We start from the raw sequence: 55,246 nt of genomic DNA, 5'->3' as shown, positions 1-55,246 counted from the left end.
AAATACATCGGCTAAGCTAGCCAGTGGAGCACGACGGAGATTGTGACACAACAATGGTGGAGTACCTATAAACACTTTGACGCTTAAGCTAGTGTTTGTGAGGGAAAGAATTGATAATGAAAGTTAGAGACAGTTTATACCTAAGACCAACTTATATACATAAGTTTAGGCGGAAAAATTAGTTAAACAACATCATGTGTGAGTCTCATAGGGGTCATGTACGTGTTTCGTTATATCCACTTTTTGGTTGTGATTTCCTATAGTAGTCGGTCCACCTGGACAGAGTGGGCGGTGAGACATCTTTATCAAAGTGGGTTATTAGGATACTACTCCAGAAGAGAAATATTGTTCCAATAAGCAAGCTAAATTAAGATATAATATATTTCATTATATAAATTTAGATAAAAGGTTGGACATGACTAACAAATCAGCATGACATAATGCATTGAACCCAAATTAAAACAACGGATACACTGGTTTCTTATTGGGATAGAAGACTCCAAAGTTGTGCTCAATTCCAGCTTGCTTAAGATCTTCATTGAACATTTCAAAAATGAACACATTCAAACTCTGGTCTGGCCTCCTTGGTGTCCCTTTTCCTCCTCTCACATGCTGCACCAAGTTTTTGTTGTAAGCTTGAGAATTCAATTTGCTTGTGTAAGGCTCATAACCCGCACTAGGCCAACCAGTTTCAGACACAACAAGTGTTAGGTTCGACACACCAATCTTCTCAAAAGCAGCATGATAAGCATCAAGCATGGCATCAAACAGATTGTAGTACTTGTAACTCCCATCAGTGACCACAGGGCTTGTTGACTTAAAGAGTGCATAGTCAAGAGAAACATGTTGTGGGTCAGAGGAATATGCAAGGTAAGGGTACGAGTTGATCATCATGGGTGAACCATGTTGCAACAAAATTGTTGCAATCTGTTTGATAATGTTGGTTGTTTCATTGGTGAATGTTCCAGCTGAAGGTGGATAAGAAGATGCTAAGACAGTACCTTTAAGAACTGCAGATACCTTAATGTCTTTGTGTATGCCAGCATTGGTGAGTGCATTGATCATATTTTGAATACCCTTTGCAACGTAGGCTGCTATAGGCCCTGGTGTCACCTCGTTACCTATGATTATGTACCGAAAATTAACGTCCTTTATGTATGGAATGACATTGGTTTGGACCCATGTGTTGGCTGCGTTTTGGTCCTGTGCTATGGTTTGTACGTCTTCATCTTTTGTGCCAATGACAAGCACCAAAGGTTTACCTCGAAGGGCTTCAAGAATGTCATGCCTTGGCTCAAAGATTCTGATGAATTTGATATGATATTTCTCGTAGAGTTCCACAATTTCTTTTGGGGAAGGAAGGTTGTCTCCAGTTAAGCCAAGATTCACACCGATTGATTGAGCACCTACAATACAATTAATGAATATATATAGCACAAAATAAAAGTAAGGATGACATTTTTTTTTGAACGCCATAGTGTCGTAACAAAGTGTGTTTTGGTTTTAACTTCTAAGGTTTTACAACTTTAAATGCACTCATACGGAAATGAAAAATAAATAGTGTGTTTGATTTATGGTTGAGTGAACTAAAACATTATTCATTTGACATATTTTTCCGTTCAACAGTTTTGATACTTGCGCTGCCAACAAACCAAACACACATATATGTACCTTGCTGGATTGGATTCAACTAGCATTTGAGCATTTTGATCAGCAAAACAAACACATTTTCCCCCAAGAATGTGAGAAATACAAATAATTAATGTGTCTCTTGTGAGAAAATATAATTTTTGCACTAAATTATAATATAAATGATAATACATAATAAATTTGTTAATTTTTAAAATAATTATCTAAAAAAAATAAATAATATATCAATATGATAAGTTTGTAAGCGTTCATCCGACTACATTCTAACTTTATTTCCTCTTGTATGATGTAAATTTTGTTCGTTTTAAATAAAAAGGATTAATTTTGTACCATGAAACCTAATTTGAATGGATTATGTATGTATATATTAATCTAACCATAAAAATTCACATTAAAACAAACAAGGCTATTTTTATCCCAAAAAAAAGTGCAAGGAAGTATTTTTCAAGCAAACTGGAGTATAGTAAACTGAAATCAACACAGACAGATAATTGTTTGTGGAACTTACTTGTAAGGGGAAACTGTTGAATTAGTAGAATCGTTGTCATAACGAACAGCGCTAAACCGACATTGGAGTCCATGTTGTTGTTTACGTATATACTGACTTAGAGATTATAAATTGGGGAAGGTTTTGTGAACAACTCTCTTGCTGTAAACACCGAGAGGGAAATAGGAACAGAAAAAAGATAAGTGATTGATAATTGAAATGAATACTCGCATAAATTAATTTAGTGATGATCTCTGGTTCGCATTTATAAAATCTTCACTCTTTTATAGACTGCTTGAGAATGTAAGATACTGGTATTTCTAAACAAATATATATAAAAAAAAAGATATATCGATAGTATAAATGAAGTGGGGCATTTAGTTCAAAAGATTAATTGTGGTGGTATTCGGGAAAACAATGTACTACGTAATTCTTTTAAGAAAATAAATTTTCCCTAATCAAATGGATTTACTTTCGATTGCTTTCCTTTTTTATCATACAAATGGATTTCTTTCCTTTTGTTTCAGAAGTTTGAAAGTGGGAAAAAGTTTGACAATAATTAAAAATAAACAGAAATGGTCAAATTAATAGTAGGTAGAAAAATATACCTCTGTAGATTCATAACAAAATGACAAATTCTTTAATAAATTAAAATAAAAGGATTTAGCTAGCTTTGATTTTTTTACCACATTTTCATATGAGTGACAATTCAGTTCTTTTATCCATTAATTATCTAATCCACCTATTTATAAATCTAACCAGCTGTCTTCCAAAAAAAAAAAATCTAACCAGCTCATCTAATTATAAAAATAAAAATTAATAGATTGGTTGAATTGAATTAACATTTGTGATTAAATTGATGATAAACCATCTAACATGTTTTGTAATTCATTCGATCAAGTAGTCCAAAGTTTATTGGTTAGACGCAAGTGTTTAAGATATAACTCGGGAACTCAATGACAGTATGATGGTTCGATGCAAGAATGTGTATAAGTATTGAATTTTATTTCATAAAAATATTTTTTTTAAATATTCATAAAAATAGTTAATGAACGGATTAGATTATTTTTGTTTCCTTTGTTATAGATAAATATAAAGTATTCACTAATTTTATCGATAATAAATTTTTACAATAAAATTTAACAAATCATTTTTAAGTGAGTCTTCTCTCTTTTAATTATGTTGTTTAACACTGTTGGAATTATCGAGTTGAATTCATAATTTTTTGTCAGATTTATCTTCCGGTCAAACTTCAAATTAATTAGGATTCATATTTCTTGATGATTATTTTTTAAATAATTTATGGATGTATTAAAAAAATTAAATACTCATAAAGTAATTAATGATTTATCTTCTACGAATTTATTATACTTTAATTCCATATTTATTTAATCCGTTATGTTACATTATTCATTTATTTCCCAAGAGTTAAAGGAGGAGAAAAACTGGCATGGGTTACAAGTGGACAGAAACGATGACAATACCTTTTTTTTTTAACGAAAAAACGTTGACAATACCTGAGTGTGTATAAATAATTAAATATTGAAGTTTATTGGTTAAAGACATGTGTTTAAGAGATGAGTCATCATTTGGTATAAAAAAAAAAAAGAGAGGAGTGATCAACTCTATGATGGTTCAATACAAGAATTTGTATAAATATTGAAGTTTATTTTATAAAAAGTCTTTTAAAAAAATATTCATTGAAAATTGTTAATGAATGAGTTAGAAGATTTTTTATTAAATCATTTACCGAAGTATTGAACTTTTTAAATGCTCGTAAGTAGATTAATTGATTAATTATTTCATAAGATTGAGAGTAAGAGAAAATCTGGCATGGGTTACAAGTAATAGAAACGGTCACTGTAACAAGAAAAAAAAAATCTTTAAGATCTATAACAAGATGACAAATTTGTATAAACAAATTAGAGCAATTTTAACGTTAACGAACGGTAGCAACGAAACGTTATTTGTATAAAAATTTAGAGAAATGTTATTTGTATGATAATTCATTCCGCAAATTTTACTCAAAAATGAGATGTAGTGAATGATAGAGAAAGAAAGATATATACAAATAATATTGTTACTCAAAATTTTGTATGAATAATACAACTCCAAAAATAAAATTGTAATTTCAAAATCAATATATTAAATTTAATCAGCTACTTAAAAGATTTATAATAACTTACCACATATCACGTAAATCAAAATCATATAAATTAAATAAAAAAATATATAAGTCTACAACATTGTAGTATAGAATACTATTTTATGAGAAATTGATATTAAATATTTAAAAAAACTAAATTAAAATATAATATAACCTTAAATTTCTAAAAGATTCATTAAACATATCAAGTCCTAATATTTTAATTATTGTTAATTTTCTTCATAATTATTATCATCATCATCGTCATAACAGTCGTTGCTGCCATCACTATCATTGTCATGATTGTCATCAGTGCCACCATCACTATCCAACGACGATAGTGGTAGTAGCAATGATGATGACGGTAGTGACAATTGATAATGTTGACGGTGATAGTGACAATCATGGTCATGGAGGTGACAATGACAATGACGACGAAGATAATAACAACAGAGGTGGTGGTGATTGTGATGATGGTAATGGCGGCAACGATTATGGTAATGGTTGCAGCGATGACCATGGTAGTAGTAGTAGCACAATCATGATGATGATGGATTAATTGAGATATTTTAGAGAATGATAAATGAGATCTTTATAAATTTGTTGTTTGTTTAATCTTTTAGAGATTTGATGATATATTAATTTTTAATTTGAAATTTTAAATATTTTAATTTCAATCGTTTGATGATTGGTATTCTAATAGGAGTCACACTATATATATATATATATATATATATATATATAAATAAAATTTAATATATCATCAAATCTTTAAAAGATTAACCAAACAACAAATAAATTTTTGAAAATATAAATTATCACTCCCTAAAATATGTCAATTAACACATTACCATCATGATTATCGCTGTCATCATCATAATCGTCATCACAATCATCATCAACCACCACCACCATTGTCGTCAATCGTCACTACCTTTTCTATCACGACCTTCATCGTTGTTATAATTGTCACCACCATGATTGTCATCGTCACCACCTTGTCAACCGTCTTAATAATCATAATTATTAGTTAATAATTTTCTATAGGACCAAAATCGTCAATTTATAATACTAGGAGACCAAATATTACAATTAAAAATTAAGATAACCAAAATTATAAATTTGAAAAACTAAGTTACCAAAATTATAATTTAGCCGTCATATTTATTATAATTTGTATATAGAATTCTAATGGTAGAAATTTTTTATTATATTTAGATATCATATTTAAAGCAACTGACCTACTAAAGTTGGCCTAGTGTGAAAAAGTTTAGGTATGTATGAGTTTGATTTTGATTGTCATCATTGTACACTTAAAAAAAAGTATAATTGACCCTCAAAATTTTGTTAAAAGTAAAATTTAATTTTAACTTGAAAATAATAAGAATAGTATACTTTCTGCTTCAAACATTTGAAATAATATTTTTTAAAAAATAGGAAACATTTAGAAAATAAAAATAAAAATAGAGTGACCTTAAAAGATTATTGAAAATTATGGTTGTATACTTTTTTGAAGGTGTATCCATCTTGAGTGGAAAGAGAAGTAGGAAGGAGAGGGGGGGAAATATGAGACGAAATAGAAATTATGATGAAAAAGAAAGAAATGAAAAGAAAAAGAAAATGGAAGGGGTTATAAGAAATAAAATTACGTGTAATTTTTTTGGGGTACATAAATTGAATGATAGACTATCACATAAATTGTCTTTATACTACTTTTATTTCTTGGGTTTGATGCTTGATATAGGTACTGCGCATAAGTTTATCCTTTTTTTTCCCTTACAGTTTATCCACAATACTAACGTAACTGTAAATAGGTGCGAACCAATAATTGCAGCTGCACTTCAAGAATAGCAACTAAACTCCTAGTTTGAATTCCAAACATAGTAGTGAGTCAAGAAATAGCTACTACTGGGTGAGTTAGCACATTTTCCGGTGGGATTCAATATGAAAACGTGTTTGAAGAATGCAATATCCTCTGCTAACGTACAAGTGGAGCTCATGCATAGAGAATTGGTGCTTGCAAATCTATGATCATGATCAAGAAAGAATGTTGAGACTAATTTTATAGATATGGGCCATGGCTATACATAGTGCATTAAGCAGAACATGAATTAACATAAGATCCACAAAATGTCAGGCTGTTGCTACGCGCACCCACCACAATTGCTAGTACACCCAGCAAACTAGAGCAATTCCCATTTACCCTTCCATAAAACTGATACAGATTGGATAATCCGTAAACCTCTTACGGATTGGACAATCCGTATGAAGCTTACGGATTGCGCAATCTGTTTTGCCCTTCCATAAAACTGGTGTGGAAAGTCCATGCATACTCAGTATCAAACTGAGTATGCATGAGCTTTCAATACCCTCATTTAGCACTTTAGCTGGAATTTTAATTTTTTTGCTCGGGCTTTGGCCCCTTCCTTTTATGTATTTTTTTCAAAGAAGAAAAAGCAACTGTTAAGCGAATAATGTTATTTACACAAACTTTCGTACATAACCAATCTGAATTCTCGAGTAAGTTTTTCTAGTCAAAAACATAGATGCAGTCAACAGAGTTATTCTCAGTTATAACCATAAAGGGTTTCCTTTCCTGTATGCTGTGAGTTCAAACTACTGAGAAAACGAGGGGTGGGGGGAATCTTCATAGATGTCAACACCAAGCGACTGAAATTGGTAATAGATCTTGATCAACTATACGAAACAAGAGAGATAAATCTACCCAGAGGCTCAAGATTGTTAGCACAATTTACATTTACTGATTTACATGAAGCCAGCGACTTAACATCACATAAAACAAACAAGACAATACATGGGTGGGCATAACCTGGTATAGTTTGAAGCTCCGAGTCATATCTTGGTGCAACTTATTCAGGATGAGAAGTCCAATATACCAGTCCACTGTATGCAATGAATTCGAATTAGAATATGAGTAATGAACAAGAAATAAAAAGTGAGGTTATTCGTACTACAAAGAATCTAGACTATTTTCAAAATTGAAATAAACATAAAAATTGGTCCTTTTCAATCTTTAACAGATGGAATCGGGAGGGAGACACAATTATGCTTTCAAATTTCAATTTCAGAAAAGCACCTTGATAGGAGGTATACTAGGTTGCGTTTTCAAGCAGTTCTTTGGGGGAAATTGTTTAAAATCAGGACTTTAGAAATTGGTACGATAATGATATTGTGTATTTGTGTTATCCTAAATAGACAATTGAAATAAAAGTTAGGTTCACATTTCCAATGAAATCTGAAATGCCTATCTGTTTGACAATCATTTTGAAAGAGCTTTCTAAATATCCACTTTTGTGAACATTTCTTTAACATTTTCAGTTTTTATGGTTTTGAGGTTTTCAACACATAATTTATTCAATTATTACAAAAACAAGGTACTTTGTATCACAACTGGGGGCAACAAGAAATTCTCAGACAGTGATAAATAACTTTATGTGATAGCATCGGTTTTCAAGAGAAGCAAGAGGGATGAAGAGGGCATAAATGAATCAGAAACTGTTCAAACACCACCTACCTGATCAAGACAAAAACACACTGCAAAACACCTGCAACTCCAGTCCAAACTGAAGGGGCAGATTTATCAAGTGAATCTTGGATCAGTAGGCCAGCTGATCCAGCTAAAGAAACAAAGGATACAACATATGCAATGAAGAGCCACAGCTTCAGTCTGTCAAAAAGAGCAAGTGATTAAAATAAATTCCCAAAACAATAAAGAGGAAGTGAATCTTATCACTTGAGGACTTAAGCTAATGGGAATAAAAAATAATACAACCATCACAAGTTACTTTGTCTAGTTAACTTGATGCAAGGTGCAACAAGCATCAATGACATAGACATACTTCATTTTTATCCATTCTTGCATGTTTACATTCCTCTATCAGATACAATAGTGATGCCTGAGGCACATAATTTTTTATAACATGTCTGCTTATCTGCTTTGTAGTGGCAAATGGTTTTGTTATTGTTGTTGTTGTTGTTCATTATCTGCTTGCACAGCCTAAGTCAGTAACATGATTACCATATATCTCCTCACAATTCAACATTGGCACTTCAAAATTTAAATTGAGTGTGTATTAGGTGACACAAGACTGCATTGTGTTTCTATTCTCATTGATAGCAGTATGGAGGAAGGGTAACAATGACAAACATGTGTTGCCACTAAAAGCATTTAATTAGTGATCAGTATGTTGAGAGAAAAATAGCATCTTCGAAGTAATGAACATAGCAAATAAAAACACAAAGAACCATATAAATAATTCAGTAACGTTCAAAGACCAAGCATACTACTACTCAATTATTCTTTGAATTTAATAATTTGGACACATACATGCACAAACACACTCCAGACATACAAGTACATTAACATCAACATTTCTTGCAAAATTATTCAAAAAATTACTTGATACCTCAGGAAACATAAATTCACTGCAAAAGAAATATAGTTCATAGAGACAGAAATAGAGAGTATGTTGAGCAAACCCAGTATCTGGCGAATGATCACATTATTCACATTCCTTTGTTTCTAACTAACTTATAACAAGTTCAAGACTCATGTAAAGTGAACTAACTTAAAAAATACCACTCCAGTCACTAACGCTCCACGATCATGTCCAACCTTAAGAAAACCTATACCTTACGAGACATTAACGTGATGAATCGTCAATCTAGAATTTCTTCCAATATATGACCAAGGAAGTAAACCCTACCGATGGTTGATTAATTAAGAGCTTCGAAAATCGAATGGTTGATTTTAATTCGAAATAAATTAAAGGTAGATAACAGAAAAAAGGCAATTAATTAAGTACCTCCACTCGCCTTCGTCATATGGAGAATAATCGATGTCTTCTTTTCTAACGCAATTGAACATCAAAGCCGCAAAAGATGCGAAAATTCCTTTAATCAAAAAGCAAAATCGATTAATATAAACCCTAATAAAACTAAAAAAGAGAAAGATGAAATGAGAAATTGAGCAATCACCGGGAAGGTAGTGAAGGAAGGGAACGGTGACCAAGCTGCAGACGACGGCGTCAAGCCAGATCCACCATCCGGCGCCGAAGACAGCGCCGGCGACGCCGGGGCCGAAAATTGCCCATAACTCCAGTAAGTCCATCTTCTTCCCTTCTGCTGTTCTGTCACACCTAATCAACAACACTGTTTAGTTTTTATATGCAATTATTATGCATTGGCCATTTCACTAACACGTTCGATTACATGAGGATATAAAGGGAAAAGAAGAGTATCAGTAACATATAATTCTGATACTATTTACAAGACCAAGTTTAGAACGATTGTAATTTTTTTTTATAAGATTCCATTTATATTATTTTTTATTAATTATTTTTAGGCTACAAATATTTTTTATTAAAAAAAATAATGAATTAAAAAATAATTAAAAAAGAGAGATAAATATTCGTGATAAGAATAATTTAAAAAAAATAATGAATTTAAGGTAAATTTATTACTATTAACTAAATTAATCATTTTTTTATTTTAATAAATTAAATAATTGAATCTTATAAAATGAATAATTATTTCATATTTCATATACTTAAATTAAAGAGTTCAATAATTATACATTAATTATAATATATATATATATATATATATTTATATTGTTATTTAATCATAAATTATCTTTATATCCTTATTTTTTGTTATTTGTATGAATATATATTTATATTCATGTGATTTTTAGAATAAAATTATAAGAATCTATCTATAATTTTAAGATTTTAAATTTAATGTGAAAAATTAAAACAAACTTTTGAATGGAATTTTAGTTTTTGTCATTTAATTAAATATAAACTAATTGCTTAAGAGAATAAAATTTGATTAGATAAAAAAAGTATCTAAGAAAGCAAAGAATACACAATTAAAGTTAAAATGTAAGAAGTAACAAGATTCTCCATTTGTGTTCCCTTCAAATGTGAGAAAGTTTAATAAATATGAGAATATAACATATACACGCATGTTGGGTTGGGTTTATCATATGCATGATTCTCCATCTGTGATCCTTCCAATGAAACATTCGCACAACACAAAAGTTAGAGTAGTTGAGTAAGCAAACGAGGAGGAACTTGCTAAGAACTTAAAAAAAAAAAAAGGTTGTAGGGAATAATTTCATAAACGGAACTTTAGGGGATGACTTCAAAAAGTGCCTGGGAAATTTTTCCATGGATGGAGAACAATGGACGATTCAAAAGAAGTTAGGACAGTATAATCCAAATTGTGTACGATTGTGAAATGTTATTAGACATATTTAGCATGAATGTGAAACACAAAGTTATCTTACTAACATGAGATGATGTTCATTTAATCAAACATTATGCCATAACCAGATTTAGCGTAATTACGATATGATTCATTTAAAATATCTCGACATTCCTCTAGAATTTCATGTTCGTTTTTTCTACAATATACTATATATCATAACAAAATTATATTTAATAAACACGTTTTTTTTTTCATCTTTAACACATTTTTCAAAACGTAACTACTAATTTATTTTTTTAAAGTTTTCTTCTCAATTTCTTTTTTGAAAATTGATTTACAGAATAGTTTCAAAAACTAAAAAAACAAAATATAATCAAACAGGACTTTCACTCTCTCAATTAAATATTTTCAATATTTTTTTTCTCCAGATATGTATTTCGTAAACAATTTATGTAACTATTCAAATATTTTTTCTCTTGAGCACAAAAAAACTACACTATTTAATTTTTATTTTTATATATTTTTTTTATCTTTTTTCATTTTTAAAAATTATTAATATATAGTTATAAATAGCTTAATACTACCATTTAAATTATTCATTACAAATATGAAATATAAGTTTTATATCTAATGTTATATCATAAATAAGAAAACATACTTAAGGAGTTGAATTCTCTTTTTTTTTTTTTTGCTGAAACTTATTCTCTTATCTCTTAATTAGACTTTTTAATATTATCTATCTTTTTTTACAACAATATTATCTATCTTTTTTGTCATCCATTTCAAGTCACTTTTTTTCACTTGTATGTTTGATCTTCTTAATTGCATTTCTCTATTATTTTAATCTTTAAAGGTATTTGCAAAAAATATGTAATTTAGAAACTGAAGTGTTATTTCAAAGATATTTATTTATATTTTTAAAACATTTATGTTATAAATTTTAATTATATAGAATAAAAAGATATTTGTATAATATAAAAATTAAAATCTGATTTTTAATCCTATGTAATAAAAAAAGATAAACATTTTGTTTTATGTATTATTGTTTTATGTGTGCTCAATCTCGACGAAGATTACCAATAACGTGATGAGAAAAAAAAAATGTATTATTGTTTGAGTCAGTTCAGTCTTATATATCTGATTGACACAGTAGGTAACCGGTGAGATGCACATTTATATTTTTTAGAGAATCATGTGAGTCAATTTGTGACCTACGATACCCTATTATAAAAATATCTATGACTAATAGAGCATAAAACGCTAATTTATTCCTTTTTTAAATTTTTTTATTCTCTCTCATTTCACTCTTGCCCTGCCCTTGGAGAGAACTGCACGAAACGAAGTCTAAAAAAACGGATCCCAATCGATAACTGAACCCTAACCCTAGAAAACGGGGCTTATCCTCTTCTTCCCCTTTGCGTTCGTTCATTCGCTCTGAAATCGAATAAATTGCGATAGGCTTTGTCGTTTTACCTTTCTCTGGTGCGCGCGTGATAGGGTTATTAGGTTGCGTCGTTACGCTAGGGTTTGGATTTTATATGATGGAATGCTCTGCTTCTTGTGTACTTTGTTGTTGCCGGTGATGACCGGGGGCCGATGTCACCCGTGGGAGGGTATGGCGGAGGGAGGTGATGCCGCCGCCGTGGAGAGACGGTGCGAGGTTAATTTTCCGGCGGAAATCCCTCGCGACTCTGCTGTTTGCAAAATTGACTACTTGTCCCAGGCTAGGAAATCGCTTGCGGAGCGTTCGCCTTTCGATGTTGCTGAAGAAACGTCGACTTCCGCGGCTGCGGTTACTCTGCCCAGTGGCTTGGCTGTTTTGCTGAACCGGCAGGGTGATAACAGGAGGCGTCCCAAGAAGTCTCATTCTGGCGCAAATAAGAGGAAATCGTCGAATAGGGCGAACCAGAAGAAGCCGGAGGACTCTAACATTTGGATTGAGACGGAGCAGTACTTTAGGGACTTGACCGTGGCTGATATTGACACCTTGTTTGAGGCCTCTCGCATTTCTAGTTTAATGTCTCAGAACTGTTTCACCATCCCGTGTCTGGGAAATGCTCCTAGGTACAATGCAGTTACTAGTAATAGGGGGAATGGAATGGAGCCTGTTCCAAGATTCAATGAAGTAGTTTGTAGTGAGGATGGAAAAAAGGGTGAGGATGAAAACAAGGGTGGTGAAGTGGTGGAAAATGAGGATGAATTGTTGGTAATTGAGGCAATTGATGATGTTACTGTTGAACAAGTTCCTCCTCAGGATGACAAGAGTGAGGACATTTCTGATTCTTCAGTTAGTTTAGAGTGGTTTTTAGGTTGTAGGAATAAGGTTTCTTTGACTTCTGAGCGCCCTACCAAGAAAAGGAGGCTTTTGGGTGTTGAAGCTGGTTTGGAGAAAGTTTCAATGACTTGTCCTTGTGATGAGGGCCAACTGTTTTGCCATTATTGTGGTAGGGGAGACACCAGCAGAGATTCCAATAGGTTAATTGTCTGTGCTTCTTGTAAAGTGGTAGTTCACCGAAAGTGCTATGGTGTGTATGATGATGATGTAGATGGGACTTGGATGTGTTCCTGGTGCAAGCAAAAGGTTGATGTTGATGAATCGTCGAATCCTTGTGTTCTTTGCCCAAAGAAGGGTGGCGCATTAAAGCCAGTTAATAGCAGCGCAGAAGGTGCGGGGTTGGTCCCATTTGTGCACTTGTTTTGCTCTCTGTGGATGCCTGAGGTTTATATAGATGATCTGAAGAAGATGGAACCTGTTATGAATGTGGGAGAAATCAAGGAAACCCGAAAGAAACTAATGTGTAGTGTTTGCAAAGCAAAGTGTGGTGCATGTGTTCGATGTAGCCATGGTATGTTTCATTGCTTTACTGTACTATGCATTTTTCATTTCTTAGGCCAGTATTGCATTGTTTTTGAAACTATGGCTGAATGTGTGTCTATTAGACTTTCTGATTTTTTGGCTTTGCACTCCAATGTTTTGAAGTCACATAATTTGGTATTTGTCTGTTGCTCTTTGATTTGTATGCTGGTAATTCCATGGCTGGGTTTCTTCGTGTATTAAATTAAGTGTAGTGTAAATGAGCTCAATTTACTCTCATCATTGTACAGTTTCTCTATTTTATAGATTAGTTATCAACTTATCAAGGTGCAGACCATACATTTTAATATCTTTGCAGTACATCTGCACGAAATTGTGCTCCACAATGGTATATTCTCATACTGATCAAGTAATAAAAAAAAGCTAAGAATTTTGAAATTCAAAATGCTGATTAAAATTGATGAACATCAACTATTCAGTCTGATATGAATGGTTATTTTTAAAATATTGATTTGGTTCCACATTAGAGTCTTATTATATGGCATGCCTTTTCAAGAGTACAAGTGTCTGGGGATTTATTCATGTTCTTTGTCTTCTTGAAAAACATACTATGTATTTAATTCTGTGCTTCTTGTTTTATTTTGTTCTATAATGTCACTGGCCCCTGAAAAATTGTTAAATTTAGTTGAAACATGATATTCTTTCCATTTCTCTCAACACAGGTTTATACATTTCATTCTTAAACTGCCTATCCTAATCCTTCTTTTTGAATATTTCATATTCTCAGTAGTATCTGACTTGGACAATTGACTTGTTGATTGTGCCTATTCTGTAATTGAAATATGCTACGTAAGATTTTGAAATCACTTTTGTGTAGTTGATTTTTTTTTTCATGGCTCAAGAAAATTGTTATTAATGATTAATGTGAGTAGTATTTAAATAGGTCCATGTTCTTCTTCATGTCTTATGCACACTTTTCTTTGTTCATGTTTTCCACTTCAATGTGATTTCAGGAGAAACTGAAGACTGAAATGTGATGTTTTCTTGGGGATGTACATGCTAGTTGCCAATGTCTGTTAACTTTGGATTATTAAGAATCTTTTGCTGTTTCTCTTTTAATTACCCAGCATGCTTAATTGGGGTAGAGATTTGAGCAGGGGTGGGGGACTCTGCTTCTGGTGATATTCAATTGACTTTTCTGTTTATGAATATGAAATTGGCTCTTGGTCTACTTTTTAAGCTAGATTGGAAATTAGATGTTTCTGAAATTGCTTTTCTTCCCTGGTAGTTTCTAGTTCTGTTTCTTGTTTCTGTCGTGCATATGTTTTGGTGCATTTCAGATCATTTTTTAAGCAGATAAGAACGCGTTTGTCATATTGTCAAGTATGTGTTTCCCCTTGCCATATTCTTGTTGGCAGTGAACCTTGGGTCCAAAAGCCCAGCTTTCCTCCTTTATAGGAAGGTTGAATGTGGGCATTACAGAATTTGTAGTGCATCTGCTCTAACAAAAAAATAAGATAATGAGTTTCTCTATTTAAAAAAACATCTTCAGCAGCTTCAAGTTTTTTGCCAACCTGATTATACTTTGGCTTGTTATTCTGTGGCAAGATAGAGCATTGGTTGTCTTGTTATTTGCTGGTGAGAAAGAGTTCAATTGCTGTTCAGCTTTGATTTTGAATAGATACAAGTCTCAATCTCTGCTTTTGTGACAGCAAACTCATATAAAATCAACTACGCAATATATAAACCATGGGAGCCCACTAGTGTTGTTCTTGAAAGCTAGTTGATCAGGCCTTTAAAATGACTACATTAACTGCTGCAGACTAGTGTTTCATAAGTTGATGTTTTGATCTATTGCAATATAGGATATGGGATTCAGTCTTGTAAACATAGTATTCTCTGAACTGGGAACATGAATTTGCAGCTTTTCACTTTTTCTTAATGTTTATTTTTAAGTGTCGTGAATGATCCATGTTTGGGATTTTGACAGTTTTTCATTTGTTGTCGAGGGTCGAACACAATACTTCTCCTTTTCCTAGGTTTGAGACCGGCTACGAGACCATAGGTGTGGGAGCATGATTTTTAGCTGAGTGAAAAGGGATATAGGCAGACCAAGAAGAATATTGGAGGGAGTTATTAATAGGGATTTTATTGTGAATAATATTTTGAGAAAGTGGTCTTTAATTCAGCCCAATGGTGCCATGCTATCCACGTAGCTCAACCTTACTTTGTGGGATAAGACTTTGTTGTTGTTGCTTTTAAGTGTCATGTTCAATTAAGGTTTTGTGGTACTGCCATACCTTGTGTGATGTGCTGCTGCTACTGTTTCTCAAATCTCAATAGTAGACATTTCAATTGATATGCTCCTTTTGATCATGTATTAGTTGTAGTTGTAAGTTTGTATTCTTAACTATATTACACTCCTCAAATTCTTGTAACTTGCAAGTCATGTCTTCTATGTGGTATTTTCAGGAAGCTGCAGAGCTTCTTTCCATCCTTTATGTGCAAGGGAAGCTAGACATAGGATGGAGGTTTGGGCAAAGTATGGTAACAATAATGTGAGTAATCTGTATGTTTCTGGGCAAAGTCACTTCCCTTTCCAAGAATCCAGAAAGAACGTAAAAAAAAAGAAGTTAAACAAGATGTTGAATATTAATGTCGGAATAGTTTCTAATTTGCCAATGACCCCTGTTTTTTAAGTCACAAGTGTTTCAACTGTAGTGCTATTGGAGTTGATTGTTATGTGTCATGCTTTGTCAGGTTGAGTTGCGGGCTTTTTGCTTGAAGCACTCAGATCTACCAGAAAATAGAAGCATCTTGCCATTGAAAGGCTCTATCGCAGGTACGAATGATATTTCAGAAGCCAATGGCTTTCCAGTGGCATTGCCAGTGAGTGGTGAACAGAGCTTGAAAGATTGCAGGAATGGAGGATTAGCCTCTGATAGTAGTCCTGACAAACTGAACCATAATGATGAACTGCCAGATGGAGGACTATCTGATTGCAGGTTAAGTGCTCATGACGACATGTTGGGATGTGGTGCTGTGCCCCAACAAGATGTTGGAGTGGTAGGGAGAGCCAATGAGAATGTTGATGCATCTGACTCTCTCAGTTTTGCACTTGTTTTGAAGAAGGTATTCTGCATTATAAGTATATCCATACGTGTATTTGTTTTGGATAAAACTGTAATTTTCTAAACAATTGATCTTATCCTCTGCTTGTTTTAAATTGGCATTCACTCTTTGGCAGTTGATTGATCGAGGAAAAGTTGATGTAAAAGACGTAGCATTGGAAATTGGCATTTCACCAGATACATTAACTGCAAATACCAATGTAATGCTTAAAATTTGTCATGTACACTTTGTGGAAAAATGATTATTCTTAGCATAATATTTGTTTCTTAGTCTTATATCCCAAACTTAATCCTTGCAGGAAGCTTATATGGCCCCTGATGTCCAACACAAAATAGTCAATTGGCTAAAAGCCCATGTATATACTAATGCATTTCAGAAGGGTTTAAAAGTTAAATTCAAACCAGCCAATGCATCCAAAAACGACAGTGAAGCCATAGATGGTTCTGACACTTTACCAATATCAGATTCGGGTTTGTTGGATCCTGTTGCTGTTAAGTCAGTTCCGCCCAGGAGAAGAACCACCAGTAACATTAGGATTTTGAAGGATAACAAAGTGATATGTTCATCTGAGGGGGTTATTGGTGAGAATGGGATGCCGGTGGACATGTGCAGAGTAGGTCAGTCTGACTGTGACAATCCAACCAATTATAATGAAGCATCCATTCCCAATGCAACTGAAATGGTAATTTTATTTCTGAAATTTATTTTCCAAATACTTTTGGCAACCAAGTTGCTCAATAAAATTTAGTTTGTCTTTACGTTACAGTTTTGAGTGCTTTCCTTTTGCATCTGCTCCACAGAAACCAGAATTGGAAAAAAAAAAAACATCATTTTGTTTAACTTTATTTTATTTCATGCAGAACTTAACCAAGTCTGAGGATATTTTTCATGAAGTTCAAGGTATGGCTTTAAATTTTTCCCTTTCTTTTTAAGAATTCAATAGTTACTAGTATATGGGCATTTCTTTTGAAAATCCCTTCCCCCTTCTATTCTTTCTCTTTTAAAAGAAAGAGCATGGTTTTTGTTTGGTGAAAAGTTTAATTTTTAAGGATTTTGATATGTTTTTGCCTGTAAATATGTGTGAGCTACTTCTATAAGTACTTATGGAATTTTTTATTCCTATATTGAGTTGATGTGTTTTTTCTCTTCCTATTTAGTGTTTTTAAAAGTGTGTAGCTTCATTTTGCAGGCAATGCTTCTGGATGTGTTTCAGCAGGCAACTCTACTGCTTGTTTGCAAAATGCTTCTGTGCTTTCTGATCACTGTCTTGTTCATTCTGCTTCAGAACCACCTGATTTTGGTTTCATGTGAGCTTTTCAAAGTGGATATTTTTGTTATTTGTAGCATGTACTGCTTTCTGTCTCTCATTATGTGTTAGTAGACATCCTTTGATATGACTTACATAGGTTGGTATTCTCCTTTAAAACCAAGTTTCATTTATTTGATATGCAGAAAGAAGGATGCAATCTCTAGTTACATTCATCCATACATCAACAAGAAATTGCTGCAGATTCGTGATGGGGTGCCCTTGGAGGACATTATATGTAAGATAGATTTGAATATTTTTAAGAGATGTTTGGTATGGTCGTTCTAATTTCCGGAGTATGTATAACCTGTTTATATAATATTTGGGTATAAGTTATGCTAAAAAACCCAATTCTCAGAATATATCAAAACCAATGTTGGGATGGTATTATGCCTAAATATAAATTAATAGTTTTTTATGTGTTTGGAAAATTAGAATGACCACATAAGGGATCCTTAGTGTTTTCTTATATGTTCTTTGAAATAGGCTAATAAATTCCTCTTAGCAGGTTCAAGTGATGAGGGAAATTCTTCTTTGGTTGAATCCTTTCGGGCTAGTGCCTGCTCAAGCAGCCAAAATCAGAATTTAACTCGCGTTGATATTTCAAAGCCTGATGAAGTAAATATGGAGCAGTTGGTTAGGGCTAGAAAAATGGGACTTTTGGAATTTTCTCCACAAGATGAATTGGAGGGGGAACTTGTTTATTTTCAGCATAGATTATTGCAGAATGCAGTTGCAAAAAAGAGGCATATTGGTGTGTCCTCATTCTTTCCTAATTTCTCATCGCACTTGTTTTTTAAAAATTAATTTGAAGTTGCTAATATTGTTTCTTGTATCCCACATTCAAAATTTGAGCCATCATTAACTGTTCTTGATTTTGTAATCACAGATAACTTAATCTACAGTGTTGCCAAGAGTTTGCCACACGAGATTGATAAGGCACATCAACAAAGATGGGATGATGTTATTGTTAATCAATATCTGCGTGATCTTAGAGAGGCAAAAAAGCAAGGCAGAAAAGAAAGAAAGCACAAAGAAGCACAGGCAGTGTTGGCTGCTGCAACTGCTGCTGCGGCAGCATCTACTAGGGCTCTCCGGAAAGACACCTTAGATGAATCAATGCAACAAGAGGTTAGATGCTTTATTTTCTCTCTCTAATAATTAGCTAATTATATTGACAACAGAATATGACCTTTTTCCAGAATTTGTTAAAATTGGATACTCTAAATGGAAGAACCGGTGCTTGTTCTCAGCCGATGTCTCGAGCCAAAGAGACACTTTCAAGAGTAGCTGTGACAAGAACTTCGTCAGAGAAATATTCGGATTTTTGCATGCCAACCTCCGATTTGTCTAAGGAGCATTGTAAATCATGCGATATTTGCAGACGATCAGAGTTTATTTTAAACCCTATCCTAGTCTGCTCTGGTTGCAAGGTTTCAGGACTCAGCTCTTGTCTCTTTCCATGTTTTTGTTTTTCTGATCTATGTTCCATAGTAATTGTTTTCCTATTGCAGGTTTCGGTGCACTTGGATTGCTACCGTAGTGTGAAAGAAACAACAGGTCCATGGTACTGTGAGTTATGTGAAGATTTGTCATCTAGAAGCTCCGGGGCATCTGCTATCAATTTCTGGGAGAAGCCTGTTGCAGAATGTGCTCTCTGTGGTGGTACTACTGGTGCTTTTAGGAAGTCTTCTAATGGTCAATGGGTTCATGCCTTCTGTGCTGAGGTTAATTATTCTACTTTGATTACTGTGGGATTGTTCTTTCTTCCTTTGAAACATAAGTTTGGCTAAGTGTTAACTTCCTTGTATTTGCAATATGTACCAGTGGGTTTTTGAGTCTACATTCAAAAGAGGACAAATAAATGCTGTTGAAGGAATGGTATGTACATTGGTGAAACGGAATTCCTTATTTCGGTTCCAACCTCCTTGCTCTTGCGTGTCTACTTTGATGCATTTAATTGTCTTTTCTAACACCTATCTGTTACATTGTTGAATGCCAGGAAACTTTGCCAAAAGGAGTTGACATTTGTTGCATCTGCCACCACAAGCATGGTGTATGCATGAAGGTAATTTAAACATCAAAAATGATTTTTCTTCTCTACCCCTTAGTTCAATCAGCAAGCTTTTGGATTTAACATTTCTGATTGACAAGTTAATGTTTAAATGGTGAATGCAGTGTTGCTATGGCCATTGTCAGACCACATTCCATCCATCCTGTGCTAGAAGTGCTGGTTTGTACATGAATGTGAGGACTACTGGTGGCAAGGCTCAACACAAAGCTTACTGTGAAAAACATAGTTTGGAGCAGAAGGCAAAGGTTTGATTTGGTCTGTTGTAATAAAATTTCCTTTGTTTGTCTACCATGATGGTATCTTTAGTTTGTGGTCCTCATTTGTTCAGGCTGAAACTCAAAAACATGGAATTGAAGAGTTAAAAAGTATCAGGCAAATTAGGGTGAGACACTTCCCATATTTTAACCCACTTCCTCATTTTTTGCATGGCTTGATAATAGAATACACTTTCTTTGGAATTTGGAATGTTTTATTTGTAGACTTTGCTTAAAATATCGAGCTGTCTAAATTCTGTTTGATAAAGATTTTGGGTTGGTTTTAATTTTGGATTGGTTGGTCAGCCAAAATATGATGTAATGGTGTGGTGGTGTCATTTTCTGCATATTTTAATCTTGAGTTAAACCAAGTAATGAGATTGTTGAGTCTCCTTGGTGAGGGAATTGAAAATTTTATGGGGTTGGAAATATCTTTTCAAACTATTGTTGTGGGCATAGGATACAGTGGCATAGTTTTGTAACAAATGACAAGCTGGTTGAGCATGAAAGTGCTTGGCATTAAAGAAATAATAGACTGGAGAACATAATTTTTTTTTAAATTTCCACTCTAAAATTTTAACTTTTTGATGTAGAGTCTTCAGATATAGCATTAGGTCACTCCATGGTTCAGCACAACTGAAATGATTAGTAACCACCTCTAACTACTTAAATGTTTTCTTTTACACTTTAATGGGGCCTCTCCCTTATTAAGGCTATATGTTTTGATATCTAGTAGTGAATAGAATGAATTAATATTATCGTACAATTGTTTTTTTTTTTATGGAACAAACTAAAGTTGTATTTTTTTGGTCTTTGAAGTCTGAACTTGTGTATCATTTATCTTTTTTTTAGTTAGTCATACAAAATGTTGAGAACAGTCTCACTCTTATATTAATAAGTGCTTTGTGGACAATTGTGTATTATATTAATAAGTGCATGAGATCACTTCTGTTTTGAAATCTCTGCTAGTTGTAAGTGACACTATCTCTCTTTCAAAGTTTATCAAATAAATTGATTCTTTCTGTATACTTTTGAAACAGGTTGAACTAGAGAGATTACGTCTCCTTTGTGAAAGAATTGTGAAACGTGAAAAAATAAAGGTAATGAGTTGTCATATTTCTGTGATAAGAATCTCATTGTTCTTCTAATACTCAACAAAATCAAGGCTCAAGTGGCTTGCCTCCATTCGGCACTGCATTATTGATGACATTCAATTGTGTCATTTCCACTTTCCAGAGTGATATACAGAATCTCCATGTAGCATTTTCAGTTAGGTTGTAGATTCTCATGTCTGGATTTTCATACACATTGTCCTGCATAACCATTTTGATTATTAACTTCTGGTCTTGTGGACATTTGCAGAGGGAATTGGTACTATGTTCACATGACATACTGGCCTTTAAAAGAGATCATGTTGCTAGGTCCGTGCTGGTTCGAAGCCCTTTCATCCTTCCGGATGGTAGTTCAGAATCAGCTACAACGTCCCTTAAAGGGAACACAGAGGGATACAGATCATGCAGTGAACCACTTCAAAGATCAGATGATGTTACTGTGGACAGTTCAGTTTCTGCTAAGCGCCGTGTCAGAGTCGCCATATCTATGGACACAGACTCAAAATTGGACGATGACTGCTCAACCTCTCAAAGTCGATTCAACCACAGGATTCCAGATAGATTGCAATTTTCTGGCAAGAAGGTTCCTCATAGAACTGCTGCATCACGTAATATTTCAGATGAAGGTGGATGGATATCCAAATCTAGAAATGTGAGTAATGACAAAAACTTCAATGCCCAATTTCATATTGTTCATTTTTCACTTTGAAATATCTAGTATGTGGGGTTAGTGAATTGTGGATTGAGTGGGACAAGTTCTAATGTGGTCATCAACTTATTTGTAATTATTACAGCATTCCGACAGATTCGGAAAAGAGCTTGTTATGACGTCAGATGAAGCATCTATGAAGAATTCAATGCTACCTAAAGGATATGCATATGTTCCTGCTGATTGCTTGTCAAATGAGAAGCACTCTGACGAGGACGTATATGCTAGTGAACCAGTGGAGCATGACAGGTAGAGTGTTGGATCCCAGCCTGGTTATTTATTTTTCCTTCGAGGCTGACATCCATAATATTCAATGCCGTGCTATTTTTCTTCGAGTGGGGAAGTTTTATTTGAGAATGGCAAAATGTAGAGATAGGGTTCCGGTCACTGAAATTGTTGCAGAATGTTGCTTTCTGTTCTGGCGGGGGCAAGTTTTGTTAGCATTGTTGTACATTCCTTGAGAGTAAACTGTACAGTGGATGAGCATTTCTTGCATTTGTATTAGAGGGGTATATGCATTCCGTTTTTTTGACACACTTGTGGGAAGGACTAAACGGAAGCATTCCTTGTAATCATACAAGGGAAGATCAGGGAATCACCTGTTTTTTCTGTAAAGTTGACGTGTACAGATTTTATGACAGTCGTAGTAATTCTGAAAGGGATCGTGCTCTCGACATCAGATCCACCGAGCATATAAATTATATATATTTAACTCCCACCTCATAAATTTGTATTCCTCCCTTTATACGGCATTTCTATTATGATGATTCTTGTGACTACTGAATTCCCTTGTTATAATGTAGATGTAGTTAGTGATAATTGATCCTGTTTCATTTGTTATGCAAGATCCCTTCTAGTTCTATGAACCTCCTCTACTTCTATAGCTACTTATAATTTTAGTTTCTCATATGGGATTAAAAACACACTCGAGTGTGATAATGAATAAACAATAAACCCATGATAAAAAAAATCATAACGAATAAACAATATATTACATAAAAAAAACACTAAAAAAATAAAGAATAAACAATATACTACATAATAATAAACATAATAAAAAGAGTAAATTATATTAATCACTCGGTTTTGTAAAATTATACAAACATTCGTACTTTTTAACGTTTACAGTAACCTTATAGGAGAGCACGGAGCAATGTTTTTAAAATTAAGGGGTATACAAGTAGATAATAGTCGGGGGTTGTAATTTCACAAAATTTTAATGGTTAGTTAATTTACTTTTAAAAAAATTATCACAAAATTATATAATGCTCCAATAAATAAATAAAAAATGGGCTTAAATAACACTTTTGAGAGAGAATAATAGAGAATTCAAGTCAAAGAAGTAATATTGTAGAATTGAAAATTATTAATTAATCTCAGATTAATACTTGAAATATTTTATGGGCTTCAAACAGCCCCTCTCCCAATTTTCCAAAATAAGAAATAATTATTAAATAAATAAATTTTGACAATTATTTTTTTCTTTATTTTTAACATTAATACTCTCTTAATACGGCCTAATACTTAACTCTAATTTTAGTAGAATCAAAATAATATGGACCAACAAATACTACTCACTGTGATGCCAAAACCATTTTTTCCTATCAAAGTACAAATTTTATCAATTTCATTTACAATACAAAATCCAAAATAAAACAATCCAGACACATTCTTGGGACCATTGACTTTGAAATATTACATGTGACCAACCTTCAAATTTTGGCATTACTGTTTTTTGTAAATGCAATTAATTATCTTAATGTATCCTATAAAATCTTTAAAAAAAGCAAGGTTATGGTCGCTTCGAAGCAATAAAGAAAACCCCTACATCAATTGATGATAAGGATAGGAGGATTTTGAGATCTTTGCATCAAATGAAGAAATTGGAATTTTCTAATGATAAGGATAGGAGGATTTTGAGATCTTTGCATCAAATGAAGAAATTAGAATTTTCTTTAGTGACTCAATGAATATACATAAAATTTTAGGGGTTTAATCGCAAGATGATGATCAAGACAAGCCCTAAATAAATTTGATATATTGTTTATGTAAAATTGAGTTCTCATTCAAATATTTAAACATGATGAAAATGACCTCTTCAAAATAACCTAATCGATTCTCCCTAATGGATGAGTGAAGTACTATATTTGCTTTTGTGAAGGGTTAATTTTGATAACTTTCAACTCAGTAAATGGGAGTTGAACTAATAAAAGATTAAGATCCATTGAATAACAACCACTAGAAAACATCAAATTCTCACAATCCAAAATAATACACCAGAAGTTCTAAGATCGACAACATGCTTGATTATTAAATATTAGAGCAAATACCTGGATCCATGATAACTATCCACTTTAGTGACGCAAAAGACTAGTACTAATCAAAGTCGCGAATAAGAGAAATGATGGTTTTAGGTGCTTCCTTAACCTAAACCTCTTGATTCTTTAATAGGGTCAACATAAATCATCATATGGGGAGAAGAGAGACAATTGTGTATCTTAGTACTTTGGAAACCATAACCAAAGCTCCTTATTTATTGATATAACTAGGGTTTTCATACTAACCCAAAAAAAAAATACCACTAGAGTTTTCATTATGCTAAAGTGGGCCAATAACGGTATTTATTCATTAAGCCCATATCACATCTTTTTTGTGGTCAAACTTACTTAATTAGATCACTTAGGCTTATTTGGAATTAAACGTGCTAAATTAATTTCAAACTTGGTGCATAAAATAATAACTATTTTTTTAAAAGAATCTTGCAAGAACATGGAGAGGTAAATCCAAAGTTACCAAAGATGCACAAAATACTCATTAATAAAAATAATAATCATAATTTATAGGTTAAATTAGTTTTTTAGTCCGCTAATTTATTATTTAGGTTCAATTTGGCCCTCTAGTTTTTTTTTTCAATTGGGTCCTCTAATTTTTGAAAATTGATTCATTTTTTTGGAAAAATATGTACTTTGTGTCAGTTTAAAATCCCTTAGTGATGATTTGAAACTGCTACAAAATGTGATTTCTTATAATTTAAATAGAAGAATCAAATTGAATCGATGTAAAAAATTAGAGGATCAAATTGAACCCAAAAAAAACTAGGGGGCCAAATTGAATCTAAAAAATAAATTAGAAGACCAAAAAACTAATTTAACCTAATATGTATCTAACATAGGTTTTGATATCAATTGATGAATTTAATAATCTCATATGCCCAAGGATTAAGTAAATGCATTGCAACATGTTTTTGCAGCAATATGAAAAAGAATAAGATAATAATTACCCTCAACCATGATTGGTTCTATCAAAATTGTGCATTAATCATCTAATGGAATAACAATCAAGTAAATTGAGTTGTTGCTTCGTGCACTCTTATTATTGCTTCCTGTATTTCTTATTGTATTATGGAAAATCCATTTTAAAATGCAACTGTATTTTAGAATGAACTTTCATAATCTAATGAGAAATATAAGAAACAATAATGAGAGGGTAAAATTTTTTACCTAATAACTTATCACATGAAGACATAGATCTTTTATTGGATTTGGATATCAATTAAATAGTCTAATCCATTATGTACTATTTAGGATACAAGTCCTTTCATCAATTAATTTGGTGTTATAATAATAACTATTGATCATAATTAATATATTGGTAAATAATAATAATTTCTAATAATTGATTAATGTTAATCAATACAACAAGTTAATTAAATATTTAAGCATTGTTGGGGAACTCACCAATTTTAGTGAGTCCTACTTTTAAATAAGGAGATATGATCATTAAATGAGAAATGAGACCACTAAAATTAGTAAATTCTAATAAATTATAGTCAATTATGAAAGAAAAAAGTTAGAGATAATATTACTAGCAATCCTCTTTTACTCAAATTTAATACTTCAATTTAAAATTTTTATAATCTAGTCTTTTGTTCTTTTAATTGTCACACTTAAGTGCTTTATTTATTTAAGACTCTTTAATTCCTTTTCTTTTAATATTTCTATGAACTATAATCGATAAATTACTTTAAATTTTCCATTCTAAATTTACTAATCAAAATATCGAATTCACTCAAAATTAAAAGAATTTTAAAATTTCCTTCCTCAAAACCTTAACATTTACCTAACAAAATTTCAATTTTTGAAACTTTAAAAGCATTTTCAATCTCAAATCCATTTTATGCCTTGAAAGTATTTGAGTAAGAAAACAGGATTTGAGAATTTTATAAAAAAGAAAAGTAGCGGAAATATTTGGCTGTATTGATTAAAAAATTGAGAGATTAAGTTTATGTATAAAGTTATGATTTGTCTAGTAAATACGATATGATTTGCTCCTCTCAAAACTTCTCGCTACAAGGTTAATATCCATATAAACTATCATGTTTGGGGATCTCCACGGACCATGGCTTTGATTGGTACAGTAGGATTTTCTAATGACTTGATGGGTAAAAGAGAGGGTTTCAACTCAATTAATAACAAATGAGCCAATTGAGTTATTGAATCTTTTCGTATTTGCATTCAGAATTTGATGTGTTTCACACTCCTTTTAAGGTATGCCTCATTTTACACTCATGTAAAATAAGTCAGTATTTCTATTTCAAAGTCATGACACGACATATGATTAAAAAAAAGTGTGAAATGAATGCAAGAAGTGTCAAAATATCACAACTCTTACATTTACGTATTTCTAACCATAGTTCCGTATATATTACAGACCTTTAATTCAATATTGCGCTTGGTATAGAAATTGAGTGATAAGGAAAGCAAGGAGAATGAAAAATTAATCTTTTGTTTGATATAAAGGGAGAGAGTAAAATTTTGAAAAATAAATAATATTTTTCTTTATTCAGCCAAAAGAGAAAAATAAATAATATATGAATCTTATAATTTCTCATCCCTCCCTTTTTGGGATGATTAAAAAGGAATAAGAAAAAGGGTAAATGATAGCTCTTTCACTTTTTTCTACTATATTCCTTTTTTTCTTTCTTTTTGCTTTTATTTTACCAAACAAAACCTAAAGGGTTTGCACAAATTTTTTAGAGTTTGGCATTCGCGGGATGCATCAAACTAACCAAAGTCCAAACTAGACAAACGGCCAATAGAACAGTGACCGCCACCACCTGGCTTTAATAATATACCCTGTAATTGTATTATGTTATTGTTACGTTATCAATGTTTTGTTGACCATTACAAGGAGTTAGCAATTAATATTTTTATGTGCACAATGCAAGTTCCTTATTATAATTTTCTTGCAAGAGGAATGCTCTCACTAGACCATTTCCAACAACAGATTTTATCGGTATGAAGAGAACGGATTCAGATCCAATTAGAAATAATGATGTAAGAATGATTTTTAAACAAAATTATTTTTTAATAGTATTAAAACATTTTTTAGCATAAAATATAAAAATGAGACAATATCTAAGATTTTTTATTATGAGTTTTTAAGTAATTTCAAATCAATTGCAATTCCAAATCGAAAAACTGTTGTATGGTGGAACACAAACTACAAGAACTACACTATAGGTGATGAAAGTTGTAACTTGAATTGAATTTGCTGAACAATGCAAATATAAACAAAGTGGAAGAAGAAAAAGAAGAGAGTACAAAAAAAAAATGAAAAGAAATATAAAACCAACACTAAATTATCCTTATAGAAATAACAACAATACATATTATTTAATAATAATAAGTTCTTATGTGACATAATAAAATCCTCCAAAAATCAATTAAAAACCAAAGAAAAGAGATATCATTGGAGTTGCTATATGAGTGCAATAAAACAGTTTCTTTTGAATATAATTTATAAAATACTATATTACTTATAGTTAATAGAAAAGATAATGATTTTAAATTACCTTAAAAATATCGAGTCTCATTTTTCTATGTATAGGAATTAAGTGGAAAAAAATGAATTAAATTATAGATTTTTAACACACCCTTTTCTATTTCTTCAACAAAGATTGAGGTATGCTTATTTTAAAATTAAGTGAATAGAAGATTCACATGTGCCCAAGTTAATTTTAGTGTATTATATATATATATATATATATATATATATATATAAAATAGGTCATAAAAAGTTATTTCCTTAGTATAAAAGAAATAAAACACACATTCATATCGGCTTTTTTATCATTCAGGTGCAATTTTTTTTTTATTTTTTCATATGGGAGTATTTTTCAAATTTTTCAAAGTTACAACTTTAATATATATATATATATATATATATATATATATATATATATATATATATATATATTTAATGCATTACAACTTTGAAGTCGTGGTGCTTTTTTTCACGCTATTTTATTTTCCTTTGTTTTAAATTTTTTTTAAATTATAAATAATTTATTTATTCAATTTTTTTAGTAAATAATTTTTTATTTTAATTATTCAAAGAAATAATATATGTTTTATTTTTATTATTTTTATTTAATATTTTTTATATTTTTTGTATATTATTTTATTTAATATATTTTTATATTTAATATTTTCCATATTTTTTTTACTAATTTTAAGAATTATTATTTATTTTGTAAATTAAAAAATAATATAAAAGACTTAAATTTAAATAAAAATATTAAAATGTTTTACTACTAATATTAACTTATAATGTATCAAATAATATTAATTTTGTAAATTTTTTTAATTATTTGATAAATTGTAAGTTAATACTATTTATTAATATTAGTAACAAAACATTTCAATATAATTTACATGATTTCTGTTTTTTTTTTATGAAATTGTAAGTTGAGATATGTTTCATTATTATTTTTATTTCAAACAGAAGTCGTAGCCTTTTATCTGACTTCAAAGTCTTGGAAGATTATACGACTTCTTTAATTTTTTTTAAATACATTATGCTATTTTTTTTTGTTTTAACGTTAGTTTAATTTTTTTTAAAATATATTAATTTTTTATATTATTTAATAAATTATAAGTTAATATTATTTTATAAATTAAAAGTTATTTATTTAATTATTAAATAAAATTATTTACAATTTTTAAAAAATTGAAAACAAAAGAAAATAAAATAGCATGAAAAAAAAAGTTGTAAAAGCAAAAAGAAAAATAACAAACGACTTTGGAGTTATAAATTAAAAAAAAATAAACTAAATTCATAAAATTATTCATAACTTCAGTTAAAAAAAATCGTGTTGCATAACTGCACCAGAATGGTAAAAAAGTCCACTTATATCATTTAGAAATTCATAAATTTCATTCAGCAATGCGCATTACGAATATTTCTCCTTTCCCATTACATATAAAAATCGTTGTTAATTTTACAATTTTTTTAATTTATGGTTTTTCTTTGTTACATTAATTTTGGTTAAATACACAAGCCCATATTTGAATTTTCATGAAATTTTAAAAATAATACTTCATCGGTTCCTAAATATGAAACTTTTTTTTTAAAATTTTATTTATTCATTTTTATAAGATTATTTTTAAAGTTTCTTTTATATTAATTATTTTTTATCCAAATATCCTTTATTATTTTACAATAAATGTTATATTTTTTAAAAATAAATATATTATCTCTCTTATGAATTAAATAAAAAGACTAACAAACATTAATTAATTAAGTGTGAAAGAAACTAACTAAAAAAAAAATTATGAGTTTCAATATACTTAAAGAGTAATTTTTGACAAAATTATATTATTGTTAACAAATTTAATATAAATAACTTAAAGATGTGAATTAATTAATATAGTTTTATATTTAGGGACGAGGGAGAAGTAGTTTATTTTCAACCCCTCGTCCTTAATTCCTAATTAATTTTTAATCATGAATGATAAACCATTTGAAACACAAAACAAATTAACTAAAATGCATTAAATTTTTGACCAATTTACTGATGTATTCACACAAGCATGACCCATACTCTGCATCGCCGCCATGTGAGATGCCCCCAAGAAATCAAGCAAGCAAGCAACACTAGGAAACTGGAAGCCAAGAAAATGAAAATAGAAAAGAAAACCATTTACACTGTATCTAATGTAAGTAACAAAATCTGATTAAAAAGAAAATACAATTCTGGATCTGTTGATTTTGTTCCCAATTCCCATAGCTATCAAACAGTTGAAGGCTGAAAACAAATCCTTGGATCTTGAATCTGTTGAAGCTGCAAACTTTTGAGTGCAGGCCTACCCATACCCGATCTTCTTTTCCAGAGACTATCCAATTCTTTTGATTCTTCCAATGGGGACACTCTTTTGACCACAGGCAAAGGAGGATCCATTTCCTCAATGCTTTTGTTGCAAACAACATTGTTGCTATTCTCACTCTTAAGACACTTTTGGTTTTTGGGCACATCTGAAATTTGTTGCTGCCTTGATCTACAGCTTGAGATAGTGGTGGTGGCTGTGGTGGTTTTTGGGGTGCTAATAATAAAGTTCTTGCCAGAGAAGAGTTTTTTGAGTTTAGAGTATTTGACAATAGGGGATGAGGTAGTGTTTGTGTTTGTGTTGGTTTTGGTTGTGAAAGTGAGTCTATGTGAGGGTGGAATGCCAGCAATTTTGTTGTTTCTCTTCACCTGACCCATGCAACTGATTCTTGGGGACAAAGGGTCGTTGCCTGAAGAAGCAGAAGGATCTCTGAATCGAGGTAGAGTCACCTCTTTGATGGAAGGCCTTGAACAAAGCATTGGAAGGAATGTGCTTTTCTGATAGTAAAACTGATGGCGGTAATGGTTTTCATTACCCATCTTAGAGGACCAATTTTTATATATATAAAGAGAGAGAGGGAGAGTGAAGATCAAAGTGAGAGTAAGAGGATGGGAGAACACAGGAAGAAATTAGGAAAATGTCAAAGCAATTGGCTTTGGCTAAGTCTTGTTGAGAGTTTGAGGTTGTCAAGTGTTTTTTTGTGACAACCCTTTTTACTGGGAGTAAAGAAATGCACAATGAGCAACGAGACAAAAGAGAATGAAAGGGATCATTGCAAAGAAGAAGGAGCCTCTTGGAAGACTGGTACAAAGAAGCACCAAAGGGACAGGACCAGCTTCAGGACCACTACTCTAGAAAATTGTATATTGGTTTTTCTTTGGAATTTAGCACAAGATCAGGTTTTGTCTCTCTGATTAAACTCTTCAAATACAGATTTATGTCTTGAAGAGACTAATGATTCCAGCTTGCAATTGCATCTATTCTCTTCTCTCTGGTGAGATCTGAAATGAATCCTAACCAAATTTGATAATGGGATGGGAGAAGGTACGCACGCTACTCTAGTGGTAAAATCATAGGTTGAGCTACCACCTGTCCCCCTCACCCTTTATGGTCCACTCTAGGTAATTTACTTATTACTTAATGATTGCTTATTTTTTTCACTTTGGAAAATAATATTTTTTATTTATTTATAAGATTCAAATTTAAAATAATATTTATTTTTTTATAATGTTTTTTAGATAAAAAATATTTTTTATTAAAAAAAATAATGACAAACCGTTAAAAAAAAGAAAGTTACTAATAATAAAGATAATTTTTTTTAAAAATTATATTAATTACTTTTTTAATTTTAATGAATTAGACAACTCTGACTAAGAAAAGAGGACGTTTAAGGATTTGGATGGATAATATGTTATTATTTTGTTGACCGAAACTTAGATAAGTACAAGGATGACTTTTGATCAGTCCCTTCAACCAAAACTCGTCGAAAATTTGGAATAATTACTGGTGTTACTCTACTGCCTGCAATTTTGTTTCATAAAGTAAATTTCAAACTCGACATTTAATAAAGATTCTCAGTGTTTGCAACCAAATTTTTCTAATTTTTATAATTCAATAAAATTTGATTATGTTAGTAATGGTGACACATATTATATCAGGTGAATCACTTGACATATTTTTTTATCTATATGAATAAAAAAATAATCAAGAGTTTGTAATAATTTATATACATTATACAATCAATTAAGCTAGATTTTTAATAAAGTGAGGGCATTAGAAAATAAAAAATAAATATAAAGTAAAACTGAAATTTTAATATTTTTTTAAGTTAGCATTTAAATGAGTATGTTTTTAATATTTTATTTAATATAATTTAACACTACAACAGGAAATTGAATGATGTTTGAATCGAAAGAAAAAAAAATTAATGTAATTTTCTAGTGCAATAAATTGGAGGGGGAGGGGTGTTTAATGTAATGCAAGCTTTTTAGTTGTTAGTTATATTTTATGAATGTAATATTTTAAAATCAATATATTTATTATTAAATCTACAATGTATTATTATTTATACATTTAAAATAAATACTAATGAGTGTTCTTGACATATTAATTAAAAATATAAATATAAAATAATTAATATATCAATATAATAATGATTTAAAATACAATTAAATATTTTTGTTGATTTTCAAACTTTTTTAAAATTAAAGTATTTAAATATTATATTTTACATTGAAGTATAGGCCAATGAAAAAAACTAACTTATATGATTAAAACAAACAGACATTTATTGTAGTCAACATTTAATAGTTAATACTACAGTGAGTACAGTCAAAAACTAAAATCATTAAATGATGATTGAAATTAAATTTTGAAATTAGTATTATTAAATACTATTATCTTTTCATATATTTAGATGTTTAAGATGATCAACTAATAAAAAAATTGTTGAGATAAATTGAACTTTAAAACGTCAATAATTTTTTTGAGATAGTAGTACTAATAAAAAAATCTGAATAAATATAAACTATTGAATGTTCATTCAATAGTTGCATTAAATTTCAAGTGCACCTGGTACATGAATTCAAAATTTGACTTTATATTGCACAGTCAAACTATGGTAATCTTAATCGAGTTCGCGTGTTTTGCGGGGTGGTCCTACCTTCTCATCACACTCTTCACACTACTCCCCTCACCCCCGCTTATTTCTACCTTAGCCACGCAATACGTTACGTGGCACCTATTTCTCATTTTTAAATAAACAAAACAATATTTTATTTAATAGTTAGGAAAAGTAGTAACAAGTAACAATATTTTATTCCAGATCCATATTTTTTTTTATTGATGAAGTAAATATTTTCTCTCACATTAAATTAAAATTAAACCCTAAGTCAAATATAGAAGATTTAATTTTAATGTTTTACTAATTAGGTGAAGTGACTGCGTGTAAATTATAATAATAATACCTTATTACGAGAAAACAATAATGTATTGTCATTGCATGTCTTATACTGTTGGATAATTTTATATTGATATCCTTAATTGATACATTTCATGCATGCAATTATTTGAATGTGAATTTTTCATTAAAAAAATAGAGTATCAATATGATACAACAACAACAACGCCTTATCCCACTAGGTGGGGTCGGCTACATGGATCAACTTTCGCCATAATGTTCTATCAAGTACCATACTTCTATCCAGACCATTAATTTCGAGATCCTTTTTTATAACCTCTCTTATAGTCTTTTTGGGTCTTCCTCTGCCTCGAATTGTTTGTCTTCTCTCCATCTGGTCTACTCTCCTCACTACAGAGTCTACCGGTCTTCTCTCTACATGCCCAAACCACCTAAGTCTATTTTCCACCATCTTCTCTACAATAGGCGCTACTCCAACCCTCTCTCTAATAGCTTCGTTTCTAATTTTATCCTGTCGGGTCTTACCACACATCCACCGCAACATCCTCATCTCCGCTACACCTACTTTATTCTCATGTTGGCTCTTAACCGCCCAACATTCTGTTCCGTACAAAATCGCCGGTCTTACCGCAGTCCGATAAAACTTTCCCTTTAGCTTGATCGGTACCTTTGCATCACATAACACCCCCGATGCTTTTCTCCATTTCATCCATCCTGCTTGAATGCGATGATTCACATCCCCTTCAATTTCCCCATCATCCTGTATTACAGACCCAAGATATTTAAACCGTGTGACTTGAGGGATAATATGGTCTCCTATTTTCACCTCTGAGTTAGAAACCCTCCTTCTTTTGTTGAACTTACATTCCATATACTCCGATTTGCTTCTGCTTAGGCGAAAGCCATGTGTTTCTAGAGCTCGTCTCCAAGTTTCCAACCTCTCATTCAACTCCTCCCTCGACTCTCCAAGGAGGACTATGTCATCTGCAAAGAGCATGCATCTCGGCGCTATCTCTTGGATTTGTTCCGTGAGGACATCCAGAATTAAGGTGAATTATATTATTATAACACAAAAATTGTGTTTCACAACACTTTTGAGTTAACTCAGTTTATTTTGTTAACCGGAAAGCTTGATTAAGTAAACTAAATTTGGTTGTTGATGTACCTTATTTTAATGTATTGTTAATTTTTTGAAATGTGACTTTAAGTAATGTTTTATTTTTTTAGTTTTAACTTCTAATTTTTTTATGATACTTTTCATAATTTCTCTGGTTGCTCATTTATTTATAGAGACCTAATATTATTTCATATTCAACGTTTTTAGTGCTTCCTTCGTTATTCTCTTTATTACATTTGGATTTTTTTCCTATAAGAATTTTTCTGTAGCTCCTTCCAACAACATTTTTCACCATATGTTGTATCTAATGGTCGACACAAATCAAGCTACTAAAAGAATTAAATTTCTTAGATTTAATTATATTTTTAGTCTCTAAATTTTTGTGTAAATCTATTTTCGGTCCAACAAATTGAAAAAAAAAGTATTTTGATCCTTCAAATTTCAAAAAATACGTTTTTAATCTTTGGAATCAAACAACATTAATAAAAGTTACAAAAAGTGATGGCGTTGTGCTATCAACATTTGATATGTGTTCACTTTCAAGCACTATATTACCATTTTTTGTTAACAAAAGTAGTAAAAAGTAGTGACGAGTATTAATAATAAAACTATTATTTTTTTATAATCTACTTTGAAAGCTTCAAATTCTTTTGAATCGCGAAGCTAATGACACATTGAACTTTCCTTATCAAAAAAATATATTGAACTTTTATCCATATTGGTCCCATGCCAATATGGCATCATGATTATAAATCAAACTACCAAAATAAAAAATCACGTTAATTTTTGTCTTTGGTAACTTGAATTCGCTTGTTCAATATCTTTTTTGAAAAAGTGTCAAGTTATCGATTGGATTTAAGAATAAGTAGGCACAGTCAATAGGATATGAGATGTTCTTAAGGTGGCAAGATGCAACAGTATACTAATACATAAAACCTTGTTTTTTAGTTAAACATTCTAATTCATTATTAATATTAGTGTTCATGTGAACTTCATTTACTATCATCATGTTACTGTACCTTTGTGTGTTTGTCTTGATATTGGTAGACATGTGAGAAGACTTTAAAAGGTGATTTTTTAAGTTAACGTTGCAATATGCTCGTTTTTCCTTCACAATATATATTATTTGCAACTAAGTATTTTCTTGAACATTATACTTGATAAGGAGCGTTCTCCTACCATCCTCAAGTTCTTCTTTACATTTGTATACATGCACTTTTTAAAGTCAATAAGAAAATGAGATACACCCTCCATTAAATGGTCTAAGTGTTTAATGTCATTTTACATCAAGTGTCTTGTATGCATATAGACCATGATAAGTTTTAAGCACAATCTCAACGTAATCTTGATCAATAAAAATTATTTCAAATATTTTCTACTTATGTGCTTGCGGGAGAGGATCCAAGTGATCTTCCATCCAACTATATTATTATTGTCACCATCAAACTACTTCTTTGGATTATTGTTTTAATATAACTTTTTTTTATTTTATCTTTATTAATAAAAATTTAAATTATAAAAAAATAATTACCTTTTCAAAGAAATGTTATTTAAATTTTTATTTATTCAAAAATTAAAAACAAGTATATTTTAACTTTGAAGAAATAAAAAGTTATTTAATTAAATTTCAATATTTTTTGTGAAAAGGAATAAATACTTCGCAAAAAGTAAGAAAAAAAAAGGACACAACATCTATTACCCTTTTCGAAATGGTAGATTACCAATCTCTTAATAACTAATTTATCAGCTAATTAATTTTACAACTAATTCTATTTAATACTTTTATTCAATTAATTAGCTTTTCAACTTTAAACTTTTTTCTAATTTTTGGACTTTCATCAAGTTTTCACTAATTTATCCGGTTCTCAAACACATACAAAATCATAATGGAACAAATTAAACTAATAAAAAGAATTTAAACGGGAAACCAATCACGTGGGGAAGAAATTTGATTGGAAACGTTGGTTGAAGACTTGATGCAGTTGTTTGCGGTCGACATGCCATGAATGTACATGTGTGAGCCAAGTGATCGCACACTTTTGATATCTTGTGGGCCAGTGGGGTTATGGTTGGTTTTTAGGTTGTATTATAAAATACTATAAGCAAACTTTTTATACTAAACAAAGTAAAGACACTTTCAGGTTTTGACACTAATTCCAATTTTTACTTTTGTATCTGATAAATATCTTAATTCTTGAGTGTTTCAATATTAAGTTAATATTTAACTAAAAATTGTTATGAGTTGTGCAATCTTAGACACCTCCAAAAAGACAAGATAAGAAAGAATGGAATTTTTATTCTACTTGAATTTTGCATTACATGAGTTATTTATTTATTAGGCAATGAAGTGCTACTCTAATTCAAGCTAATTTCTTTTGCAGATCCTAGAAGGTGCTAGCACTAACGGATTGTGGGATTATCCTAACAGAAAGATGCCTCTATAGCAGACAGGATATTCCCCTAGTACTACTCACGCGCCAGCTCAGCGACCCTTGTTAGAGTTAGTTATGATATCCTTCAGGTATTGTGGCCTAATGCTCTGCCTCTTGCTTCTTGGATGCATGGTTGTTTCCTCTTTGTTTGATAATCCCTTGCCTTTGTCTGTGTTGTGTATGGGATGCTTCATAACATTCCTATGCCCATCCGAAAGCACCTTGTCCTCAAGGTGATAAACCTCCTTTAGCTGGGCCCAAGGTTCCCACGATGTATCTTCGGGTAACAAACCTTGCCACTGGACCAAGATCATTAATTCTGGCCCAGTATCTGAAGTGACCCACTTTGTGTTGAGGATGGTGAGGGGGGTTACGACAAGGTCATTATCTTCTAACTGAAGGAGAAAGTCAACAACGTGTGTAGTCAAAGTGTTTGACTGGTGGAAAGGCTTAAGGAGTGAACAATAAAAAATAGGTTGTATTCGCGATTCTGGGGGAAGCACGAGCTGATAAGCAACTGGGCCAATTTTTTTTAGACTTGAAATGGGTCGTAATATCTTTTGGCCAATTTGGAGGTTACTTGTCCGGCGACAAACATTTCCCGGTGGGGTCGTAGCTTCACCAATACCCAATCTCCTTCTTGGAAGTGGACCTCATGTCTGTTCTCATCCGCAAACTTCTTCATAGTTTCTTATGCCTTAAGCAGCTTCTTTCTTAACATGACAAATACTGCATCGCGATTGACGAGGAAATCATCCACGACATCTATATTGGAGGTGCCAGCGAGGTAGGACGGAATGCTCAGAGGTTTCTTGCCGAAGGTTATTTCAAATGGAGTGAGCCCAATGGCCGCATGGACAGAGGTGTTGTATGACCACTCAGCCCAAATGATGAATTTGCCCCAAGAGGATGGGTGATGGTGCACGAAGGACCTGAGGTATTGTTCTATGACCCTGTTCATGACTTCAGTTTGTCCGTCTGACTGTGGATGATACGCGAAGCTCATTCGTAGCTTGGTCCCGGAGAGTTTGAACAACTCTTGCCAGAAATGACTTACGAATAAAGGATCACGATTGGAAACCAAGCTTCGTGACATGCCATGGAGCTTCCCCACGATCTCCATAAAAAGGTTTGCTATTGCGGAAGCCGTGTAATTGGGTCGAAGCATACCCAAGTGTACCCCTTTCGAGAAACGGTCAACCACTACCAAGATGACCGTGTAACCTCTGGAAACTAGAAGTCCTTCGATAAAGTTCAGTGACAGATCTTCCTATGGCCGAAAAGTCACCGTCAAGGGGCATAGCAATCCTGGGCTCTTTCGATGATCGTACTTCGTTTTCTGGCACTAAAGGCATGCTAGCACAAAGTCACGTGCATCCTTTTTAATTCCTGGCCAAGTGAAGTTCTGATCGATACGGCTCAAGGTCTTGGTAAGCCCCATATGTCCCCCTGTCGGAGTTAAATGAAACTCTGCTAATAATAACGAAATGAAGTTGCACCCTTGTGGAAGCCAAATTCGATTTTTTTGGAGGATGAAGTCTTGAGTGACTTCATATGTCGGGTGAGCTTGAGGATTGTCCATGATGCTCTGCCATAGTTCCTGATAACCAGCATGGTTCTGTAACTTTGTTTTAAGGTCCTGCAAGAACATAAAATTAGGAACAATCAACGTCAATAATTGAGCCGCAGAGGTTTCATGTATCCGAGACAAGGCATCAACAATTGAGTTGGCTTTTCCCGATCAGTATTGAATGGAATAATCATAACCGAGGAGGCATGCCAAGTAAATCTGTTGTTCCGGTGTTTGTATGACTTGCGACATAAGCTCTTTCAGGCTCCTATGATCAGTCAAGATAATGAAATGATGGCCCATTAGATATTGGCGCTACTTTTTCACGGGCGCCGTGATTGCCGCTAGTTCTCTAACATATGTGGATGAGCGAAGGAGTTTGGGGCAGAAAGGCTTGCTGAAGAAAGCGATGGGATGATGTTGTTGAGTGAGGATAGCTCCCATGCCGACACCGAAAGCGTCCGTCTCAACTACAAATGGTTGAGAGAAGTCCGGCAAACCCATAACCGAAGTTGTGCAAATTGATCTTTGACCAAGAGGCGAGTCAAAGGCGCTATGATAGAAGCATAGCTTTTAATGAAGCGACGATAGAAACCTGAGAGGTCCAGAAAACCTCGCAAGGCTCGTGTCGCCTGAGGAACGGGCCATGCTTGGATCGCCTCTACTTTGGTGGGAACAGGTTCAACGCCTCGTCGGGAAACAATATGGCCCAGGTATTCCACATGTTATTGGGCAAATGAGCACTTCGTGAGTTTGAGGAAGAAGCGTCCTTGGAGAAACACCGTAAAAGCTTTGGTGAGATGCTCCAGATGATCATGAAGGTTTTGTTGTAGATTAATATATCATTGAAGAAGACGATAATGAACCTACACAGATACGACCCAAAAATGCTATTCATGGTTGCCTGAAAAGATGATGGTGCATTGCACAGGCCAAACGGCATCACGCAGAACTCATAGTGGCCATGGTGTGTGCGAAATGCCGTTTTACATATATCTTTAGCCTTCATCAAGATTTGATGGTACCCCTGTAAGAGGTCAAGCTTCGAAAACCAGCAGGCTCCACCTAATTCATCTAATAATTCATCGATGGTTGGTATCGAAAATTTGTACTTGACTATAATGGCGTTTAAAGCCCTGTAATCAACGCAAAAGTGCCATGATCCATCACATTTTTTGACCAATAATACGGGGGAAGAGAATGGACTAGTGCTCGGACGAATTATGCCACTCTGAAGCATGTTTTCTACCTGAGTTTCGATTTCTTGCTTTTGAAAATAGGGATATCTATAGGGTCGAATGTTGATGGGCTCGGAGTTGGGTAGTAAATGTATGGCGTGGTTGGTGGTAGGAGAGGGGGAAGAGTTGTTGGTGTTTGGAATAGGGTCGCAAATTGGGTGAGTAATTTGGTTATTTCTGGGTATTGGCTAGTATCTGAGGTGGGTGTGAGGCTGTCAGAGTCAAGGATACGAATATGGAAGAAGGCACTAGCACTGTCTGTTCGCACTATTCGACGTAGTTGGGTTAGGGTGATAGCATGAAGAGCATCGTCCACATTCCCTTTTAGTTCTATTATTTTTCCATCATGAATGAATTTCAACGTGAGGTCATTATAGTCTGTAGGAACAGGGCCAAGGCCACTGAACGCCAAGGACCAAGTCTGCTCTGCACAGGGGTAGGACATAGAGGTCAACAGAAAACATTTGTCCCTGAATGTTGATCACAACGCCAGAGCAAAGCTATTGGCAAGCTAATTCATTACCGTTCCCCACCACCACTCGAAGCGGATGCGTGGGCTGTGCCCTGAGATCGAGAGAACGAACCAGTCATTCCTACACGAAGTTATGTGTGCTTCCTCCGTCGATGAGGATGACAACGTTCTGTTGGGAGACACGGCCCAATAGGCGAAGTGTTTCTAGGGCTAAGTGACCGGAGAGAGCGTAAAAGCTGATTTGGGCCTGGGTTGGGTCCTGCATGGGCGGGTCAGGGACACTGGAGTCAATATTAGGGATTGCGCCTGAGTTTTCCCTTTCTTCTTCAGGGTCTGCGATGAGAAGGAAGATATGAGAGGAGCACTTGTGCCCTCGAGTAAACTTCTTATCGCAATTGAAACAAAGGCCCTTCTCCCGACACATGGTGATCTCTTTTGGTGAAAGGCGGCGGCGGCAATTTAGCAGGGGAGGGTAATAGCGGAGAACTCGGAGGTGGCGATGGTAATAGAGTGGAAAGAGGGTGGGTGCGCGCTCATGGAGGCCATCGTGGGTACTACGATGTTGGTCTGCCAATTTCTCCTCCTGGAGACGCGCGAGACCTGCCACTTGGACCAGGGTCAGAGGATGAAGGGCTTGAACTTCACGCCGGATTTCTGGGGCCAATCCCGATACAAAGCAGCTTAGAAGAAACGGTGCCGATAAGCCAATTATTCGATTAGCTAACATTTCAAACTGGTTAAGGTAAGCACTGATCGACCGTTGTTGTGCCAATTTGCACAGGGACCCCATGGGATCCTCGTACTGAGAGGGGGCAAAGCGAGCCTCTAAGGCATGGAGAAGACCGGTCCAAGATGAAACCTGGCCACTATAGGTAAGCCACTGAAACCAAGCAAGTGCAGGTCATTCCATGGTGAAGGAGGCAACAACAAGACGTTCGGGCTCAGGGGTCGAATGGTAGTTGAAGAATTGATTGATTTTGAAGGTCCACCCCTAAGGATCGGAACCATCAAAGCGAGGAACCTCGAGCTTCATGCGAGGAAGGCTGGAAGGGATGGAAGGGGTTTGGGGATTGGTTGAGGAAGAGGACGGGATGGGTGAATGGTGTTGGTTGGATTCCAACACAGTGATGCATTGGATGAGGTCATCGAGTTTAGTGGTAACATGAAGCTGGTTAGAGGCCAGTTTAGCAATGACTTCTTCCATTCGTTCCATACTGCTTTTGGAGCGAGTAGCTTCGGCCATGGCGACAGTGCTCAATGAAAGCACCAAACTGTTATGAGCTGTGCAATCCTAGTATTCAAGGCCTGGAACACCTCCAGAAAGACAAGATAAGAGAGAATGAGATTTTTATTTCTGCTTGAATTTTGCATTACATGAGTTGTTAATTTATAAGCAATGAAATGCTACTCTAATTCAAGCTAATTTCCTCTGCAGATCCTAGAAGGTGCTAACACTAATGGATTATGGGATTATCCTAACAGAAAGATGTCTCTATAGCAGACAGGATATTCCCCTAGCCACTACTCACGCGCCAGCTCAGTGACCCTTGTCAGAGTTAGTTATGAAATCCTTTAGGTATTGTGGCCTGATGCTTTGCCTCTTGCTTCTTGGATGCATGGTTGTTTCCTCTTTGTCTGGTAATTCCTTGCCTTTGTTTGTACTGTGTATGGGCTGCTTCATAACAAAAATCCTCAAAAATTTATTTTAAATATCACAATTGGACTGAAATACCTCACATACATTGAATGGAAGGTTTATTGCTAAATAAGTTTTAAATACTTTTTCAGCCTTTGGGTAATATTATAGATTTTTTTCAAATTAAAACGAATCAATTTAATTCCTACGTATTTGCAAAAATAAAAATGAAAAATTAAGTCCTAAATAGTAAAGTTCTAAAATTTTAATCAAAATACTTGGCATTAATCGCTAGGAAAGCAGCAAAAATATGCTTTGACGGCATTCAACGGAGTAGAGAATAATTTGTGTTATATAATTAACTTGTGATTGTGAAGAACAGACGTAACGGGGAGGGAGCTTAAAATTGTGGAAAATTGGAGGCACGCTTGGCAGAGTAGAGTATTGGCAGTTGCTTTGTTTCACACACTTTCATATTACAAGAAATGATAAGAACACATTTTTTATATACAAATTTACATATACTTTTTTAATTAGTTGAAATTGATTGAAAATAACAAAAGTTGGTGGATCTTACATCATATTTAATAATTTTTTTTTGATTTTATGATTCTTAATAAATTTTAATCAATTAAAAATAATATATTTAAATAAATATGTTATTAGAACTCCTCTTGTATCAATGTTAGGTTGGTCATGCGATCATGTCACTTTCCTTCCTCATAATATTTTGCTTTGTATTATCATGGCTGAATAACTTCGAAGAGAAGCAAGAGAAAAATTGCTTTTGGAATCAACTTTCTCTCTCTGTTATCAATCAAAACTCATAACCACCATGCTTTTGGAATTGAGAAATTGAAGGTGTGTTAAGAGACCAAAAACTTAGTAGATTGTGTTCCAAAATAAAGGGAAACGAAACGAAACTTGAAAAAATAATTAACAATTATTCATAGTAGTACAATAGTAAAGTGAAAACAGGCATGCCTACTCGTAAACAACAAAACATAGCTATAACCAAAGATTGTCTTTAAAGAAGAGGACATATATGTCTTTGAACTGCGATCTCTCTGCCACACAAACTACACGTACTTGATGATAGATTATTATTATTCAAACTGTCCAATTAATTTCTCGTTTACCGAAGAAATTCATTTGGCATGCTGTATGCATTAGAAGAAGCGTAGCTGCATAACAAGTCAGATAAGTCAGAAGTTTATTTGACCCTGAACAAGATCATAGAACAGTGAATCTCAACTATAGGTTAGTAATAGGAATAGGATTATTTATTCGAGAATCGATCTCCCTCACACAAATTGGCCACAACTATTAGTTAATGTGCACGTGGTTTACAAAGAGGGCGGGTATACCTTATATAATGCCTGCATTATTAAGGGAATAAAACTTATTATAAGAATATAAGAGAAAGAGACAAAGTAATGTTGCTATCCAGCGTAGTCAAATGAAGCATACGCTATTCTGTTGATATGGTGGGCATGATTTCACGTATCTCCTCCAAATTTCCAATCAAGCCTCCTTTACTTTAAACATGGAAAAGAAACTAGTATAACTGTATATGCATTATGTCCTTTCATTCATATTTATTATTTAATTTTCTTCCTTTGTATATGGATTGGTGATTGGGTTAGATCTAGTCGGTGCAAGATAACTAAAGGATGCTTTGGAGATATTATAAAATTTGGAGATGCAGGAAGTAAAAGCCTATCAGGGGAGGGTGATCTGAGTTTCCAGCTCTGAGGCCCAATTACAGTGATTCGTATGCTCTTCAAGTATTTTGCAGTTTACACTTGAGGAAACGAAATATAGACAAAAATAAACAGGGGAATGAAATAATTTACTAAATCAACCGTTAATCCATTCCCTTGCAACTGAGCCCTAGAAACTGTAATAGGCTTGGTTATTTACCCGTTCACGATAGTAACTTGCAAGTTGCAATCATGTACAGGTTATTAGGTTAAGATCCAATATGTCCCCATCTACGCTGTAGTTACAAGTTTTCTTTCATATTTACAGGCATTTTGGAACTGAATTAGGATTACAAAAGATCAAGAACAGATGGTGAAATCTCAACTTAAAGACATTAACCAAACGTCGATACTTGATACTGCAGACAGAACCACCATTTATATTAGTTTTCACATCCAACATTACAACAAAACTTGCATAACGAGGTAAATACATTAATACATATCCGACCCGGTTAAATATCAGTTCATCAATATTCAACGTACACGGGGTAAATCGAACAAAACAAGATTTGCATCTTCACATTCTTTTTCCATCGCAAAAGCAAATGTAAAATTCTATTTTTTGCAGGTCTAAAATCTATTCAAGAACAATGTTACCGAGGCATAGTGGTCATGGTACAGCCATCCCTATAAACATAAGGAACGAGTGTAGCTACCAGACAACGGACAACATAAAAATAATTTTACAGGAAAAACGGGTGGAAAAAATGGGGTACAAAACGGGGAGAAAACGGTTGAAGATAGCTCCGATTAATTAAGAGGGGGGATCACCCTCAGGAGCAACAAGGTCATCCTTCGGCAGATCGGATTCAATTTTTTGCTCCTCAAGTGTAACTTTATCTGAACTATCATCTGTTGTATCAATAGATTCTTCTGATTTACTGTTGTCATCTAGAGGTCCATTGTCTGAAGAATCTATTGTGGTTTCAGCATGGTCTTCAGAATTATTTTGGGAATTCGATGGTGGAAGAGATGTAGGAGAGATTCCTAACCCTTTGGAAAGAGAGACATACTTGAAAACAAGTTGTTTGTAATTATTTAGCAGGTCTTCAACATCACCAACCATTAGGTCACCTACACTAGCAAACAAATATGGAAACTCCCCGAAAACTTCATTCAACTTATCCTCCTTTAAAATCATACTTGCCCCTTTATTCTCCAAATCCGAGAGCGATGGAACTTTTGTGATCAATGATTCATTTGCAAAAGTCACTTTCTTGCTTTCTGATTTTGCAACAGATGATGGAGTTCGTAGTGCAGGGTCATTATTATCATTCAAAGCTTTGTGCTTAGTGGGTTCTGCTCTTGGATGCTGTCCATCATTTTGATAAGGTGAACCAGGATCTTGTGTATCAGCTGAAATACCCGAAAGCATAGCACGAGCAAATTCCATGTTTCCATCAAACTCAGCTTCCTCCATTGAAATGGCTTTTGCATCGATGTTTGAGATGAATGACTCAGCAGAGAGCATGTTTGTAAAATAATATGCTGCTTCTGCAACCAATCGAGATTGATGTCTAAACCTCTGTATGTACAGTAGATTTGAGTGCAGTTGTGGAGGGTTTGCCTGCATAGTATATCATTTAGAAGATATTGTTAAACTGCAAAATGAAAAATGTATGTTACATTAAAATGAAACTTAACAATAGTTTTTATGAGAATATATAGTTGTTCTTCATAATTAATATTCTTTTTTCTAAGTTCTGGTGAGCCATGTATAAAGACAAATTCTATCCTTCCAGGATGCACTAACACCATATACAACTGTATATATATTCTCTCACAGAAGTCTGACTTGTGCAGCTTCATTATTCTTCAGTTTTGAGCAAAAACTAAAATCAAATAACTTTGATAGCAAGCATTTCAGAAGAAAAGGTCATATAGCTCAGCACCATGAGCGGCTCAATGGATGGTTTGCGTTTTTTAAAGCAAAAAATATTGGAACTTATGGGCAACATGGTCATGCCATGATGACTGGACCAGTGGATGCAAGATGATATTGGGTTTGTTCGTTACAGCTTTTTTTGCAAGAGAATCACTTCTTTTTTAACAAATAATAAAATTTTTTAGTTTTTCATGTGTTTGCTTCAACTTTTCAAATAATCAGACGCTGAAAAGAACCTAAAATTTCATTAAATCAGAAGCTACTTTGAATAGCTTATCATTAAATCAGTTGCTTCTTTTTTCTAAAGAGAAAAGTGATTTTTATGGTTGTAAAAAAACATAAACTAGCATCTTCTTTTTAAAAAAATCTAAAAATAACCACTAAATTATTTCACATCAGAATCATTTTTGCGAATCTGTAACCAACTTGCCCATTGTCTTGTGAAATAAGCCACAAGTGGCTTTACATAACATCAAAGAGTTACAAGCTTTATTTGTACAACTACAAGTAAGAAAAACAATGCAAAATGGCATGATAGAAAAAGGAAAAAGGAAATATAGAAGTGCACATTCACAAGTCATACCCATAATTTTATAAAAAGTGCAGGAAGTAATAATGCCATTCTATCAAGCCAAATTATTTCTACTTGAGAATTATGCATGTATTATTTGTAATGGAACATTCGGATTACCTTTATGGTTACATAAATAAGCACAGGAAGAAATTCATCAGCTCCTGGAGGATTCTCTCTCGAAGCAACCGAAGCATTAAGTAGCAAGTTGCTAATAACCCTGCAACAATTCAGAATACAGACAAGTTTATCCCTGGGTGCCTTGTACATGTTGATCTTCTGTAATTCTTTCTGTGCAAGCTGCCACCATAAGAATGATACAACATATAAGATTTATTGGACAGAGGAGTATATACACAAAACCATGAAGAAGTCAAACTTATAATTTTTAGTAGCCAAAACATCGTAAAAATACAAGTATACAAATTAGGAAGAATTCTTCCACTGTTTCTGCCAGCAATTAACAAATTCTGGTTTTACAAACTGATATAATGCCTAGCAATCTATGTAGTCAATAGCGGCCATAGCGGCGGGGCGGAGCGGAGCGGCCCCGATCCGCGACGGGCACCTCTGTAGCGGAGCGGTTTCGGGTCACGGCTGCTATCGCGGCGGAGCGGAGCGGATTCTGGAGCGGTTTTTCACACCGCTACTTCGAAGCACTGGAAATTTCAAAAATACCCTCATTTAATAAGGGTATGTGAGGGTATTTTAGGTTTTTGCTTTTTTTCGTATAAGCTGGTCTTCGGACGATCGGGGCTCCATCGTCTTCAACAGTTCAACCCTAGCGCCGCCGTTGCTGCTCTGCACACTTGCGACGCCTGCATCCTCCGTTTCGGTGACGCCTGCATCCTCCGTTCCTACGACGCCGTTCCGGCTTCTGTTCTGGCGACACCTGCATACTGTGTTACTGCATCCTCCGTTCCTGCGACACCTGAGACTCTATTCCTTTCCGGCTTCTGTTCTGACTCTGTTCCGTTCTTGTTTATTGTGCTTACTGCTTACTGCCTAGCAAAAGCAAAACCATGGCATCCTCTGATCAACAAAAGAATACCAATTTAGAGGGGTCTTCAACTGGAATGTTCAAGCCTACGGGTGATAAGGTAGATGTCTTTTGGAATTGGAACAACTTAAAGGATAAAAATAATAGGAAGAGTGTGACATGTGATTTTTGTCAAAAAACATCTACTGGAGGAAATTTTAGAGCCAGAAGGCATCAACTTCAAATAAAAGGAGATGTGGGTTCTTGTAAGAAAGTACCGGAGGATGTTAAATTAGAAATGATTTCTGCTTATGAGAAGAAAATAGCTGAAACTGCAGCATACATGGAGGCAACACAAGAAGAAGAAGACGACGACGAGGAAGATGGGATCCAAGAGATTGCAAGACTTAAAAGTGGAAAAAAACCTCCAACAACATCAAATGAAGCCTTATCAACTGCTTCCAAGAAGAGGACCACAAATAAAAAAGGCCCTCTTGATTTTTTGTTCTCCAAACAACCTGAAGAAAGTATCAAATTGGGAAAAACCATGAGACAAACAAGTGTAAATGAATCTTATAACAAGGCATCAAGAGACAGGGCAGTTCAGTACATTGCTCGTTTCTTTTTTAGGAATGGAATAGCATTCAATGTTGCTAAATCAAAAAGTTTCAAGTTGATGATTCAAGCGATTGGAACCTATGGTCCTCATTTAAAGCCTCCAAGCTATCATGAATTGAGAGTTCCACTCCTTAAAAAAGAGTTGGAATACACGAAGGGCTTATTGACGGGTCATGAGGAGGAGCAAATCAAATATGGATGTTCAATTATGTCAGATGGTTGGACGGATAGGAAGAATAGAACTTTGATTAACTTTTTGGTAAATTGTTCATTGGGAACACAATTTGTGAGGAGCGTGGATGCTTCTGAATACATGAAGACTGATCAGAAGATCTTTGAGCTTTTGGATAACTTTGTTGAGGAGATTGGAGAAAAGAATGTCATTCAAGTGGTGACGGACAATGGAAGTAATTATGTGTTGGCGAGAGAGAATTCAATCATGCTTAATGAAGTTTTTTATTTTATAGTTATAACTTTTAATTGTTACATTATTCATACAAGTTTATTGATTTTGGTCTTTTTAGGTAAAATTTTACAAGTCACGAGACCATGGACTCCATGTGCTGCACATTGTCTTGACTTGATGCTAGAAGATATTGGAAAGATCCCAAAAGTAAAAAGGGTTATACAAAGAGGCATCAAGCTTGTAGGCTACATTTACAACCATACATTGGCTTTGAACACCATGAGGAAATTCACACAAAAAACTGAATTGGTGAGACACGGAGTTACAAGATTTGCTAACACTTTCTTAGCTTTGCAAAGATTGCATAAGCAAAAGGCCAATCTTAGAAAGATGTTTGCTTCGGATGAATGGTTGAAGTCTAAGGCAGCAAAGAGCCCAAGGGGAAGAAAGCAACATATGTTGTTCTTATGTCATCATTTTGGAATGATGTTGTCTACACTTTAAAGGCTATGGGGCCTCTTGTAAGTGTGTTGAGGTTGGTGGATAATGAAAAAAAACCTGCAATGGGCTTCATTTATGAAGCAATGGATAGGGCCAAAGAGGCAATTCAAAGAGCTTTCAATAACAATGAAGGGAAGTATAAGGATATCCTTGCAATCATTGATAAAAGATGGGATTACCAACTTCACCACCCTTTGCATGCAACGGGTTATTATCTAAATCCGAAGTTCTTTTACACCAATCCAAACATTGACAATGATAATGAAGTGGTGGATGGCCTCTACAAATGTATTGATAGGCTTAGTGAAGATGATAATTTTGTAGTTGAAGTTCACAAACAATTGCTAGTGTATAAAAGGGCTGGAGAGAGGTTTGGTATGACTGTAGCAATGAAAGCAAGGACTGAAATATCTCCTAGTAAGTGGGAAAGTTCACTTATAAATTTAAATGATTAATTAATAATCTGTGTAAATGCTAATGCATATGAATTGCATTTTACAGCTGAGTGGTGGAAATTGTATGGAGGGAAAACACAACACTTGCAAACCATTGCCATTAAAGTTCTAAGTTTGACTTGTAGCTCATCGGGATGTGAGCGTAATTGGAGTACCTTTGAGCATGTAAGTTAATCACTTAATCTATTAACTATTATATGAAAGTGAACATTTTTAATTTGATTATGAAACATTAGAAGCTGAAATTGAAACTAAGTAACTAACATTCATGTTTTTTAAATTATTATAGATTCACTTAAAGAAGAGACGTAGGCTTGAGCACCAAAAGCTTCAAGACTTGGTTTATGTTAAGTATAACCAAGCTCTTCTAGATCGCTTTGAGTGTCATGATGTGATTGATCCTATTGCTTTAAATGATATTGATGATAGCAATGAGTGGTTATTAGGAGAATTGGAAGGAGAAGAAACTGGTAATGATTAGGTTTTTGATAATGGTGATGATTTGAATTGGTTAGATTTGCTGAGGCAACTGGGGCTGGTGAACCTTTAAAAAACACAAGGAGTCAAACACAGATAAACAAGGCAGCACCTGCACCTGCATCTACAAATGAAAAAGGAAAAAAAGTGGTGGAAGTGGAAGAAGAGAATGGAGATGAGGGGGAAGAAGAGTACAATTCTAATGCCAGTGACAGTGATGAATTTCAAGAAGATATAATGACTTAGATCTTGAAGAGGACGAAGATTCCTGATTCTGATTAGTAATTTAGTATTAAGAAACTTGCATTTCTCTATTTTAATTTTAATGTCCACTTGTCTATTACTATAGTTACTTTAGGTTTTAGCTTAGAGGGATTAAAGCCCTTTATTTGCTTGACTTTCTACTTTATGTTTTGTAACTTTTGTTTAAGTAACTATGGTTTGAGTTATTTCTCTGTTTTTGAACTTATATATATATATATATATATATATATATAAACATTAGAATAGCGGTCATCCCGCTATCCGCTATCCCACTTTTGGGGTCGGCCGGTATTGACAACTATGCTAGCAATCAAGAATATCATCCATCAAACTTTAGAACAAACCCAACAACCATGTATCTAAATTCATTGAAATCCAATGTGAGACATACCCAAGAACCAATCAATCTAAAGGCATTGGGAAATGATGGCCCAACAAAAAGAATAGTTGTAACAAAGAAGAAAAAAGTGGAGAATCATAGATCAGCATTTATAATGTGCTAAAACTAAAGTATAAGAATAAGGATCCCTATGATATGAACTTAAACCACATTGTCTAAGGTGCTTATGTCCCATGTCAAAAAAACAGGTAGTTGTTGTGCCATGTACCGGGTTCAAACATAGAAATTAATCATGTATATTTCAATAAGTTCAATTATTGGTTTATAAGCAACACCAAAAGGTTTACAATTGCATTAAAAACCAAACAAGAGTCATGGGAAGAATTAAGAACCATTTGTGATTGATGTTTTAGCAACAATGGTAAACAATAGAAGAATTCATTAAACATAAATTACAGTTAGTGTCCCTTTTTAAGTGACAAAATGTTGTTAACATGAGGAAAATGAACTTAGCTGACAATTGTATACAGAGAGGTACGTAAAATTAGTTTTGAATGTGACTCACCAACCATGATGATTCATTCTGAAATACTGGCTTGATATCCAAATTTTCAGGTCGAATAAATTGTTGAATCAAAGCCATCTTCTCAGAAAGTTGGTCATCAAATTTTACATCATCTGGAAGTGAAGCAAATACACGAGCAAATAACTTTGTCATAACATACTTCTCAAGTCCCTGTATATGAACAAAACACAGAGGTAAAGCAATCAGACAAATGGGAAACACTATATACTAACAGAATTTTACCAGAAGAATATAGAACAATGTTTTCTATGAGTAACAAAGAACATAGGTGCAGGAGCTAGCATTCAATTCCCTAGTAGAAAGAAATCATGTTGTATCTCAGAAAAACTACATGTACTATTGAAACTTATTTAACCTGTCTATAACCACCATGGTTTAGTTAAACCAAAAAAGAATGAGCTTTCTTAAAATCACTTTCATAATAAAAATGGTAGGGATGGGAGTTTAGGTTGGCAGATTGAGTGACTAGATCAGCTACTAGAAAATCCAAGAATTATCTGATAAAAAAATTTATATCTTAAAATATGTTAGAGTATCCTAGAAGATGTCTTAGGATTTATTTTTCTTTTATATATTTATTTAATTGGAACGGGATTAAATATTTAGTATAAATAGGTCTATCAGGTTGTCTTTTGTTACCATCTCATTACATCTTAATAATATCAATCTTATTATTCTCTATTATCTTCATTTCTCCTTCCCTACCTAAAGTCTTCGAATTCAACACCTACAATAATACATGAGCCTTGAACTTGCTTGCTTCTTATCCAAAACTACTTGTGTCAACTAGAATATACATATTGTGCATCATCAAACCTAAATCTCACCATTAACGTTATGTTGACATCCAGGGCAGTCCATGTTTTGCTTACCTAATATTGCAACTGAAGTATAACAACCTTCTTTACATTGGCTAACAAGTCTTAAAAAAATGGTATCTCACTCACTCACTTACTGTATACTTTAAGTGGCTGACCTCCCCTAGTGGAATAAAACTTTGTTGTTGTTATTTCATTCCAATTTTCTCTATAATATTGGACCTCACATCCCAAAAGCACCTGTTATTAAGTCTCATATTGAGGTAGATATCCATGACAAGCCAGGTTTGCATGCCAATACTCACCCACGGGGGATTATATAATAGAATAAATGCATGAGTTTTCTGACAAAGCTAAGGAACACGAGTAAATGATAAGAAAGCTAAGGAGGAAAAATGAGAACCAGCAGTGACTGGGAAATTGATTAGTATGTCAACATAATATTTTAGTAGTGAAAATTATTTTTTAAGTGTTATCTTTTATGTTAAAATATATGGTATGAGAATAAAATGATCATCCCAACTATATTTCCAAAAGTTAGTAGATCCTACATTGAAATAAGTAGACTGCATAAAGAGCATGCAAATGCCAACACCACTACAAGTTAAAGATTTCAAATTATGACAACACATTTTCCATAGCCTTTTTGTATATTCCTAAATATTCATAGTTCCCTTCCTATGATTAAGTTTACATTTTCAAATTATTTTGAATCAATACATAAGTCCCTTGATGAGATTCTAAAGGTCTGTTTGAATAAGCTTTCAAAAAAGTGTTTTTACTATAATGATTTTTTCCCTCAAACTACTTTTTTAACTTTTGACTAAAGCACTAAGAAACTTTTATGCTTTTATTGCTTTCCTCAAAACACTTATCCAATTATAATAAAAATCTTAAACAAGTTTTTCAAATCACCAATTTTCTTTAAAAAGACACAAACAGGCCTTAAGATGAGAATTCATTAGTTCATTTCCATTAGTGTTAGAAAGTGGGTTTGTACAAGGTGACGTTTGCACCTCACTTGTATACACTAACTTAGTCATATCACTAGTCGATATGGGATCTCCAACACACACCCCTCACGCTGGGGACTGAACATCTCGAGCATGAAGTTTGCAGGACTGAACATCTGTGGACCGTGGGTGGTCCGATAGCAGCACAATAGCGGGTGGCACAATAGGCCCAACAATAGATCGCTATGAGAGGTTCTAATACCATCTTAGAATTGTGGGTTTGCACTAGCTTTCTGGTGCTCGTGAACATCTCACTCAAATTCCAAGGGTGTTTCATGAATGAAAAATGGTAGAATCATCTCAGATTAACTGACACAATCCCAGCACTGCAATTCATAAATAAGTGCTATAATACTGCTGCTATTGGCAGGCTCGCTAGTCGTCCTTAACATTTCTGCCCTCTGACCAGTTCTAATTTTTTTTTTATTATACTTTTAATCTTCATTTGTGCTTTACAGAATTCGGTAATTCATTAGTTACTGTAAAAACTGAAATATCTTCATTTATTGATAGCAACAAGTAAAAAAAAAAAAAAACATTTTATGATTTAAGCAGAAACTGACTTCACCGGCACTTTCAAGTTCCTCTTCGGAGCAACCAGCCCAAAGTGGATGAGCCCTGAAATCCGCTTCCATTTTCGCGAGGAACGCTTGAACCGCAGCACTGTCCCTATCGGGATCAGGAGCATTGTTTGAAAACGAAACAATAAAACTGCGAAAAATCTCACTTCGTTAGTTAGGGTTCCCATTCACTTCTAAATCGTGATCGCAATGTAAAGCATATTAAGAGCTGAGAGAAAAGCGAAAACCAAAAACCTTTTGATTGCTTTGACGAATTCAGCGGCGGAGGGTTGCCGCATGCGCTCGAGGAAGTCGTGTAAGCCCAAGAAAACGTCGGCGTTTTCCATTCTCCGCCACCTCGTTGACACTGGTAAGACGGAGGACTCGATCCAACACGATTATTATCTCATTTTCACCCAAAATCCAAACATTTTATTCGATACTTCCTCTTCTTAACTACTACGGAGTATTATTATTATAATTGTTATTGTTATATTATTATATTATTATAATTGTAATAATAATATGAGTTTAATTTTAATGTTAAACCAATAAAAAATTATAAGCTTTAAAATCGAATCAAATTATTTGTCGACCGTCCAACCGATAAAAAAAAACCAAAACTACTTAAACGGATAAAACAAAAATCTAAAAAAAAATTAGAGTTTGATTGGATTTTTAAATCTTATTATAAAAATCTAATTAAATTGGATATTATAATTTTATTTAATGAATATTTAACATTATTTAATTAGTATTGTTTTAGATTTATAATTGTTATAACATGTGATTTATAATGTACTTTTTTATAATAAATTTGTAATATTTGGTTTTTTGTGGTAATTAATACTCCTCAAGCGGTAATAAGTATTAAGTATTTTTTTATTTTATAATTAATATTTATATTTTACTTCATATATTAAAAAAATGATGTACTAAGTAATATATAAATTATTATGTTAAAAAATAATTAGTAACATTATTTTATATTAATGCCGAATAGAAGTTAAAATGTTAATTTTTAATTAAAATATGTTTTAAAAAAATTAATATAAAAAAATATCTTGTTTCAAAATAATATAGTATAATAATTACGTAGGTTAATTGATAGATTTTTAATGTAATTGGTTAGGATTCATTTTAATGAAAAATATTTTGCATATTTATCAATCAAGCTTTGTTACAAAATACTGACTACTCAATTTTTTGTCTTTTCAAGTTTTTCTTAAAAAAAAATAGTTAGTGATCAATGTTTCCTACGATTCTAGCTTTTTCCCTTATCAATATTCAGTGTGGTTCTAGCTTCTCTTATGTTATTGACATACACTATATTCCAGCTTCTTTTATGTTATTCTGAGAAAGAAGAAGAACGTGATTAAAAGTTCAGAGTCTTGTGCTAACCTCACTTCAGGCAAAGACCTTATGTGCCCTGTAGAAAAAAATGGTACGGTTGTTAACAAAGTATTTTTTTTAATAGTATTGTCTTATTAGGTATATAAAAAAAAAGTATAAAGTCGAGCTTTCGGGAAAGGAGTGAATAATTTGAATATTTCTTCCTCTTTCCCTTCTTCTCAAGCTCTTACTCTTATCAATATGATTTGATTAATGTAAGTGAGTGGTATGTGATTTCTGCAGATAGGATTCTCTTGTGATTTTAATATTTAGAATGAGGGATTTCTTTTTTCACTGTTTAGATACGTTTTGCATTTGGTGATCGTGTTTTGGGTGAGAAAGAACATTTTGGTTTCCTGCAAAAACAGTTACAAAAAAAAAAGGTGAGCATTTTCTCTATATGTTTTGGTATTGCATAAAATACTTAAATTTACAAGCTGATTTTGTGGTTGATTATATTGCGAGATTGTGCTAGAGAAATGATTATTATTTGTTGTCGATTATTAGCAAGTGTTGGACTATATCGCCTAGACTAGTATTTAGTCAAGTCATATATAACACTTTCTAGGATGCAAAGCAAAAATGGACTAAAAGTAATAATACATGATAAAAATAAAAAGCTCTTGAATACAGCCATTAATATAGTTTTCAAGGAAGTGTTTCAGAACTTATGACAGATACTGTTTTATTATAATGTTTCACAAAATTCATAATCTATTTACATTGTAGGTTTTCTTAACTTCAATTACATTGCAGGTTTTCTTACTTCATTATAGGTTTTTTGACTTTATTATACATAAATTCTCTTATATGTTGACTGTTACAAGATTACTCCTACTTTTAAGGTCTATTTATCTAGATGTTATTTATTATATTCAGTGTGTGAATTGTTTTTTCCATTTATCAATCCAATATACATTTTGTCTAGCAGTAAATGGTGTCATTTTAAAGCTCTACCTCTCTTTGATCAAAGTTATCCTATCAACAAATTCAATCTCCAAGACAAGTTGAATGAACTAGTTATGACTTCAGGTTTATCTATATATTTTCTTATCAACAGGTTTATTTACTTCTGCTGCTCAACATAATTCTAGTCCAATCATTAAGGTAAGTGAATTATATACCAAATCATTTTATACCATC

At 33.1% G+C, this 55,246-nt stretch overlaps 5 protein-coding genes across 9 annotated transcripts; 1 reads left to right on the top strand and 4 right to left on the bottom strand.

The window, feature by feature from the left end:
* Positions 1 to 363: 363 nt before the first annotated feature.
* Positions 364 to 2,464, bottom strand: LOC114415370 (glucan endo-1,3-beta-glucosidase-like). Its single transcript, XM_028380017.1, has 2 exons — positions 2,159 to 2,464; positions 364 to 1,406 (listed from the first exon to the last, which is right to left on the bottom strand). Exons 1-2 carry the CDS (start codon positions 2,229 to 2,231, stop codon positions 457 to 459), a joined length of 1,023 nt encoding a protein of 340 aa, XP_028235818.1. The 5' UTR covers positions 2,232 to 2,464; the 3' UTR covers positions 364 to 456.
* Positions 2,465 to 6,741: 4,277 nt separating this feature from the next.
* LOC114415369 (transmembrane protein 50 homolog) lies at positions 6,742 to 9,508 on the bottom strand. 2 transcript variants are annotated; one of them, XM_028380016.1, is made up of 5 exons: positions 9,282 to 9,508; positions 9,110 to 9,197; positions 7,819 to 7,971; positions 7,114 to 7,187; positions 6,742 to 6,953 (listed from the first exon to the last, which is right to left on the bottom strand). In XM_028380016.1, exons 1-4 carry the CDS (start codon positions 9,412 to 9,414, stop codon positions 7,154 to 7,156), a joined length of 408 nt encoding a protein of 135 aa, XP_028235817.1. In that variant the 5' UTR covers positions 9,415 to 9,508; the 3' UTR covers positions 6,742 to 6,953; positions 7,114 to 7,153. The 2 variants fall into 2 exon arrangements, with proteins under 2 accessions (XP_028235817.1, XP_028235816.1); XM_028380015.1 differs by having other exon boundaries at positions 6,747 to 7,187.
* A 2,284-nt stretch (positions 9,509 to 11,792) lies between these two features.
* Positions 11,793 to 22,764, top strand: LOC114415367. 4 transcript variants are annotated; one of them, XM_028380013.1, is made up of 20 exons: positions 11,793 to 13,363; positions 15,805 to 15,890; positions 16,093 to 16,464; positions 16,580 to 16,663; positions 16,763 to 17,146; positions 17,325 to 17,364; positions 17,654 to 17,771; positions 17,917 to 18,008; positions 18,276 to 18,524; positions 18,660 to 18,901; positions 18,973 to 19,203; positions 19,285 to 19,497; positions 19,598 to 19,651; positions 19,773 to 19,838; positions 19,949 to 20,089; positions 20,173 to 20,226; positions 21,139 to 21,198; positions 21,335 to 21,372; positions 21,461 to 21,862; positions 22,005 to 22,764. In XM_028380013.1, exons 1-20 carry the CDS (start codon positions 12,064 to 12,066, stop codon positions 22,036 to 22,038), a joined length of 4,260 nt encoding a protein of 1,419 aa, XP_028235814.1. In that variant the 5' UTR covers positions 11,793 to 12,063; the 3' UTR covers positions 22,039 to 22,764. The 4 variants fall into 4 exon arrangements, with proteins under 4 accessions (XP_028235814.1, XP_028235815.1, XP_028235813.1 ...); XM_028380014.1 differs by lacking the exon at positions 21,335 to 21,372 and having other exon boundaries at positions 11,794 to 13,363; positions 16,093 to 16,174; positions 16,316 to 16,464; XM_028380012.1 differs by lacking the exon at positions 21,335 to 21,372 and having other exon boundaries at positions 11,794 to 13,363; positions 18,279 to 18,524.
* A 6,976-nt stretch (positions 22,765 to 29,740) lies between these two features.
* LOC114415366 lies at positions 29,741 to 31,141 on the bottom strand. Its single transcript, XM_028380010.1, has one exon. The coding sequence runs from the start codon at positions 30,624 to 30,626 to the stop codon at positions 29,994 to 29,996; it is 633 nt and encodes a 210-aa protein (XP_028235811.1). The 5' UTR covers positions 30,627 to 31,141; the 3' UTR covers positions 29,741 to 29,993.
* A 12,454-nt stretch (positions 31,142 to 43,595) lies between these two features.
* LOC114415365 (vacuolar protein sorting-associated protein 9A-like) lies at positions 43,596 to 53,152 on the bottom strand. Its single transcript, XM_028380009.1, has 5 exons — positions 52,967 to 53,152; positions 52,715 to 52,862; positions 50,300 to 50,470; positions 45,815 to 45,994; positions 43,596 to 44,805 (listed from the first exon to the last, which is right to left on the bottom strand). Exons 1-5 carry the CDS (start codon positions 53,056 to 53,058, stop codon positions 43,993 to 43,995), a joined length of 1,404 nt encoding a protein of 467 aa, XP_028235810.1. The 5' UTR covers positions 53,059 to 53,152; the 3' UTR covers positions 43,596 to 43,992.
* Positions 53,153 to 55,246: the final 2,094 nt, after the last annotated feature.

The sequence above is a fragment of the Glycine soja genome, chromosome 6 (assembly GCF_004193775.1).
Source record: "Glycine soja cultivar W05 chromosome 6, ASM419377v2, whole genome shotgun sequence".
NCBI classification, from domain to species: Eukaryota; Viridiplantae; Streptophyta; class Magnoliopsida; order Fabales; family Fabaceae; genus Glycine; species Glycine soja.
The sequence above is the reverse complement of the archived record's forward strand: the minus strand, read 5'-3'. Positions and strand labels throughout refer to the sequence as shown.

Bases quoted from the DNA above. Each gene is read 5' to 3' on its own strand.
- LOC114415370 (XM_028380017.1), bottom strand. From the start codon at position 2,231: ATGGACTCCAATGTCGGTTTAGCGCTGTTCGTTATGACAACGATTCTA. The intron at 1,407-2,158 runs GTAAGTTCCACA...ATTGTATTGTAG, and splicing joins TCAACAGTTTCCCCTTACAA to GTGCTCAATCAATCGGTGTG.
- LOC114415369 (XM_028380016.1), bottom strand. From the start codon at position 9,414: ATGGACTTACTGGAGTTATGGGCAATTTTCGGCCCCGGCGTCGCCGGC. The intron at 7,972-9,109 runs GTACTTAATTAA...TCTTTTTGACAG, and splicing joins TATGACGAAGGCGAGTGGAG to ACTGAAGCTGTGGCTCTTCA. The intron at 7,188-7,818 runs GTAGGTGGTGTT...CATTGCATACAG, and splicing joins TGTGTTTTTGTCTTGATCAG to TGGACTGGTATATTGGACTT.
- LOC114415367 (XM_028380011.1), top strand. From the start codon at position 12,064: ATGCTCTGCTTCTTGTGTACTTTGTTGTTGCCGGTGATGACCGGGGGC. The intron at 17,147-17,324 runs GTAATTTTATTT...TATTTCATGCAG, and splicing joins TTCCCAATGCAACTGAAATG to AACTTAACCAAGTCTGAGGA. The intron at 17,772-17,916 runs GTGAGCTTTTCA...TTTGATATGCAG, and splicing joins CCACCTGATTTTGGTTTCAT to AAAGAAGGATGCAATCTCTA.
- LOC114415366 (XM_028380010.1), bottom strand. From the start codon at position 30,626: ATGGGTAATGAAAACCATTACCGCCATCAGTTTTACTATCAGAAAAGC.
- LOC114415365 (XM_028380009.1), bottom strand. From the start codon at position 53,058: ATGGAAAACGCCGACGTTTTCTTGGGCTTACACGACTTCCTCGAGCGC. The intron at 45,995-50,299 runs GTGAGTCACATT...TTATGGTGGCAG, and splicing joins AGAATGAATCATCATGGTTG to CTTGCACAGAAAGAATTACA. The intron at 44,806-45,814 runs GTAATCCGAATG...TATACTATGCAG, and splicing joins TTATTTATGTAACCATAAAG to GCAAACCCTCCACAACTGCA.